The sequence below is a fragment of the Salvelinus fontinalis genome, chromosome 26, assembly GCF_029448725.1.
Source record: "Salvelinus fontinalis isolate EN_2023a chromosome 26, ASM2944872v1, whole genome shotgun sequence".
Lineage (NCBI taxonomy): Eukaryota > Metazoa > Chordata > Actinopteri > Salmoniformes > Salmonidae > Salvelinus > Salvelinus fontinalis.
Window position 1 is genome coordinate 46,482,910 of NC_074690.1, and position 60,948 is coordinate 46,543,857.

The 60,948-nt window shown below is 42.1% G+C and overlaps 1 protein-coding gene and 1 long non-coding RNA gene across 2 annotated transcripts; one reads left to right on the forward strand and one right to left on the reverse strand.

Annotated features, from left to right (window-relative positions):
* Nucleotides 1-18,998: 18,998 nt before the first annotated feature.
* LOC129824465 (uncharacterized) lies at nt 18,999-35,029 on the reverse strand. Its single transcript, XR_008754754.1, has 4 exons — nt 34,887-35,029; nt 23,903-24,012; nt 23,607-23,698; nt 18,999-21,662 (listed from the first exon to the last, which is right to left on the reverse strand). It is a non-coding gene; the product is annotated as an uncharacterized LOC129824465 (long non-coding RNA).
* Nucleotides 33,953-40,896, forward strand: LOC129824464 (zinc finger protein 112-like). The gene is made up of 5 exons (XM_055884156.1): nt 33,953-33,989; nt 34,081-34,393; nt 36,412-37,158; nt 37,418-38,185; nt 38,495-40,896. Exons 2-5 carry the CDS (start codon nt 34,123-34,125, stop codon nt 39,412-39,414), a joined length of 2,706 nt encoding a protein of 901 aa, XP_055740131.1. The 5' UTR covers nt 33,953-33,989; nt 34,081-34,122; the 3' UTR covers nt 39,415-40,896.
* The last annotated feature ends 20,052 nt before the right edge of the window (nt 40,897-60,948 follow it).

Sequence of the window (60,948 nt, forward strand, 5' to 3'; positions counted from 1 at the left end):
CAAAAAAAGGGCTTATCTCACACGGCCAGAGGAAATCCTCTTGCTTTGCCTCCTCCTCTCTACCCTATGTAAATTCAGTAGAATCTATACATGATGTAATTTCATGGGGCACTGAATAATACAGAGAGTTGCTGTTCTCTTACTCCGCCCATTACATGGGCCACAATGCAAATCACTGTACATGAAATGCGTATTGGCTTATAGTGAAAAAACGATTCTTTGTGCCGATGTAAAATTGGGGTTTCTGTGTCATACGAGCATGTACAAGTAATTTAATGTGACAAGCTGGTGAACTCTGTGGAAAAGTGTATAGTAAGAAGGAATACTTCAGTTTATTACTGAATTCTGCACATCTTGCTGACATTTGTGACATTCGTGTTGATAGTTCTTGGTAGCAGAAATAATTCAAGAAACATTAGGCCTAAAAACTGAGCCGGAAAATCCTAGATGTAAATTCTCTGATGAACTCCAGGGTGCATTAGTTGAATAATTTGAAAGTTACATACAGTGCCTTCGGAAAGTATTCAGAACCCTTGACTTTTTCCACATTTTGTTATGGTACAGCCTTAATCTAAAATTGATTAAATCGTTTTTTTCCTCATCAATCTACACACAATACCCCTTAATGACAAAACAAAAACAGGTTTTTAGAAATTGTTGCTAATTTATATTTAAAAAATGTGCTAATGAAATATAATATTTGCGTACTGTAAGTATTCAAACTCTTTACTTAGTACTTTGTTGAAGCACCTTTGAAAGGGATTACAGCATCGAGTCTTCTTGGGTATGACGCTACAAGCTTGGCACACCTGTATTTGGAGAGTTTCTCCCATTCTTCTCTGTAGATCCACTCAAGCTCTGTCAGGTTGGATGAGGAGCGTTGTGCACAGCTATTTTCAGTTCTCTCCAGAGATGTTCGATCGGGTTCAAGCTCTGGCTGGGCCACTCAAGGACATTCAGAGACTTGTCCCGAAGCCACTCCTGCTTTGTCTTGGCTGTGTGCTTAGGGTCATTGTCCTGTTGGAAGGTGAATCTTCACCCCAGTCTGAGTTCCTGAGCGCTCTGGAGCAGGTTTTCATCAAGGATCTCTCTGTACTTTGCTCTGTTCATCTTTGCCTCGATCCTGACTAGTCTCTCAGTCCTTGCTGCTGAAAAACATCCCCACATCCCCACAGCATTCATCTAGACATCCGGTTTGGAGCGAGCGGTCGCATTTGCATTCGCTCTGCAGGTAGTATAACTTTTCATTTCATTTTCATTACATTTCATTACATTTCATTATAGTACAACGGTTTTATTTGTCTAACCTTAGCAATTTCTTCTTAGCTAGCTACTTAGCCGTCTGTGTATAAAAGATAATTGCGTAATTATCGTACTCCGTCGTCTATCGTAGTCCACACTGCTATCTGCCCAGCAGCTAGCAAACGTCCACCGTCTACCGAATAGTAGTATAAACTTTTCATTACATTTCATTATAGTACAACGGTCTGATTTTCATTTTCACTACAGTACAACGGTTTGATTTGTTTGATCTTAGCTAGCTACATAGCCGTCTTTGCATCAAACATAATTGTGTAGTTATTGAGGTTCGCCAGCCAGCTATTTTCGCCCTAACGTAACGCAACGTAGCCAACACTGCTAGCTAGCCAGCTTGCCACCGAATAGCAGCATTGTAGAAACGAGTGCATTACAACGGAACGACTTGATCAGTGTAGTGTTGGCTGACTACACAGTTGTCTTTGCTATCTTTGATTTGTATTTGTTCGATCTTAGCTAGCTACTTAGCTGGCTACATAGCCGTCTTTGTATCGGTGATAATTGTGTAGTTATCAAGGTTCGCTGAGGTTCGCTAGCCAGGTATTCTCGCCCTAACGTAACGTAACGTAGTCAACCCTGCTAGCTAGCCAGCTAGCCACCGATTAGCAGCACTGTAGAAACGATTACATTACAACGGAACGACTTGACTTGTGTAGTGTTAGCTAGCTACATAGTTTTCTTTGCTATCTTTTTATCTAAGATAATTGTGTAGCTTTGAGTAATTATCGGTTAGCTAGCCAGCTATTTTTCGCCTGCCGCGCTGCCGTCCTCCTACCTAGCCAACACTGCTAGCTAGCCAACTTCTACCGAATAGCAGCACTGTAGAAACTTACATTACAACGGAACGACTTGATTAGCGTAGTGTTAGCTAGTTGTCTTTGCTGTCCTTGTATCCATGATAATTGTGTAGTTTAGAGAAATTTAGTGAAATTGTCGAGGTTACCTAGCCAGCTTCACTTTCAACAACGTAGCCACTGCTAGCCAGGCTACTTCACCAGCCAGCAGTACTATATCATTTTAGTCAATAAGATCTTGTATTTTTTTTTTTTTTTTTTTTTTTTTTTTTTTTTTTTGCAACGTAAGCTTAACTTTCTGAACATTCGAGACGTGTAGCCCACTTGTCATTCTAATCTCCTTTGCATTAGCGTAGCCTCTTCTGTAGCCTGTCAACCATGTGTCTGTCTATCCCTGTTCTCTCCTCTCTGCACAGACCATACAAACGCTTCACACCGCGTGGCCGTGCCCACCCTAACCTGGTGGTCCCAGCCCGCACGACCCACTTGGAGTTCCAGGTCTCCGGTAGCCTCTGGAACTGCCGATCTGCGGCCAACAAGGCAGAGCTCATCTCAGCCTATGCGTCCCTCCAGTCCCTCGACTTCCTGGCACTGACGGAAACATGGCTCACCACAGATAACACTGCTACTCCTACTGCTCTCTCTTCGTCTGCCCACGTGTTCTCGCACACCCCGAGACCTTCTGGTCAGCGGGGTGGTGGCACCGGGATCCTCATCTCTCCCAAGTGGTCATTCTCTCTTTCTCCCCTTACCCATCTGTCTATCGCCTCCTTTGAATTCCATGCTGTCACAGTTACCAGCCCTTTCAAGCTTAACATCCTTATCATTTATCGCCCTCCAGGTTCCCTTGGAGAGTTCATCAATGAGCTTGATGCCTTGATAAGCTCCTTTCCTGAGGACGGCTCACCTCTCACAGTTCTGGGTGACTTTAACCTCCCCATGTCTACCTTTGACTCATTCCTCTCTGCCTCCTTCTTTCCACTCCTCTCCTCTTTTGACCTCACCCTCTCACCTTCCCCCCCTACTCACAAGGCAGGCAATACGCTTGACCTCATCTTTACTAGATGCTGTTCTTCCACTAACCTCATTGCAACTCCCCTCCAAGTCTCCGACCACTACCTTGTATCCTTTTCCCTCTCGCTCTCATCCAACACTTCCCACACTGCCCCTACTCGGATGGTATCGCGCCGTCCCAACCTCCGCTCTCTCTCCCCCGCTACTCTCTCCTCTTCCATCCTATCATCTCTTCCCTCTGCCCAAACCTTCACCAACCTATCTCCTGATTCTGCCTCCTCAACCCTCCTCTCCTCCCTTTCTGCATCCTTTGACTCTCTATGTCCCCTATCCTCCAGGCCGGCTCGGTCCTCCCCTCCCGCTCCGTGGCTCGACGACTCATTGCGAGCTCACAGAACAGGGCTCCGGGCAGCCGAGCGGAAATGGAGGAAAACTCGCCTCCCTGCGGACCTGGCATCCTTTCACTCCCTCCTCTCTACATTTTCCTCTTCTGTCTCTGCTGCTAAAGCCACTTTCTACCACTCTAAATTCCAAGCATCTGCCTCTAACCCTAGGAAGCTCTTTGCCACCTTCTCCTCCCTCCTGAATCCTCCTCCCCCTCCCCCCCCCTCCTCCCTCTCTGCAGACGACTTCGTCAACCGTTTTGAAAAGAAGGTCGACGACATCCGATCCTCGTTTGCTAAGTCAAACGACACCGCTGGTTCTGCTCACACTGCCCAACCCTGTGCTTTGACCTCTTTCTCCCCTCTCTCTCCAGATGAAATCTCGCGTCTTGTGACGGCCGGCCGCCCAACAACCTGCCCGCTTGACCCTATCCCCTCCTCTCTTCTCCAGACCATTTCCGGAGACCTTCTACCTTACCTCACCTCGCTCATCAACTCATCCTTGACCGCTGGCTACGTCCCTTCCGTCTTCAAGAGAGCGAGAGTTGCACCCCTTCTGAAAAAACCTACACTCGATCCCTCCGATGTCAACAACTACAGACCAGTATCCCTTCTTTCTTTTCTCTCCAAAACTCTTGAACGTGCCGTCCTTGGCCAGCTCTCCTGCTATCTCTCTCAGAATGACCTTCTTGATCCAAATCAGTCAGGTTTCAAGACTAGTCACTCAACTGAGACTGCTCTTCTCTGTATCACGGAGGCGCTCCGCACTGCTAAAGCTAACTCTCTCTCCTCTGCTCTCATCCTTCTAGACCTATCGGCTGCCTTCGATACTGTGAACCATCAGATCCTCCTCTCCACCCTCTCCGAGTTGGGCATCTCCGGCGCGGCCCACGCTTGGATTGCGTCCTACCTGACAGGTCGCTCCTACCAGGTGGCGTGGCGAGAATCTGTCTCCTCACCACGCGCTCTCACCACTGGTGTCCCCCAGGGCTCTGTTCTAGGCCCTCTCCTATTCTCGCTATACACCAAGTCACTTGGCTCTGTCATAACCTCACATGGTCTCTCCTATCATTGCTATGCAGACGACACACAATTAATCTTCTCCTTTCCCCCTTCTGATGACCAGGTGGCGAATCGCATCTCTGCATGTCTGGCAGACATATCAGTGTGGATGACGGATCACCACCTCAAGCTGAACCTCGGCAAGACGGAGCTGCTCTTCCTCCCGGGGAAGGACTGTCCGTTCCATGATCTCGCCATCACGGTTGACAACTCCATTGTGTCCTCCTCCCAGAGCGCTAAGAACCTTGGCGTGATCCTGGACAACACCCTGTCGTTCTCCACCAACATCAAGGCGGTGGCCCGTTCCTGTAGGTTCATGCTCTACAACATCCGCAGAGTACGACCCTGCCTCACACAGGAAGCGGCGCAGGTCCTAATCCAGGCACTTGTCATCTCCCGTCTGGATTACTGCAACTCGCTGTTGGCTGGGCTCCCTGCCTGTGCCATTAAACCCCTACAACTCATCTAGAACGCCGCAGCCCGTCTGGTGTTCAACCTTCCCAAGTTCTCTCACGTCACCCCGCTCCTCCGCTCTCTCCACTGGCTTCCAGTTGAAGCTCGCATCCGCTACAAGACCATGGTGCTTGCCTACGGAGCTGTGAGGGGAACGGCACCTCAGTACCTTCAGGCTCTGATCAGGCCCTACACCCAAACAAGGGCACTGCGTTCATCCACCTCTGGCCTGCTCGCCTCCCTACCACTGAGGAAGTACAGTTCCCGCTCAGCCCAGTCAAAACTGTTCGCTGCTCTGGCACCCCAATGGTGGAACAAACTCCCTCACGACGCCAGGACAGCGGAGTCAATCACCACCTTCCGGAGACACCTGAAACCCCACCTCTTCAAGGAATACCTAGGATAAAGCAATCCTTCTGCCCCCCCCCCCCCCCCCCCCCTTAAAAGATCTAGATGCACTATTGTAAAGTGGCTGTTCCACTGGATGTCATGAGGTGAATGCACCAATTTGTAAGTCGTTCTGGATAAGAGCGTCTGCTAAATGACTTAAATGTAAATGTAATGCTGCCACTACCATGCTTCACTGTAGGGATTGTGCCAGCTTTACTTTAGACGTGATGCTTTGCATTCAGGCCAAAAAGTTCAATCTTGTTTCCCATGGTCTGAGAGTTTTTAACTAAAGGCCTTTGGGCAAACTTGGGCAAACTTGCTGTTTAAAAAAACAAACATTTTAGAATAAGTAACAAGATTTGGAAAAAGTAAGGTGGTCTGAATACTCTCCGAATGCACTGTATATAGTGAAAAGTGAAATCTCAGAAGTCTCCTTTCATTGAATGCTTTGACAAAATACGGAAACAAACCTGAGAAAACTGTACTGTTTTCATCAACCTTTTCAAAGGTATTGACATTCAAGAAAAGCCCAGCTGTCAGTGACGTAAACTTAAAAAATGCAAAAAAATTCTATTTAGGTGGTAGAAAATAACAGGTTGATGAATTCATTGGTAAAATGCATACTTTGTACATAGCCTACCAAAGAGACACATGTTAAAAATGCTATAAAAAAATAGGAAAATACAAATAATTTCACCACAGCATACTGCATACATACAATTTAAGCCAATATGAAAAGCATATACAATGATTTGCATTCAGTGCCCCATGAAATGGCACCATTCATAGATTCTACAGACCCTACTGAATACTCCCTACACCACTTTTACAAGACTAGTTGTCTCACCATAAGCCCAATATTGTCAACATACCAGTCTGAACATTGTATTTTTTAATAGTGGTCTTAAAAAAACACATTTAAAAAAAAATCCCATAAATTCCTTTTTGCAATTGCTTATCAGCGCAATAAAAACCAATGTTTTGAAATGCGGGCATTACCATTGGAAAGTGACGTCATCGTTAGTGCTGCTAACGTAATAGTAGTGAAGAGATATGTATTTATTATTGATCCCCATTACTTCCTGCCAAGGCAACAGCTACTCTTCCCGGGGTCCAAAACACATTAAAGGCACTTACATATAAAACAAAATATTAAACAATACATCACAGAACATTATTACACCACTACAGATCTACAATACAAAATGTATAATACCACCACACAACAATATTACAATGTATTCTGTGTGTAGAGTGTGTGTGCTAGCGCTTGTGTGCGTATGCGTGTTTGTACCTTTGTGTGTGCCTCTTCACAGTCCCTGCTGTTCCATAAGGTGTATTTTTATCTGTTTTTTAAATCTGATTCTACTGCTTGCATCGGTTACCTAATATGGAATAGAGTTCCATGTAGTCATGGCTCTATTTAGTACTGTGCGCCTCCCATACTCTGTTCTAGACTTGGGGATTGTGACGAGACCTCTGGTGGCATGGGTGTCCGAGCTGTGTGCTTGTAGTTTAACCTCTCTTGGGTACGTGAGACGTTAGCGTCCCACCTCTTCAACAGCCAGTGAAACTGCTTTGCGCCAAATTCAAATACAGAAATACTCATTATAAAAATTCTGAAAACATAACATATTTTACATGGATTTAAAGATTAACTTCTTGTGAATCCAACCACGTGTCAGATTTTAAAAATGCTTTACGGCGAAAGCATACCTTACGATTATTTGAGAACATAGCCCAGCAGACAAATCATTACAAACAGTAACCAGCCAAGTAGAAGAGTTACACAAGTCAGAAATAGAGATAAAATGAATCCCTTACCTTTGATGATCTTCATATGGTTGCACTCAGCAGACATTAATTTAATCAATAAATGTTCCTTTTGTTCAATAAAGTCTCTTTATATCCAAAAACCTCAGTTTTGTTGACGCGTTTTCTTCAGTAATCCACAGGCTCAAACGCAGTCAAAACAGGCAGACAAAAAATCCTAATTGTATCAGTAAAGTTCATAGAAACATGTCAAACGATGTTTATATTCAAGCCTCAGGTTGTTTTTAGCCTAAATAATCGATCGTATTTCAACCGGACAATAACGTCGTCAATATAAAAGGTAAACAAGAAAGGCACTCTCTCGGTCGTGCGCATGAAAAAGCTCTGTGACACTTTAGGGTCCACTCATTCAGACTGCTCTTACTTCCTCATTTTTCAGAATACAAGCCTGAAACAATTTCTAAAGACTGTTGACATCTAGTGGAAGGCATAGGAACTACAATTTGAGTCCTAAGTCAATGGATACTAAAATGGCATTGAATAGAAAACTACAAAACCCCAAAAATAACTACTTCCCGAAATTGATTTTTCTCAGGTTTTCGCCTGCCAAATCAGTTCTGTTATACTCACAGACACTATTTTAACAGTTTTGGAAACTTTAGAGTGTTTTCTATCCATATCTAACAGTTATATGCATATCATATCTTCTGGGCCCAAGAAGCAGGCAGTTTAATTTGGGCATGCTTTTCATCCAAAATTCCGAATGCTGCCCCCTACCCTAGAGAAGTTAAACAGACAGCTCGGTGCATTCAACATGTCAATACCTCTCACAAATACAAGCAGTGATGAAGTCAATCTCTCCTCCACTTTGAGCCATGAGAGATAGACATGCATATCATTAATGTTATCTCCCCGTGTAATTTCAAGGGCCAGCTGTGCTGCCCTGTTCTGAGCCAAATGTAGTTTTCCTACGTCCCACTTTGTGGCGCCTAACCACACAACCGGACAGTAGTCAAGGTGCGACAAAACTAGGGCCTGTAGGACCTGCCTTGTTGACAGTGTTGTTAAGAAGGCTGAATTCCGCTTTATTATGGACAGACTTCTCCCCATCTTAACTTCTGTTGTATCAATATGTTTTGATCATGACAGTTTACAATCCAGGGTTACTCCAAGCAGCTTAGTCACATCAACTTGCTCAATTTCCGGTCAAAGCCAGTGGCATGTCGTTAGTAAAGATTGAAAAAAGTAAGGGACCTATACAGCTGCCCTGGGGAATTCCTGATTCTACCTGGATAATGTTGGAGAGGCTTCCATTAAAGAACAACATCTGTGGTTAGCAGAGACTGGAATATGTTCCGAGATTCATCCAATGGCATTAAGGAGTATACCACCTCAGTCATCGGCTTCATCAATAAGTGCATTGATGACATCGTAGTCCACAATGACCGTACGAACATATCCCAAACAGAAGCCATGGATTACAGGCAACATCCGCATCGAGCTAAAGGCTGGAGCTGCCGTTTTCAAGGAGCGGGACACTAATCCAGACGCTTTTAAGAAATCCCACTATTCCCTCAGATGAACCATCAAACAAGCAAAGTGTCAATACAGGATTAAGATTGAATCCTACTACACCGGCTCTGACGCTCGTCAGATGTGGCAGGGCTTGAAAACTATTATGGACAACAAAGGGAAACCCAGTCGCGAGCTGCCCAGTGACGAAAGCCTACCAGATGAGCAAAATGCCTTTTATGCTAGCTTCGAGGTAAGCAACACTTAAGCATGCACAAGGCACCAGCTGTTCTGGATGACTGTATGATAACGCTCTCGGTAGCCGATGTGAGCAAGACCTTTAAACAGGTCAACATTCACAGCCGCGGGGCCAGATGGATTACCAGTACGTGTACTCAAAGCACGCATGGATGGACCAACTTGCATGTGTTATCACTGACATTTTCAACCTCTCCCTGACTGAGTCTATAATACCTACATGTTTCAAGCAGACCACCATAGTCCCTGTGCCCAAGGAAGCAAAGGTAACCTGCCTAAATTATTGGCGCCCCGCAGCACTCAGGTTGGTGGCCATGAAGTGCTTTGAGAGGCCGGTCATGGCTCACATCAACAGCATCGTCCCAGATACCCTAGACCCACTCCAATTCGCTTACCGCCCTAACAGATCCACAGATGACACAATCTCAATCACACTCCACACTGCTCTTTCCCACCTTGACAAAAGGAACACCTATGTGAGAATGCTGTTTATTGACTACAGCTCAGCGTTCAACACCATAGTGCACACAAAGCTCATCACTAAGCTAAGGACCCTGCGACTAAACACCTCCCTCTGCAACTGGATCCTGGACATCCTGAAGGGCCGCTGCCAGGTGGTAAGGGTAGGCAACAACACGTCTGCCACGCAGATCCTCAACACTGGGGCCCCTCAGAGGTGTGTACTTAGTCCCCTCTGGTACTCCCTGTTCACCCATGACTGCATCGCCAAGCACGACACCATCATTAAGTTTTCCAATGACAACAATCAGACAGCCTATAGGGAGGAGGTCAGGGAACTGGCAGTGTGGTGCCAGGACAACAACCTCTCCCTCAATGTGAGCAAGACAAAGGAACTGATCATTGACTACAGGAAAAGCTTTTTTCCCAAAATGTAATTTAACGTGCTCCAAAGCTTTTTACTATCATTCTTTATATATATTTTTTGGTTTCATAGCATAGTTTCTAATTATTTTTATTTAGTTTAGTCACATGATTTCTCAATTTGCAGTACGTTTGCCAACCGGTTTTGCTGCCAGACTTATTTGCCATACTCTTTGCCTCATCCCTCTCAAGCATAATGTTTTTTATTGTGAAACTAACAAGAAATAAGACAAAAACCAAAAAACTTGAGCGTGCATAACTATTCACCCCCCCAAAGTAAATACTTTGTAGAGCCACCCTTTGCAGCAATTACAGCTGCAAGTCTCTATAAGGGGTATGTCTCTATAAGCTTGGCACATCTAGCCACTGGGATTTTTGCCCATTCTTCAAGGCAAAACTGCTCCAGCTCCTTCAAGTTGGATGGGTTCCGCTGGTTTACAGCAATCTTTAAGTCATACCACAGATTCTCAATTGGATTGAGGTCTGGGCTTTGACTAGGCCATTCAAAGACATTTAAATGTTTCCCTTTAAACCATTCAGGGATTGCTTTAGCAGGATGCTTAGGGTCATTGTCCTGCTGGATCAAATCTCTTGAAGACTGAAACAGGCTTACCTCAAGAATTTCCCTATATTTAGCGCCATCCATCATTCCTTCAATTCTGACCAGTTTCTCAGTCCCTGCTGATGAAGACATCCCCACACAGTATGATGCTGCCACCGCCATGCTTCACTGTGAGGATCGGGTTCTCGGGGAATGAGAGGTGGTGGGTTTGCGCCAGACATAACATTTTCCTTGATGGCCAAAAGCTCAATTTTAGTTTCATCTAACCAGAGTACCTTCTTCCATATGTTTGGGGAGTCTCCCACGTGTTTGCTTATTTTTTTCTTTAAGCAATGGATTTTTTCTGGACACTCTTCCGTAAAGCCCAGATCTGTGTATGGCTTAAAGTGGTCCTATGGACAGATACTCCAATCTCCACTGTGGAGCTTAGCAGCTCCTTCGGGATTATCTTTGGTCTCTTTGTTGTCTCTCTGATTAATGCCCTCCTTGCCTGGTTCGTTAGTTTTGGTGGGTGGCCCTCCCTTGGCAGGTTTGTTGTGGTGCCATATTCTTTCCATTTTTAATAATGGATTTAATGGGGCTATGTGGATGTTCAAATTTTCTGATATTTATTTATAAACCAACCCTGATCTGTACTTCTCCACAACTTTGTCCCTGACCTGTTTGGAGAGCTCCTTGGTCTTCACGGTGCCACTTGTTGGTGGTGCCCCTTGCTTAGTGGTGTTGCAGACTCTGGAGCCTTTCAGAACACGTGTATATATACTGAGATCATGTGACAGATCATGTGACACTTAGATTGCACACAGGTGGACTTTGTTGAACTATTTATGTGACTTCTGAAGGTAATTGGTTGCAACAGATCTTATTTCGGGGCTTCATAGCAAAGGGGGTGAGTGCACGCACCACTTTTACGTTTTTATTTTTCTGAATTTTTTGAAACAAGTAATTTTTTTCATTTCACTTCACCAATTTGGACTATTTTGTGTATGTCCATTACATGAAATCCAAATTAAAATGCATTTAAATTACAGGTTGTAATGCAACAAAATAGGAAAAAACGCCAAAGGGGATGAATACTTTTGCAAGGCACTGTACGTACAGTCACTGTGTGGATGACTTCAACGATGGACTTATTGATGAAGCCAGTGACTGATGTGTTGAAGAATCCTCGAACTTATTCATCTGCTTCATCTGACCACTTTTTTGTTGAGAGAGTCACTGGTGCTTCATGCTTTTAATTTTAGCTTGTAAGCAGGAATCAGGAGGATAGGATTATGGTCAGATTTGCCAAATGGAGGGCGAGGGAGAGCTTTGTACTTGTCTCTGTGTGTGGAGTAAAGGTGGTCTAGAGTTTTTTTCCCTCTGATTGCACATTTAACATGCTGATAGAAATGAGGTAACGCTGATTTAAGTTTCCCTGCATTAAGTCCCTGGCCACTAGGATCGCCGCCTCTGGATGAGCGTTTTCTTGTTTGCTTATGGCGGTATACAGCACATTGAGTGCAGTTTTAGTGCCAGCATCGGTCTGTGATGGTATGTAGACAGCTACGAAAAATACAGATCAAAACTCTCTAGGTAGATAGTATGGTCTACAGCTTATCATGAGATACTCTACCTCAGGTGAGCAAAACCTTGAGACTTCCTTAGATATCCTGCACCAGTTGTTGTTTACAAATATGCATAGGACCCCGCCCCGTGTCTTACCAGAGGCTGCTGTTCTATCCTGCCAATAAAGTGTATAACCCGCCAGCTGTATGTTATTTATGTCGTCATTCAGCCAAGACTCGGTGAAACATAAAATATTACAGTTTTTAATGTCCCGTTGGTATGTACGTGCTTTCAGTTCGTCCCATTTATTTTCCAGCGATTGAACGTTAGCTAGCAGTACGGATGGTGAAGGTAGATTAGCCACTCGTCGCCTGATCCTCACAAGGCACCCCGATCTCATTCCGTGAAATCTCTGTTTCTATCTCCAGCGAATGACAGGGATGAGGGTCTGTCCGGATGTTTGGAGTATATCCTTCCTGTCCGACTCATTAAAGAAAAATTATTCGTCCAATTTGAGGTGAGTAGTCGCTGTTCTGATGTCCAGAAGCTCTTTTCAGTTATAAGAGATGGTAGCAGCAACATTATGTACAAAATAAGTTACAAACGATGCAAAAAAACAAACAAAATAGCACAGTTGGTTAAGAGCCAATAAAACGGCAGCCATCCCCCTCCGGCACCATCTTTAATCTACACAAAACATGAAACAGAATGACATTTGACAGAATATTAACAGACAAGAACAGCCCAAGGACAGAACTACATACATTTGAAAACAGCACACATTGGCAATATATCAAAACGTACACACAAACTATCTAGGTCAAATAAGGGAGAGGCATTGTGCCGTGAGGTTATGCTTTTTCTGGGGGTTTTCATACCTGGTTTGCTGTTCATTTGAGCAATATGAGATGGAAAGAAGTTCCATGCAATAATGGCTCTATATAATACTGTACACAATCTTGAATTTTATCTGGATTTGGGGACTGTGAAAAGACCTGGTGGCATGTCTGGTAGTGTGTGTGATAGAGCTGTGTGTAAGTTGATGATACAAACAATTTGGAATTTTGAACACATTAATGTTTCTTACAAAAATTATCAATGCGGTCAGTCTCTCCTCAACTCTTAGACAAGAGAGACTGGCGTGCATAATATTTATATTTTATGTTTCCAGGAGATCCTCACTTCCATCTCAAAACACAGGGAGATGAGTGAAGGTTTCTCCCCTCGGCTTCCAATGCACTTTCAAAGAGAGGCAAGGAGTGAATGAAGCAAGGACAGAGGAAGCAAGCACATTCACTCACTCACTATCTCCCTCTCTCGCTATTTCACGCTCACAAACACACTGCTTGAAGAGTGTATTTCAGTATTGATTATTATTGTCAATGATTTTCTTGACAGAACTCATTGTATTGTATTATATTATTACATATAGAAATGTTGTTGTTTATATTTGTAATTCTTCAGGGAATGATAGAGAAGTTGACTAGGGCACAAACAGACCTGTCTACTAGGCATGACAAAGAAACTGTCACGTCTGCTCGCGCTCTCCCCCCCTGGCGCTTGAGGGCGCCAGGCTGCCCTGCATCACCCACTCCTATCATCCATTACGCACACCTGCCTTCCCTCGTCACACGCACCAGCGATATTGGACTCACCTGGACTCACTCATCACCTATCATCACCTATTATTATTATTATATTTGTCAGTTCCCCAGCTCTGTTCCCTGCTTCTGCATTAATTGTTTTTTGTTTGTATTACTAGTTTGCTGACGCTGTTCCTGTCTCGTTCCATGTCCGTTCTTTATTAAGTGCTTTTTAGGCAAAAAAAATCATACTTAAATGTATATCAAAGCATTTCGAAATGTTGACCCTGATGTCACACATTGAACCCTTCATTTATAGAAAAAAAGGGTGCTGGTGCCCAAAAAATTTAAGTTTTTACTTGCTTAGTAATTACATGTATTAATTAAATAAATGTAATTACTAACCCAGTAAAAACTTGTACTTTTGGGCATGTGCACACTTTTCCCATTATTAATGCTGAGCAATTAGTGCTTTTTGAGGTCGGTTCGGTTTCAGTTGGATTATTAAAAAATAATCACGGTTTTTGGTTTTGATATTTTTGCGGGGCATTAAATGCGCTATGCATTATTGGGGTCGAATGCTGTAGCGACACAGAATAATACAATTAATAAAAGTCCCATGATGGCAGTGACTGCTCATTACTGCTTATCACTTATTAACCATTATTTATTAACATTACTTTATTTTAATGAAATATTTCAGTTGTTGTGTATATACATTTGTTCAATGTGATGACTTTACTATTTCATTCCAAGTCATCTCATCTCTATAAAGCTGCTGCATATGGTGTCTGACAAAATCATTGTTTTAGTAGTTCTTCAAAGTAAATATTGCATTCTTTTATGACTGTTGAATGCCAACTATCAATCACTTAGGTCGTGTATTTTTAGGTAGAGATACCTTGCGAAGCAGCTGCTTTCTATCTCTTCTCTCTGTGTCTGCTCCACACAGACCGGACAAGTATGTGGGTGCGCAATGGATTATGGGTATTGTAGTTAATTACCAAGTTTCCTCAGCTGAACTATGTAGAATAGTGGCCTGCTGGAAACTACAACTCCCTTCTACATCGCACAGTTCGGGCTTGATCTGATTTATCTCTAACTCACCCCCAAAAAATAACAAAATGGAATTCAAATCATTTAACTGATCTCGGTTTGGTTGGCCCAGTGCTGTCAAAAATGTGATTTTCCTGTGTTTTATATATATTTACACACTATAATGTTGGAATAGTATTGTGAAATGGTGAAAATGATGATAATGCCCTTGTAGCTGTTCGAAAAGACCACCTGAAATTTCTGCCTGTTTTGATGAGATGGAGTTTTGGCCTGGCTGGTGATAAATGAGTTAATAGACCAATAAGAAAGAGAGTTCTAAACCTCTCTGCCAATAACAATTCGTTTTTAGGTCACATATCCTTCCCATTAGGCTCGTCCAATCAGGCTCCACGCTCAGACCACTCCCAGACAAAAATAACAGTAAGGCACAAATTGTTATACACAAATGATTTCATATTGAGATAAAAATGGCTGCATTGAGCCTTTAATGTGTGTTATGAAAACCTGGCAATTTTGAGTAAAGTAGCCTGAGTGTACAAACCATTAAGAACACCTCTTTCCATGACATAGACTGACCGGGTGAATCCAGCTGGAAGCTATGATCCCTTATTGATGTCACTTGTTAAATGCATTTCAACCAGTGTAGATGAGGGGGAGGAGATCGGTTAAAGAAGGATTTTTAAGCCTTGAGACATGAATTGTGTATATGTTCTGTTCAGACGGTGATTGAGCAAGACAAAATATTTAAGTGCCTTTGAACGGGCTATGGTGGTCAAGAACTTCAACGCTGCTGGGTTTTTCAGACTCAACAGTTTCCCGTGTGTAACAAGAATGGTCCACCACCCAAAGGACATCCAGCCAACTTGACACAACAGTGGAAAACATTGGAGTCAACACGGGCCAGCATCCCTGTGGAATGTTTTCGACACCTTGTAGAGTCCATGCACCGATGAATTGAGATTGTACTGAGGGCAAAAGGGGAAGGGGTTGCAACTCAATATTCGGAAGGTGTTCCTAATGTTTGGTATACTCAGTGTATATTACAATTTTGTAAATACACAGCTGTGTTGAGCCGAATCGATCCGACTGTTATTATTGACATTCAATTAATGTATTAGCTTGATCATTTAGTACATTTATATTTATTTTGTACAGTTCAGAAATACTTGCAAGTTGTAATAGTATTTGGTTTTTTTTTATTAGATTTTATAGGTGAAGTAAATGACCAAACTGTAAGTGTTCCCATAACATAGTGGTGTAACCTGTAACTGAAATGTGCTATGTTGGTATACTGACAATTATGGATGTTCTCTGTATATTTGTAATACTTATTTATAGTAGCACTTTTTCATTCTATAATTCATGTTTTTTATTTAATGTCTTAAAGGAGGATTCAAACTACTATTCTGGAGAGTGCCTTTGGAAAGTATTCATACCCCTTGACTTATTCCACATTTTGTTGTGTTACAGCCTGATTTTAGAATTGATTATGTTGATGTTTTTCTCTCACCCATCTACACACAATATCCCATAATGACAACGTGAAAAGATTATTATTTGTTTTTTGCCAAATGAAATACAGAAATATCTAATTTACGTAAGTATTCACACCACTGAGTCAATACATGTAAGAATCACCTTAGGCAGTGATTACAGTTGTGAGTGTTTCTGGGTAAGTCTCAAAGAGCTTTGCACACCTGGATTGCACAATATTTGCACATTATTATTTTTTAAATTCTTCAAGCTGTCAAGTTGGTTATTGATCATTGCTGGATAGCCATTTTCAAGTCTTGCCATAGATTTTTAAGCAGATTTAAGTCCAAACATGTAACTATGATGACAAGCATACCCATTACATAATGCAGCCACCACCATGCTTAAAAATATGAAGAGCGGTACTCAGTGATGTGTTGTGTTGGATTTGCTCCAAACACACCACTTTGTATTCAGGACATAAAGTTAACTTCTTTGCCAGATTTTTAGCAGTTTTAATTTAGTGCCTTGTTGCAAACATGGTGTAAGTTTTGGAATATTTTTATTCTGTACAGGCTTCCTTCTTTTTACTCTATAATTTAGGTTAGTATTGTGGTTAGTATTGTGGTTTACTCTATAATTTAGGTTAGTAGTCATTTTACCCCTACCCATATAGACATATCTACCTCAATTACCTCGTACCCCTGCACATCGATTCAGTACTGGTACCTTGTGTAAATAGCCAAGTTATCGTTACTCATTGTGTATTTATTCCTCATGCTATTATCTTTCTTTCTTTTTCTATTTCTCTCTCTGCATTTTTGGAAAGAGACAGTAAGTTAGTCTACAAATCATGTGACAAATAAAATTTGGTGCCCTGCATGCCCAGTCGGTATTCAGTCATGATGACTACAATTTTAGGAATGGTGCCAGGTTTCCTCCAGCCGTGACGCTTTGCATTCAGGCCAAAAAGTTCAATCTTGGTTTCATCAGATAAGAGAATCTTGTTTCTCATCTTTAGGTGCCTTTTGGCAAACTCCAAGTGCGCTGTGATGTGCCTTTTTCTGACAAGTGGCTTCCGCCTGGCCACTCTACCATAAAGGCCTGATTGGTGGAGTGTAGTAGAGCTGGTTGCACTTCTGGAAGGTTCTCCCATCTCAACAGAAGAACTCTGGAGCTCTATCAGAGTGACCATCGGGTTCTTGGTCACCTCACTGACCAAGGCCCTTCTCCCCCCAATTGCTCAGTTTGGCCAGGCGGCCAGCTCTATGAAGGGTCTTGGTGGTTCCAAACTTCTTCCATTTAAGAATAATGGAGGCCACTGCGTTCTTGGGAACCTTCAATGCTGCAGAAATGTTTTGGTACCCTTCCCCAGATCTGTGCCTCAACACAATCCTGTCTCGGGGCTCTACGAACAATTCCTTAGTTGGCTTAGTTTTTGCTCTGACATTTCCTGTCAACTGTGGGATCTTATATAGACAGGTGTGTGCCTTTCCAAATCATGTCCAATCAATTTAATTTACAACAGGTGGACTCCAATCAAGTTGTATAAACATTTCAAGGATGATCAATGGAAACAGGATGCACCTGAACTCAATTTCGAGTTTCCCCCCCCCAATTTCCCCCCCCCAAAAAATCTTGGGGTTGTCCTTGGTCTCTCTGTGGCCGCGAACCACGGTGTCGTCGCTGTCCTCCCTTCTCTCCCTACGTCTGCTTCCACGGAAGGCTTTCGTCTCCAGCCATAATTTTCTTCCATGTTCAGAATGTCTTCTCCTTCTTTCTCTCCTCCCAAGCCCAGGATACTTTCTCCACCTGGGCACGCTGCTTGGTCCTGTTTTGATGGGATATTCTGTCACGGTCTTCTAAATGAGCAGACCAAGGCGCAGCGTGAGTATAGTTCCACATCTTTAATTATAAAGTGAAACTGGACACAAAATAACAAAACTTACAAAGACCCGTGACAACGTAGTGCACAAACACACTAACACAGACATAAACAATATTCCATAACCCACAGGTGGAAAAAATGCTACTTAAGTTTGATCCCCAATTAGAGACAACGATAGCCAGCTGCCTGTAATTGGGAATCATACCAAAACCGCAACATAGAAAAACAACCTAGAACCCCACATAGAAAATATAAACTAGACTAACCCCCCAGTCACGCCCTGACCTACTCCACCATAGAAAATAAAGGCTCTCTATGGTCAGTGCGTGACACTCATGCATTGTTTATGCTGAAACTATACACAACCTTGAAATGCAGTTAATAGGTAAGAAAATTGGCTCCAGCTTTTGAGCTACTGTTTGGCCTAACTGCTTTAATTAACTAAAGAAAAGGTTGTCTGTGTGGCAAAGCTTTATTCAAATGAATGCCAATGAGGCCGACTACAAAACCAACCTGTTAAAAATTCTGTCTAAGGGAATTCTGCCTAATTTAAGCAACAACAAAAAAATGGTAAAAAAACATGCATCATCTCTCGCCAAGATCCAGGCTACCTCTATGGAGATCAAGAGAGCCTTCTCAGTCTGTGGCCAATTTGTGGCGATTATCAGTAACCGCCTGAGTCCGGGAACAATTGATGCACATGCTTTTTGAGAGCCCACTTCAGCATAAAAGAAAAGTTAAACAGATAGGCCTGTAGCCTAAGCAAATACTTTGTTTGTTTGCTGCAGGGTAGGCCTACCAGGTTATTTGATGTAGCCTATAACCTTAGTTTGTGTGTAGAATGTTATTCTACATGTGTTTGGCTAGTGGTGGAAAAAGTACCCAACTATCTTACTTGAGTAAAAGTAAAGATACCTTTAATAGAAAATGACTCAAGTAAAAGTAAAAGTCACCCAGTAAAATTCAACTTGAGTATAAGTACACAAGTATTTGGTTTAAAATATACTTAAGTATCAAAAGTAAAATTGTAAATAATTTCAAATTCCTTATGTTAAGCAAACCAGACGGCACCATTTTCTTTTTCTATTTTTTACAGAAAGCCACGGGCACACTCCAACATTCAGACATAATTTACAAACGAAGCATGTGTTTTTCGTGAGTTCGCAAGATAATAGGCAGTAGGGATGACCATGGATGTTCGGTTGATAAGTGTGTGAATTTGACTATTTTCCTGTTGTGCTAAGCATTCAAAATGTAACGAGTACTTTTGGGTGACAAGGAAAATGTATGGAGTAAAAAGTATATTTTCTTAAAGAATGTAGTGAAGTAAAAGTAGTAAAAAATATAAATAGTAACGTACATATACCACAAAAAAACTACTTAAGTAGTACTTTAAAGTATTTTTACTTAAGTACTGTACTTTACACCACTGTGATTGGCTGGGTCTTGAGAATCAGTCAGCTACAATTACAGTTAGGCCTATCTACAATTATAGTTACTGTTTCTGACTAAGACTGTTTTTCATGTTAATGCCATTTAAAAAAATTTTTTTAATAAACTTGAATTGAACTGCTTTATGAACATTTAGTTTTTTCTGTCTTGAATAAAAGTAATAATGGAAAATAATAATTGATGGGTCTTGACTTGTTTATTTAATTAGATTATACACAGAGTGAACAAAACATTAGTAACACCATCCTAAAATTGAGTTGCATCCCCTTTTACCCTCAGAACTGCCTCAATTCGCAGGGGCATGGACTCTACAAGGTGTCGAAAGCGTTCCACAGGGATGTTGGCCCATGTTGACTCCAATGCTTCCCACAGTTGTGTCAAGTTGGCTGGATATTCTTTGGGGGGTGGACCAATCTTGATATACACGGGAAACTGTAGAGCGTGAAAAACCCAGCAATGTTGCAGTTCTTGACACAATCAAACCGGTGCCACTCGCACCTACTACCATACCCCGTTCAAAGGCACTCACATCTTTTGTCTTGCTCATTCACCCTCTGAATGGCACACATACGCAATCAATGTTTCAATTGTCTCAAGGCTTAAAAATGATCTTTAACCTGTTTTCTCCCTTTCATCTACACTGATTGAGGTGGATTTAACATCAATACGGTGACATCAATAAGGAATCATTGCTTTCATCTGGATTCACCTTGTCAGTCTGTCATGGAAAGAGCAGGAGTTCCTAATGTTTTGTACCCCCTTTGTATAGTCCACGATTGTGTAGCCAGAAGGCTCACGGTTCATTTATTTTATGCTGTGACTAAATAAACATTTTGAAACAAAACCTTGAGAGATGATAATTTACTTCATGGCTAGAAATGGGCCAACCATAGATTTTTAGGTGAGTGAATGCAATAAGTAAATGTTAGCTTTTAGCACATGATTCACAGTGGGTTTAGATTCGTGGACAATTGATCAACCCCAGCACTATCCATGGTGCTGAATAGATCACCACAATAAGTGAAGTTAAATCAGCCACAACCTTCCCAAATTCTCCCGACGGTGTCACACCAGCCTTCGCTTTGGCTCCCCTCCTGTCCAGCTCAGGCGTTCGGCCCTCTAGCTGCTGCCGAAACGACTGCTGGCAAACGCCCTTCACTCATCAACCCCGGACTTATCTCATCCCCACTCTATCACTGTATATATACTCCCTCTGCCAATTGTCTTTGTCGGTCATTGTAAATGTTACTTGTTTTCCTGAAAGGAATCTCTCCTACTATTTCCTGAGTACTTTATATTTTGCACTTTGGGTTTGCCCTGTGCCTTTTCATTATGAAGATATATTTTGAGCACAACAGTGTTTGGGTTTGTCCCGCTTTGATCTATAGTGCTTAAATAAATTCAGTAGTTCTAAACATGCAACTGCCTCCTGTCTACACCAGTGAAATACGGCTAGGTGCAAGGGGAAGACACTTTTCCGTTGTTCGCTGTAACTAATAGAAAATTAATTTGTGTTGTATTGTAAAGCCCTTACTTATTGGAAAAGCGTCATAGCTTTCTCTATTTCTGGCATATGACAACCCCTCCATTACAGTTTTATTTTTCAAAGGACCCAACAGTAAAGGACAACTTTACATTTGGGTTAGTTCTTGTTCCCTCAGCAAAACCACATTAGAGTGACTGACCATTTCCTATTTTTTGAATGAAGTGTTACACTGCCCTCTGGTGTGTAGCAATGAACACAATTATTTAGTTTCACATCCAAAACAAAAGTCAGGACTCTGATCAAAAGTAGTGCACTAAATAGGGAATATAGGGTACCATTTAGGATAGGGGCTGAGCTTCGGCACAATCTGAAAAAACTCTGAATACTGCAACAAGAGAAATTAGGAAAGTCAGTGTCTATGACTATGTCAGGGTCATTCCCTTGAACTATAGACGACCACAGTTGACTGTCTCTTTCATCCATTACAAACTCAGAGCTCAAGGGATTCCCCTGCTTTTCTGTGTTCCTCTGTTGACATCCATCCTGACTGGATCCAGAATGTTCTTTCTCCTTCTCCATCTTTATTACAAACTCCAGAACACTGGTCTCCTGCTCTCCACGGTTCCCAAACTGGTGCAGCTTACTGAGCTTCTCTGGATCTTCTGCCAGCTGCTCCTCTAGGAGGGTTAGTGGGGCATGATTCTCCTCTTCTTCCAAGTGCTGATGATTCTCAATGGGGAGATTCTGGATGGCATTATTGCTGGATCTGGTGTTTCCTGCAAAGACATCACTCAGTTATAATTGCAAAGCCAAAAAAAGATATACAGTTTAAGTCGGAAGTTTACATACACCTTAGCCAAATACATTTAAACTCAGTTTTTTACAATTCCCGACATTTAATCCAAGTACAAATTCCCTGTCTTAGGTCAGTTAGGATCACCACTTTATTTTAACAATGTGAAATGTCAGAATAATAGTAGAGAGAATGATTTATTTCAGCTTTCATTTCTTTCATCACATTCCCTGTGCGTCAGACATTTACATACACTCAATTAGTATTTGGTAGCATTGCCTTTAAATTGTTTAACTTAGGTCAAACGTTTCGGGTAGCTTCCCAAAATAAGTTGGGTGAATTTTGGCCCATTTCTCCTGACAGAGCTGGTGTAACTGAGTCAGGTTTCTAGGCCTCCTTGCTGACACACGCTTTTTCAGTTCTGCCCACAAATTTTCTATAGGATGGAGGTCAGGGCTTTCTGATGGCCACTCCAATACCTTGACTTTGTTGTCCTTAAGCCATTTTGCCACAACTTTGGAAGTATGCTTGGGGGTCATTGTCCATTTGGAAGACCCATTTGCGACCAAGTTTAAACTTCCTGACTGATGTCTTGAGATGTTGCTTCAATATATCCACATAATTTTACGTCCTCATGATGCTATCTATTTTGTGAAGTGCACCAGTCCCTCCTGCAGCATATACCCCCACAACATGATGCTGCCACCCCCGTGCTTCACGGTTGGGATAGTGTTCTTCGGCTTGCAAGTGGCCCCCATTTTCCTCCAAACATAACAATGGTCATTATGGCCAAACAGTTCTATTTTTGTGTCATCAGACCAGAGGACATTTCTCCAAAAAGTACAATCTTTGTCCCCATGTGCAGTTGCAAACCTTAGTCTGACTTTTTTATGGCGGTTTTGGAGCTGTGGCTTCTTCCTTGCTGAGCAGCCTTTCAGGTTATGTCGATATAGGACTTGTTTTACTGTGGACATAGATACTTGTGTACCTGTTTCCTCCAGCATCTTCACAAGGTCCTTTGCTGTTGTTCTGGGATTGATTTACACTTTTCGCACCAAAGTACGTTTTCTAGGAGACAGATTGCATCTCCTTCCTGAGCGGTAAGACGGCTGTGTGGTCCCATGGTGTTTATACATGCGCACTATTGTTTGTACAGATGAACATGGTATCTTCAGGCGTTTGGAAATTGCTCCCAAGGATGAACCAGACTTGTGGAGGTCTACAATTCTTTTCTGAGGTCTTGGCTGATTTCTTTTGATTTTCCCATAACGTCAAGCAAAGAAACACTGAGTTTGAAGGTAGGCCTCAAATACCGCCACAGGTACACCTCCAATTGACTCAAATGATGTCAATTAGCCTATCAGAAGCTTCTAATGCCATTACATAATTTTCTGGAATTTTCCAAGCTGTTTAAAGGCACAGTTAACTTAGTGCATGTAAACTTCTGACCCACTGGATTTGTGATACAGTGAAATAAACAATTGTTGTAAAAATTACTTGTGTCATGCACAAAGTAGATGTCCTAACCGACTTGCCAAAACTATAGTTTGTTCACAATAAATGTGTGGAGTGGTTGAAAAATGAGTTTTAATGACTCCAACCTAAGTGTATGTAAACTTCCGACTTCAACTGTACATGTACTTATGTAAAGAAGTTGATGCCCTTCTTATATGGACCAAAAAATTATATAATAGCAAAATGTTATCAAATAAAAAATTCAACACCATGGTCAGTATAACAAGGTTTGGAAACCAAGTAAGCTCACCCTATGAATGCGTTCCAAATGGCACCCGACAGAGTGCACTACTTTGGACCAAAGCCCTATGGGCCCTGTTTAAAAGTAGTGCACTATATAGGGAATAGGGTGCCATTTGGGACAGAGACCCTGTTTTGAACGGAAGTAGGCATGTCCAATGAATTCAGTTACCCCATCCACTTGGTCCTCCATGTTGCGCCCCTTCTCCATGGTCCTTCATCCGGTCTCTCTACCTTAATGAAAGGTGACTCTAAATCTGCAAACTAGAGAAGGATGAAATTATTAGACAGCATTGTCAACTTGTCAGGTTTTAAGTCTAAGACTGAGTTAAAGATGGGTTTTCTAGAGTTATGTGTCCCTTGCAGCTCCTAGTAGAGCAAAGGGCCTCAACAGAGATGCCCTTTGCTCCCCTAGGATCCCAAAATAATCTCTGATTCAACTACACAAGAATCATGGGATACAGAGACCTTGACATCTACCAAAGCCGACCCAAGTGGAATGTCCTTCACACCAAATGCATCCTCATCTCCTCGCTGACTGGGTCTCCAGTCTGAAGCACAGCTGTCCATTTACTTATCTGAAACAGCAAATGATTGCAGACATCAAGAAAACTGCTTGAGGGCTCCTGCAGTACTCTCAGATATAGGGTTTATAAAAATGTTGGCAGGTAGGCTAAAATGAATTGACTCCAAACTCAATTTGTCCAACATTTAGCAGAATAAAATCTATACTGAACAAAAATGTGAAGTGTTGGTCCCATGTTTCATGAGCTGAAATAAAATATCCCAGAAATGTTCCATATGCACAAAAATATTATTTCTCTCATTTTGTGCACAAATTTGTTTAAACCCTGTTAGTGAGCGTTTCTCTTTTGCCAAGATAATCCATCCAATCCACCTGACAGGTGGAGTCATCAGGCCAGGTAGTCATGAGGCATGGTGCTAGGGCTCAGGTCCTTCGGGAGGCGAGGGAGAGAATTAGAGGGAGAATACTTAAATTCACACAGGACACCAGATAAGAGGAGAATTACACCAGATATAACAGACTGACCCTAGCCCCCGGCACATAGACTATTGCAGCATAGATACTGGAGGCTGAGACGGACGGACGGACGGGGGGGTCCGGCCCCTGTCCGACGATACCCCTGGACATTACACAGGTGTACCTTGTGCTGGGGACAATAAAAGGCCACTAAAATGTGCAGTTATAAATAGCTCTCTAAGGTATGCAATGACTGACATGACGAGGAAAACTGATGATGCACTACCCAATTTCGAAATTGCATCTTGTGCATTCCACTATTACAACTTTCAAGAGTAAGTTTGAAAGTCAGACTGAGTTCCCCAAAAAGTATTGTGTTTGTTGTTTTTTTCAGTTTGGGAACCACTGGCCTAATAAACCGCCAGCTTTCCAGACGAGATGTAGTGGGGGGACCACACAACATCTCATCGCATGACGTTTACTTCGATATGATAGTTATTAGATCAATATTTGCACATAAAAGCCTTTCCACCGACATTTGTCACAGAATTTCTTTTACCTACACAAAAAGATCCCACATTGTCTAGTGTATTTTGTTGTCAACATTTGGAAAGTTTACCAGGCCTGTCATGATATTTTTTATCTGATAATTAGGCAACTTTACTCGCATAAAAACTCGGGCTTGAGAACACCACCAAGATTTGTTCACAATCTAGTCCGGTTGTGGCCAAAACTACACCTTGTTTGAAATGTATCAATAAAATGTACATTGTTTAAAGCACACTTTACAAGTCTCAGTAACAAAATGACAGCTCCAATAAGCCCCCTATAGTGAACGAGAGGCTTGCTGAATCATGACTCTTTAGAGTTGAGTTCATCGTTCGCCGGTAGGGGGGTCCTGTGGTTTCCAGTAGTTACCACAGCCACAAAGTCAAAATTGGCTATATCATAAAAATGAATGCCAACAAAAATATGCGTTCAGATCTTAATTTAAGTTTAGGGTTAGGCATAAGGTTAGCAGTGTCATTAAGATTAGGGTTAAGGTTTAAAATCACATTTGAAAAATATCAATTGTAGAAACGGGCAGGGCTTATTACTTTGTGGGTGGGGGTAACTAGTGACGACCGGGTCATGCGTGCGTGTCCAATAGATGACACAGCCACAAAGTTTTTTATAAATACAAATTGGTAGATACAGTTGTCCCATTGCTGTACCTCCAGTACGGACTCGGGAGAGGCGAAGGTTCGAGAGCCGTGCATCCTCCGAAACACAACCCCGCCAAGCCGCACTGCTTCTTGACACAATGCACGCCTAACCCAGAAGCCAGTCGCACCAATGTGTCGGAGGAAACACCGTACACCTGGCGACCTTGTCAGTGTGCATGCACCTGGCCCGCCACAGGAGTCGCTAGGGAAAATTAAAGGAGAACATAGATAGCTTCTGGCAGTTTCTGAAGCTAATGTGGCATGTTGAATTTATTTTCTTCCTATGAATTTGGCTCTAGCATTTGAACCGTTTCCTGAAAGCTAAAACTCCCTGGAATATGGATGTGCCTTCTGATCCCCTCTCCGCGTTAGAAGGGAGTGTCAGAAAAAACACAATTTGAACAAATAAGAATAACATTGACTAGCCCTGTCATATTCCTTCTAAGGATAGGCTTTCCACTCCTTCTATTTAATCTTGCTCTTGTGACTGACTGGATTCGAACCAGGTCTCCTTCGTGTCACAAGACTGGGTGAGCCCACTTAGCATTTCACCCGCCTTTGACCTCATACTCAAAGATCATGGCACCAATATAACTGACTAGGTTCAAAATCAGTCCTAATGCACAAAAACACTTTTTTTGTGGCAAACAGAAACAGAAAGATCTGTGCACCCCATTTAATGAGAGTGCAACAGAGGTGGTTTGGTGGATCCAAGCATGTGATGAGCAACCTCGCCTGAGACCTGAAGACATGTGTTAGTTTGCCTGATGGGGTTCTAACCTAGGTCTCCTGTATGCTAGACAATGCAACTTTTCAGGATTCAGACAAGTTCCTCATCACACGAGCGTGGTCACAGAACCATCTGTGTTACACTTCACGCCCCTTTGACCTCCTCCTTGAAGAGACCCATTCAAGTCACAGAACCAATGCCTAGGCTTTAGCTCAACAGGCTAACACAGTCCACCCAGTCAGACCTATGTTAATCTTATAATGACTACCCTTGCCAGAGACTTGAAACTAACACAAACACATGTCAAACTAACATGTCTTCAGGTCTCAGGCAAGATCTCATCACATAAGCATGGATCACCAAACCACGCTCTACTGATGAGTAACTTTGCTGGATCTTGAAGACTTGTGTTAGCGTAGCAGATAGGGATCTGTGACACTCATTCTTCCGCCTGAAGTGTCGCCTCTTCAGCAATTGAAAGAAGGCCTTTTTTAATAGCTTGGTGGGTTGGAATGCGTCAGGAGGAGGGTCATGTGTGTTTGCGAGGCAGAGGTCATGAGTTTGAGTCTCGGTGTGAGCTGATCGGGGGAAGAAGTCGTTGAGCAAGCAACGTGTTGTGCTTTACATGAGCTTCCTGAACTCAGAGCAGGTGGATACGGACAAAAATCCATGTCGTGATAAATTGCCTGAATTGAAGTGATAACGATAAATAAGATGATATGTTTATAAAGTTTTTTTATTTTTTATTATCCTTTAAACTGCTACTGCTAGTTCGATGGTTGTAGCCATTAACAATTATCACATTCATTTTATTTTAAACTTCACATTTCTCTAGTACAGGCTACTTATCGTAATAAACCATACCAGCAAAATGCCTGCAATAAGTGTTGATAATTGACACTGAAATCGCTCCATATATAATAACTCCTATTATATAAGTATTGGGACAGTGACACGTTATTTGTTGTTCTGCCTCTGTACGCTAGCAGATGCATAGATATCATGCCCCAACAAAATGCTAACCTCCCATGTTATTGTAATGGTGAGAAATTAGCATTTCTTTGGGGTATGATATTTGTGAGTCTGTAACTTTCTCACTCATCACTATTCACAATTAATTCAGGCCTATCCGTAATCATGGTAGCATCCACATTTATGTAGAAGTGTTAAGAAACATATTGTATTTTTATTTATAATAAAAGTGACTCCAAAATGACAATACGTTAGTTACCATTCTTTTCTATTGGGCACAAAATAATCTGAAACACAACCAAAACACCAAATGTATCCAACACGTTTGTAGAGTCACAAGCTTGATGTTATCATTGAGTGCTAGGAATATGAGACCAAATACTAAACTTTTGACTACTTTAATCAACATAAGTGAATTTCCCCCAATACTTTTGGTAACCTAAAATAGGGTAACTATGTACAAAAAGTGGTGTAATTTCTAAAGGGTTCACCCGATATGGATGAAAATGGGATTTGCCGCCCCCCCCTGCTGTCATGGCGGATGCTATTGGTGCTATATCTGAGTTTACACCTTTTCTGTCCTCGGGATTGGTTATTTTAGGGGATTTGAATCTGGATTGGCTATCCCCAGCCACAGCTCAATTTAAGAGTATATGCATTGATTTTAAATCGGACTCAATTGATCTCAAAACCCGCACGGCTAAATGTGAAAAACCTTGTTATCTCTTCAACAATTGATTTTAATTCTTACTAATAACTATTTGTCGAGTGGAATATTTGCATATGATCTCAGTGATCCTTGTCCCATATATGTATTGGAGATACGAAACAGCAAAATACAAATTGACATGTTCTACTCTGATTTAGCAACAACAACAACAACAAATGAGAAAATAGAAAAATATTCACATCCAACTAATCAGGTAAAGGAAAGAAGAACATATCAATGGAATGTCCGCAACTCCAGTATACTCCAATAGTGATTGAATCAGACGCACAACAACGACAACGATTCGATCTGAGTTGTATCTTCGTCGCGTCATCTCTACTCAGGCTCTACTCTGATTTAGCCCACCGTCTCCTGTATTCCTGACCCTGAGTTGGCTCTAGATCGATCGAACCTTTGGTTATCTTCTGAATTATCTGAGCTCATTCAAAGGAGAAATCAGGCCTGGGCCAAAGCAAGGGGAAACGGACACTGTAGTGGACTGGCAATCTTTCAGAAAATTGAGAAACAGATGTACTATATCGATTTAAGAAAGCTAAATAAAGCTACTTTTTAAGCTCTACTGTATCTCTGACTCTGCTGGTGTCAGAAATGCAGTAACAAAATAAATGATGCACTGATGCGTACAAATTCCTCTACTTCCCTGCCTAAGCAAGTACTGTCAGACTCTGGCATCATAACTGAGAATAATGGGATGTGATGCTTTCAATCATTATTTTATCTCGGCAGGCTTTTATGATGGTGCCGGGAGGGGACTGCTGCCGTTTTACGGGCTCCGAACCAACTGTTCTATTTTGTGTGTTTTTTCACATTGTTTGTAAATAATGTTTCTGCTACCGTAGGGAATTTGTTGGTGAGTGGGTAACCCGCCTCTACCATCTACTATTGGCCAATGGGCAATCACTGGAGAATAAACTGGATGATCTCCGTTCGAGACTATCTTACCAACGGGACATTAAAAACTGGAATACTTTTATGTTTCACGAGTCGTGGCTGAACGACAATACGGATAATATACAGTTGGCTGGGTTTTCCGTGCATCGGCAGGACAGAACAGCTTTGTCTGGTAAGACAAGAGGTGGGGGTGTGTGTCTATTTGTCAATAACAGCTGTTGCGTGATGTCTAATATTAAGGAAGTCTTGAGGTATTGCTCTTCTGTGGCAGAGTACCTCATGATAATCTGTAGACCACACTATCTACCAAGAGAATTTTCACAGATATAGCCGTCTACTTACCACCACAAACCGATGCTGGCACTAAGACCGCACTCAACAAGCTGTATAAGTCCATAAGCAAGAAAAACAAGAAAATGCTCATCCAGAAGAAGCACTCCTAATGGACAGGGGCCTTTAATGCAAGCAAACTTAAATCCGTTTAACCTAATCTGTACCAGCATGTCACATGTGCAAACAAAGAAAAAAAGAAAAAAACTCTAGACCACCCTCACTCCACACACAGAGACGCATACAAAGCTCTCCCTTGAACTCCATTTGGCAAATCTGACCATAATTCTATCCTCCTGATTCCTGCTTACAAGCAAAGACTAAAGCAGGAAGATCTACTAACTCGCTCATTACAAAAGTGGTCAGATGACGCAGATGCCACACAACAGGACTGTTTTGCTCGCACAGACTGGAATCTCTTTCGGGATTCATCAAATGGCATTGAGGATTATACCACCTCAGTCACCGGCTTCATTAATAAGTGTATCGACGACGTCGTCCCCACAGTGTACATATCCCAACCAGAAGCCATGGATTACAGGCAACATCCGCACCGCGCTAAAGGCTAGAGCTGCCGCTTTCAAGGAGCGGGTCACTAATCCTTTAAACAGGTCAGCATTCACAAGGTTGTGGGGCCAGACGGATTACCAGGACGTGTACTCAGAGCATGCACGGACCAACTGGCAATTGTCTTCACTGACATGTTCAACCTCTCCCTGACTGAGTCTGTAATACCTACATGTTTCAAGCAGACCACCATAGTCCCTGTGCCGAAGACAGCAAAGGTAACCTGTCTAAATGACTTTCGCCCCGTAGCACTCACATCAGTAGCCATGAAGTGCTTTGAAAGGCTGGTCATCAACACCATCATCCCGGAAACCCTAGACCCACTCCAATTTGCATACCGCCCCAACAGAGCCACAGATGACGCAATCGCACTCCACACTCTTTCCCACCTGGACAAAAAAGGAACAGCTATGTAAGAATGCTGTTCATTGACTACAGCTAGGGCTTCAACACCATAGTGCCCACAAAGCTCATCACTAAGCTAAGGACCCTGGGACTAAAACAGCTCCCTCTGCAACTGGATCCTGGACTTACTGACGGGCCGCCCACAGGTGATAAGGGTAGGCAACAACACATCTGCCACGCTGATCCTCAACACCGGGACCCCTCAGAGGTGTGTGCTCAGTCCTGTACTCCCTGTTCACCCACGTCTGCGTGGCCAAGCACTGCTCCAACACCATCATTAAGTTTGCTGACAACACAAGTGTTAGGCCTGATCACCGACAACAATGAGACAGTCTATAGGGCGGAGGTCAGAGACCTGGCAGTGTGTTGTCCTGGCACCAACCTCGCCATCAACGTGAGCAAGACAAAGGAGCGCATAGTGGCCTACAGGAAAAGGGGGGCCGAACACGCCCCCATTCCCATTAACGGGCTGTAGTGGAGCGGTTTGAGAGTTTGACAAGCTCCTTGGTGTCCACATCACCAACAAACTATCATGGTCCAAACACACCAAGACAGTCATGAAGGAGGCACAACACCCCCCAGGAAACTGAAAAGATTTGGCATGGGTTCCCAGATCCTCAAAAAGTTCTACAGCTGCACCATCGAGAGCATCCTGACCGGTTGCATGGAAACTGCTCGGCCTCCAACCATAAGGCGCTACAGAAGGTAGTGCGTACAGCCCAGTACATCACTGGGACCAAGCTTCCTGCCATCCAGGACCTATATACTAGGCGGTGTCAGAGGAAGGCCCAAATAATTGTCAAAGACTCCAGTCACCCAAGTCATAGACTGTTCTCTCTGCTACTGCACGGCAAGTAGTACCGGAAAGCCAAGTCTCGGTTAAAATGCTCCTTAACAGATTCCACCCCCAAGCTATAAGACTGCTGAACAATTAATCAAACGGCCACCTGGACTATTTACATTGACCCCCCCCCTAGATTTGTGGTTTTATAGGACAATGTTAGTTTTCACTGGGCTGTTCTGGTCCAAAACTGGTTTGCCACCCATCCACAATTGTAGTTTTGTACCTACCCCCATATTCACGTTTTCTAAATCCCATAGAGGAATTCTTCTCAGCCTGGCGCTGGAAAGTGTATGATCGCCAACCCTATGCCCGCATGCCGCTTCTCCAGGCAATGGAGGACGCATGTGGGGACATAGAGGTTGCCTCTGTCCAAGGTTGGATTCGCCACGCTAGGAGATACTTCCCTCGATGTTTGGCAAGAGAAAACGTATCTTGTGATGTGGACGAAGAATTGTGGCCAGACCCAGGCCAGAGATGAAGCGTAGCTTAGCACTGGTGACTGCCACCCCCCCCCCCCCCCCCCCCCCCCCTAGCAATTCCTGGACTGCCCCCCAGGGACCCCACACACACAATTGTGTTCTTTACTGTATTCTAAAGAATATACTTTTGGTTTACATATGTTTATGGTTTTGTTATATGCTACTGTATACAACAGTAATGTTTGGCCTAATAAATATTTTCTGTTTCTACATTGCATTGGTGTTTACAGTGTACTTGTTACCCCTCTCAGCAGATTACTTTCACTGTAGAACATTGTATTGAAATGTAGATATAAGCCTATGAAAGACCAAAGAGCTTTAGATTTAGAACAACAGTGTTTACATGGTATATCCAAAAATGTACTATTATGAAAGCAGTGTTTGCCATTTGATGCAAATGCTTCATTCTGACATGTGTTTATGGCATTTTGAATGCAGTGTTACATTTTGAAGGAGATGTGAGGCATTTTGCATTTTGTGTGTGCAGTTTTGGAAATTGTGTGTAGAGTTTTGAAAAACGGAGACAGTTTTGAAAACGTGTGTAAGCAGTTGGAAAAAAAATGTAATTCTCAGCTACGATCTTATCTTTGAAATGTATATCAGTTGGTTTTAAGTGTGCAAAGCTGTCATCAAGGCAAAGGGTAGCTACTTTGAAGAATATAAAATATATTTAAAAAAAATTTAAACAGTTTTTTGGGTACCACATGATTCCATGTGTGCTATTTCATAGTTTTGATGTCTTCACTATTATTCTACAATGTAGAAAAATACAAAAATAAAGAAAAACCCTTGAATGAGTAGGTCTGTCCAAACTTTTGACTGTTACTGCATATCTTTCATCTCTCTGTTTCCTCATTTTCCTTCAATTCGCAAGAGGCTGAATGTATCTTACATTGGAAAACACCAGTGCAAGTGAAACAGCGCCCCTCTGTCTCTCTATGTATAGGCCATCGATCCAATGCTGTCTGGTCCAAACGAGTATGACATTGTTGCAGCCCGTAGCGTTGAAGGCAAGGGAAGCCAGTGAGCATCTGGCCTCCCTTGACAAAAAAAAAATATATATATATTTTAAACCCAAGCTAAATTGATCGAGCTCAACCGTGAACAGCAAAAAAAGTGTCAAGGGAAGCCAGCTTGGATTTGGTGTCACTCCTATCAAATCCGATTGAGAGCAAACGTCACTGACAGAAACTATAATTGTTACATCTAGTTGTGTTGTCCTCCGGTGGCTAGCTAGCCAGCTATGCAAAAGTGTCCTTTTCCTAAAATAGCTATAGATAGGGATTTGGACTTGTGGTTTTACTTAATTCTGATTCAACCATTAATTCATACATTGTTTGTGCCCCTGGCCTGAGGATGGAAGTTCAATATGTAGAAGTTAACTAAATAACGTTGCCCATGAATGGAAGTTAGACTAGCGAGCAAGCATTTTAGTCAGGTAGCCTAGGACAACAAAAAATAATGGTCTGTACTGTATGACAGAGTGATAGACCATTTCATCAACATGAAAGAGGGCATTGGCGCTTCTCTACAAGAAGGGTGAGTCAACATGTTTTTCTACTTGCACAAACACGCATGCACACACGCGCACACAGAAGTCAGAACCATGGACAGCCACATATTTTAGCTCACAATGATTGGACTAAATTGTTTTTGGTATCTTTTAGTTGTCACTGTATCAGACTAAGCAAAGGCGATTTGATGAAGTTGAAATGGTGCTGGATTAGTGGAGGCTGCCCCTGTTTTCTTTGTGACTTGCCATAACTCTCTGTGGTTCTAAATCAATAGATGTTTAGTGGTCCGAAAATTTCAGAAACATGAACTTGCTTGACCAAGCTGTAGGTAGGTCATGTAACTGTTACTGTACATGCAATATGCTTTGTGAAACTTCACTGGACAGAGGTTGCTGTCCGGTTTTGTGATAAAACAAAAGGTGTGGTTGAATATATTCTGCCACTGTCTTCGTATTGTTTAGGCCTATATATCACTGTTGCGAGGTATGTGAATGAACAAGATAAATCATAGAACAAACACAATTATCACAGCATATAGGTTGTAGTATGGCTTTTTCTGGGGGGGGGGCTTGGCTTCCCCAGTGATTTTACCCACTCACTGCTACTGCTGGGCATCTGGATAAATGAGTTGATGAGTTAAGAAGCTGAGAATAAAAATGTGCTTCTTCTATAGAAATAGGTATTGCCTCTTGCTAAATAGTAGAAAGCAGACTATTCAGTCAACGTTCCTATAGGTCCTAGACAATGGCGACAATCTATAGAGGAACCAGACTAATAAAAATAATTGTATGTATTGTAGGTAGGCCATGACTGACCTCACACTCCAGTACAGTAGATGGCAGTGTATGCGATCCGCAAACCCAATCTCGAAGAAGAAGAAACTAGCAGCGACACAGTACTACACGGGTAACATTGTAGCTAGCATTTTTAAACCAAATGATTAGCCCACCAGTAGCATATTAACGTTACTCAGTAACAAAGTTCCAATCTTTTGCAGGAGTACGACAGAGCTGCGTTAAGATTCATTCAACATTTGAAAATGTTGAGCAGTGTTTCTCTACGGGCGCAGATCGCTTCCATCATAGAGGTACTTTCTAAAGCTGCGGTTGCAGAAATTAGCAAAGTAGTCGACGATGGTATAGTTGTGTTACGTGTGGAAATGTGTCAACGGGAAAATGAAATCAACGTCCTGAAAAATAATTTACAGCAACTTGACAGCGAGCTTCGAAGAGCTCGAACTCGTGGGATTCAAGCTCGAAGACGCATTCATCATGGTCGATCAGTCGCTGCTGAGAACCTTGGGAGGGAAGGTGGGTACGACGACGTAGTATTAGCAGCAACTCTACAATCAATCAATAGTTAGCAATACGTAACTGTGCACGTAACATTGGTCAGCGAGCAATAGCACACTTTCAGGTAAACAATGTACGTTTATTTCATCGGCCAACTCACGTTCACATTGAACCAAAATCTGGATTTACAGAATATGTTGATTATCCTTAAACCCAGGACGCAGCCATTCAACTTGCCATTCACCAGCTTTTCAAGATTAGTCATGTAAAAATACGAACGGTACTTAATAACGAATGTAGTTTAATGTCGTTACGGACGGTATGTACTACTAAAAAAGCTCTCAATAAAAAGTTGCATGCACCGAAAAATTCGTCTTTAAAGAATTTAAGTATTGTTTTTGACCAAGTGCGCATGCACCTCCTGCAATAAATGTAATGGAATTAATATACGCTAAATAAAGCCTGTCTTTATGTACAATCACTGTAAAAACGTGCACTATTGTCTACTTACAATACATATTATTGCGTTCCGTGTAGCGCAGGTGAAACCGATTGATATGATCATACACTGTTGTAAGGGGATAAAGCAGAGATCTTTATATAATGACGAGATGTGCATATCTCTGCCCTAACAATGGGGGTCGTTGTCCCAAAGGCGGGAAGGCAAGAGACGAGCTTAGGTTAAAAAAAAAAAAAAGCTTTGGTCAAAATAACGCATTGGGTTTATTTTGGGGAGAGTGAAACTTCTTGTTTAGCCACCTCCTCTCTGGATAAAATCAATTACCTCTCTTCCTGCAGATGAGTGATAGGGGTGGAAACCTAGAGGTTAAGAGCTCTAGATAAGAGTGTTTGCTAAAATGTAACTTATTCTGGCTCGGACAAGGCTAGTGATGGTCATGTAATAATGTCATTATTACATACCTTTATACCCTTCTTTGACACAACCCCTCAGAAACTAGGGTTGGACTGATATATGATTAAATCGAATGTTGGGATATTTGACATTGACAATATATTGTAAAGTGCAAGAGCCTTAAATGTACAAATCCAAACTGCAGTTTTACCAATTATGCACTATCAATATGGTGCAAATCCAATTTTCTTATACATGCGCCGAATACAACAGGTGTAGACCTTAAAGTGAAATTCTTACTTACAAGCCCTTAACCAACAATGCAGTTTTCAGAAAATATTTACTAAATAAACTAAAGTTTAAAAAAAAGTAACACAATAAAATAACAATAACGAGGCTATATACAGGGGGTACCGAGTCAATGTGTGGGGGTACAGGTTAGTTGAGGTAATGTTAATATTATGTCTGGTAGCCTCGTGTCACTGGGCAGGTCGCAGCTGGGTTTCCCTTTGTAGTCTGATTATAGTTTGCAAGCCATGCCACATCTGACAAGCATCAGAGTCGGTGTAGAAGGATTCAATCTTTGTCCTGTATTGATGCTTTGCCCGTTTGATGGTTCGTCGGAGGGCATAGTGGGATTTCTTATAAGCATTCGGGTTAGTGTCCCGAACCTTGAAAGCGGCAGCTCTTGCCTTTAGCTCGGTGCGGATGTTGCCTGTAATCCATGATTTCTGGTTGGGATATGTACGTACGGTCACTGTGGGGACGGTCATCGATGCATTTATTGATGAAGCCGGTGACTGAGGTGGTAATACTATTCAATGCCATCGGACGAATCCCAGAACATATTCCAGTCTGTGCTAGCAAAACAGTCCTGTCAGTAGCATCCACGTCATCTGACCACTTCTTAATGAATAAACTAAGCCATATTTTTTTCGACATAACATTATTTAATGAGAATGCGACTAATATCGTAAAAAACAAATAAGCCCAAGAAATTGCACAGTCTGGAATTATCTAGTCATTAACAGCGCAAAAATGACTATATCGCAATATTTGGAGTAGCGTATCATAGAAGAGGTCTCCCATTGCCCAACCCTAACAGACACGGCTCCATTTGGATTATTATTAAAACAAACAATGAAGGATTTTGATGACATGCGATACTTCTTCATTTCCACAGGGCCAGGTAAAAGCGGTACTACTTGTGTAGGGAGGACCTCGCTTGAGAAACTGCAGTCTGGGGAAGATGGTAATGAAAGGGATGAAGAAGACATTCGACGTGCAGATGAGACTCGGGTGAAGACTGAGCCAGGAGTGGAGCTGGAACAAGCGAAGCAAAGTACAGGGAGAAAGGAAAAAGGTCGTCTGGATGCCGAACTGTCGATGTATGACAGAGACAGCCAGCAGTGGATGTCCAGTTCACAAGCAGACAATGATATGGAGATGAGCAATTCGGAATATTTTAATAGTTCAGGGCAAAACTCCCAGTGTCTCCCTGATCACTCTCCTGTACCTCCTGGAAATTCCGGAAAGGAGGAAGCGTCATGCAGCAGTGTTTCGTTTCCAGGTAAACTATATTTTGATGTAAGAGAGGATGTGATCGCACAGCTCAGACGGCCACAACATTATCGGCAGTCAGACGTACTCAAGAGAACAAGTGACGGCACAGTACAGTCGAACCCAGACCCTAGAAGTGTGTTGGGTTTTGGCTCAAATTATAATACGGCAAGGAGAGCGAGGACCAAGAGATTTTGCCAGGTTAAGAAACACTTCATTTGCACACTGTGTGGAAAGAGTTTCGAGCGTTACGGTCATCTTGAAAGGCATCTGCGAATTCATACGGGTGAGAAACCGTACAGCTGTGACCTATGTGGAAGATGTTTCAACCAGAAGAGTAGCCTCAAAGGACATCTGAAGACTCACAGAGGTAAGAGATTAGAATCACTATGTAAACAGTACATTGGTTATAGATCATAGGCAATTCCATGGCTGCGTACCAAATGACACCCTATTCCCTATATCGTGTAGAGCCCATAGGTCTCTGGTCAAAAGTAGTGCATTTTATAGGTAATTGGGTACAATTTGGAACACTCACTAGATAATAACACCAATATATTGGTTATTATAGGACATAAACAATTCCCTGCCTCATTATTTTATTAATCAAACGTAATATTTCCACACAGTATCGATAGACGCACAAGCGAACAACGAGGAGATGCCTGCCCTGGATAGAAGTCAGTCTGAGGAAGAGCAATGCAACACAAATAACGAAGTGGTCCTAACTCCTGAGATGCCTGTGAAGTCGGAGCCAGAGGAGCAGAAGGATGCATCGCAGACACTGAATCGTAAAGGAGAAGAGCAGACTGCAGGCAGCGCAGAAGAACTGGCTGCTAACTTGTCATTGTACGAGAGAGGGAGCCAGTCGTGGATGTCTGGTTCACAAGCAGACCATGGTATTGAGACAAGCAATTCAGAATATTTCAGCAGTTCTGGTCACAAGTCACAGTGTCTCCCTGACCACTCACCTTTAAATCATGTCCCGGGAATGGTGGAGGCGTCATGCAGCAGTGCTTCATTTCCAGGAAAACCCTATGTTGATGTCAGAGAGGATATGATTTTGCAGCTCAGACAGCAACATTCGGGACCTTCAGACACGCTGTTGATAGCAAGTGACGGCACAGTACAGTCAAACTCACAGGGCGTGGAAGGGGTTACCCTGAACCATAGCCCTATCTTCTCTAGTTTTCCAAGGAACGTGAGAACCTTCCAAGGAGTCACCAAGGACAAGAAGTGCTTCGTCTGTTCATTCTGTGGGAAAGTTTTTGAGCGGGTTGGTCATCTGGAAAGGCACCAGCGGATTCATACGGGCGAGAAACCGTACAGATGTGAAATATGCGGAAGGTGCTTCAACCAGAAGAGCAGCCTCAAAGGGCATCTGAAGACTCACAGAGGTAAGAGACCAAAATAATGTGGATGTTTTTCATACTTTTAATAAATGAAAAATGTAAATCTGTTAATTGTTCTAAGGTTCCATCCTAAATGGCACCCTATTCCCTTTATAGTGTACTACTTTTGACCTTGGCCCATAGGGCTCTGATCAAAGTAGTGCACTACATACAGAATAAGGTGTCATTTGGGACAGATACTAAATGTTTTCCTGGTCTCTCAGTGGTTTAGGATGAAGTTTAACAGCTAATGTTAGATTGCTATTTTGATGTTATAATCAATGCTAAAATATTTGGTACTCTTGTTTTGTCAAGCGGATGGGGTCGAAATGCTAATGGAACAACCTCAACTTGATAAGAAGCCTGAGGTCCACCCTAGACCCTCAGAGAACCCAGAGGAACAGAGGGCTCAGGCTTCACTTGCTGAAGAACAGCCTAGCTCTGGGGACAGTGAAGACCAGGAGGGGGGAAGGGGGCAGGGGTTAGTAGTGAAAACAGAGCGAGAGAAGGAGTTTAAATCCCAGACAATCAATCTGTCTGGACATCAACACCAACAAATCACAGAGCGACCAGGTTACCAGGATGACCCAGAGTATGTCATGGATGAGAGGGAGAGTCAGCTGTGTAGATCTTTTACGGCAGAGAGGCACAATGATAACGAGTCTGGGTCTGTACACCCAGGTTGCTCCTTCGATGGTACGACGCAGCAGAAGTCCCATCCAGATTCGCCCTCTGTCAAATACAATCACCACCACGGGTTCTATTCGTCAGCTTCTAGAGAGGTGGAACTTGAACACTTGTCTTTTCAGGATGAGAAAAACAAGTTGGAAATGATTGAGCAAGAGCAGTATGCAGGAATGGCTCTACATGCAAGGAACCGAGAGGATGGCAATAGGACAATACTACCCAGGTTTCAGGACCGGGTACCACACCCTGTAGTGAAGGAAACGGCAATGAGAGAGTACATCACAGAACCAAACAGTCAAGAAGGCATTTTATTTGCCCTTGGTATAGACGGTTTTGACAGCACAGAGGGCAGCAGTGCCACCACAGACAACACAAGAAATAGATGTTTCATATGCTCCATTTGTGGAAAGAGTTTTGATCGTCATAGTCATTTTGAAAGACACCAGCGCACTCATACTGGTGAGAAACCCTACTGCTGTGAGATATGTGGTAAGAGTTTCACTCAGAAGAGCAGCCTGAAAGCTCATCAGAGACTTCATACAGGGTAGTTAAAGGCCAGATAGGCTTCATCAAAATGCAATCAATACTGGTGTTGTAAAATGAGTATTGGACATATGGCTGCTATTGGTAATAACTTGGTGTTGCAACAATTTGGAAGTCCAACTATATTGTGTTGGTAAGACTTAATATGTTTGTTTTATATGGTTGTTTCCATTACACTTGATTAAATGGAACACTTGAGTAGTGCTTAGTTTGTTGTCATCAGGTATCTCTAATAATGTATAAAAAAAGGTGAAAGAAAAATTTGAATAATGAAATGTTTTTTTCTTCTCTACATCAAACGTATGGATAATTTATCCAATTAATAGGGTTACGTAACCATTTTTGGGGGGAGATGGTAAGTTTGTCTACTACTCAATGAATGAGTAGAGTACCGTAATTTCCGGACTATAAGCCGCTACTTTTTTCCCACACTATGAACCTCGCGGTTTATACAATGACGCGGCTAATTTAATTTAAATTTTTCACAAGATTCACGCTGCCAAAAAACTGAGCACCGTCACATAATGTCACGTAAATCGAGCGCGCTCAAACTTCCCATCATTCTGATTACGGTAGTCATTTTGTCACCCTCATCATGGCAAAGACACGGAGAAATGCATATGATGCAGCTTTCAAGTTGAAGGCGATCGATCTGGCTGTTGGAAAAGGAAATAGAGCTGCTGCACGGGAGCTTGGCCTTAATGAGTCGATGATAAGACGTTGGAAACAGCAGCGTGAGGAACTGACGCTGACAACAAAAGCTTTCAGAGAAGAAAAGCAGATGGCCCGAACTAGAAAATGAGCTTGAAGACTGGGTCAACACACAGAGAGCAGACGGCCGAGGTGTTTCAACTGTGCAGATCCGACTGAAAGCCAAAACAATCGCCACCGCAATGAAGTTTGACTTTCTTGGTAGGCTACTGTTTACTGCAATTTTTGTTACAAGCCGTGTTTCGTTAAAGCCTATTTATTTTTGTTACAAGCCGTGTTTCGTTAAAGCCTATTTATTTTTGTTACAAGCCGTGTTTAGTTTCAAAGCCTATTTATTTTTGTTACAAGCCGTGTTTCGTTAAAGCCTATTTATTTTTGTTACAAGCCGTGTTTCGTTAAAGCCTATTTATTTTTGTTACAAGCCGTGTTTCGTTTAAAGGCTGTGTAAAGTTCATTTGTTTCAATGTACCGGTAGGCACTTGCGGCTTATAGACGTGTGCGGTTTATTTATGTACAAAATACATATTTTAAAAAAATTCAGTGGGTACGGCTTATATTCAGGTGCGCTTAATAGTCCAGCAATTACGGTAGTTCAAATTTAGTTTTTTTTTTTTTACTCAAGCTACCAAAAACACAGGAAAATCAGCCTAGTTTGAGTAAAATGTTATTTTTCTGCTTGTATATATTTTTCAAGTAAATGTAAAATTGTGAATGTCTCAATCTTGTGGGTTCACTGTTTTACTTGCCAGTAAAAAATAAAATGTTTTATAAGAGGATTCCTATTTTTTGCCATTCCAACTTAGGTGTTCACTTTTCTGGTATTTTCAGTAACAAAAATTTGATGCGGAAGTAGTTTATTTTGCAGACAGATTTCAATTTTGGTTGATGGGTCCATGGTTGATGTAGCTAGCTTTTAGAATTAAAATTCACATTCATAGATTTAAGGTTGACTCGTTTAAAAAAAATTCAACGACTCAAAATGTCTACCTGTATCACCCTTCATACAACTAACCTCCATCATGGAGGGTTTTAGCCAAAGTAGCGGTGGCAGAAATTAACAAACTTATCGATGACAACTGTATTACATTTTGAAATATCTCGGAACCAAAATGAAATGCTGAGGAGAAAATTGCTACTGGTGGAAAATGAGCAGAAGATTGCGAGGATTCCATGACAGACCGGTGAGTACCGTACCAAATCTTGTGTGCACAACATTAAGAGTGCCAAAGCGCACAGGTAGCTAGGCCTATTGCTCTTTGTAGATAAGGCTATTCTAAATAATACCAAAGTATTTGTGTTCATGTGTGTTAAAGGAAAACACTGCAGTTAACACATGAGATATATACTGAACAAAAATATAAATGCAACAATTTCAAAGATTTTACTGAGTTACAGTTCATTTAAGGAAATCAGTCAATTGAAATAAATGAGGCCCTAATCTATGGATTTCACATGAATGTGAATACAGATGCATCGGTTGGTCACAGATACGTTAAAACAAAAGAAAGGTAGTGGCTTGGATCAGAAAATCAGTCAGTATCTGATGTGGCCACCATTTGCCTCATGCACGCGACACATCTTTGCATAGAGTTGATCAGGCTGTTGATTGTGGAATGTTGTCCCACTCCTCTTCAATGGCTGTGTGAAGTTGCTGGATATTGGCGGGAACTGGAATACGCTGTCGTACATGTCGATCCAGAGCATCCCAAACATGCTTAATGGGTGACATGTCTGAGTATGCAGGCCACTAATGACAAGGAGCAGAAGCATTGCTTGGGGGGGTTCTACTAAGATATACAGTTGAAGTCGGAAGTTTACATACACCTTAGCCAAATACATTTAAATTCAGTTTTTCACAATTCCTGACATTTAATCCTAGTAAAAATTCCCTGTCTTAGGTCAGTTAGGATCACCACTTTATTTTAAGAATGTGAAATGTCAGAATAATAGTAGAGTGATTTATTTCAGCTTTTATTTATTTCATCACATTCCCAGTGGGTCAGAAGTTTACATACATTAAATTTGTATTTGGTAGCATTACCTTAAAATTGTTTAACTTGGGTCAAACGTTTCAGGTAGCCTTCCACAAGCTTCCCACAATAAGTTGGGTGAATTTTGGCCCATTCCTCCTGACAGAGCTGGTGTAAATGAGTCAGGTTTCTAGGCCTCCTTGCTTTGCACATGCTTTTTCAGTTCTGCCCACAAATTTTCTATAGGGGTCAGGGCTTTGTGATAACCACTCCAATACCTTGACTTTGTTGTCTTTAAGCCATTTTGCCACAACTTTGGAAGTATGCATGGGGCCATTGTCCTTTTGGAAGACCCATTTGCGACCAAGCTTTAACTTCCTGACTGATGTCTTGAGATGTTGCTTCAATATATCCATGTAATTTTACGACCTCATGATGCCATCTATTTTGTGAAGTGCACCAGTGCCTCTTGCAGCAAAGCCCCCCACAACATGATGCTGCCACCCCGGTGCTTCACAGTTGGGATGGTATTCTCCGGCTTGTAAGCCTCCCCCCTTTTCCTCCAAACATAATAATGGTCATTATGGCCAAACAGTTCTATTTTTTTTTTCATCAGAGCAGAGGCCATTTCTCCAAAAAGTACGATCATTGTCCCCATGTGCAAACAATAGTCTGGCTTCTTCCTTGCGGAGCGGCCTTTCAGGTTATGTTGATATAGGACTTGTTTTACTGTGGATATAGATACTTTCATACCTGTTTCCTCCAGCATCTTCACAAGGTCCTTTGCTGTTATTCTGGGATTGGTTTGCACTTTTCGCACCAAAGTATGTTAATCTCTAGGAGACAGAAAACGTCTCCTTCCTAAGCGGTATGACGGCTGTGTGGTCCCATGGTGTTTATACTTGCGTACTATTGTTTGTACAGATGAACGTGGTACCTTCATGCGTTTGGAAATTGCTCCCAAGGATGAACCAGACTTGTGGAGGTAAAAAAAAAAAAATCTGAGGTCTTGGCAGATTTCTTTTTATTTCCCCCATGTTGTCAAGCAAAGAAGCACTAAGTTAGAAGGTAGGCATTGAAACACATCCACAGACCTCCAATTGACTCAAATTATGTCAATTAGCCTATCAGAAACTTCAAAAGCCATGACATCATTTTCTGGAATTATCCAAGCTGTTTAAAGGCACAGGCAATTTAGTGTATGTAAACTTCTGACCCACTGGGATTGTGATACAGTGAATTATAAGTGAAATAATCTCTTTAAACAATTGTTGGGAAAATTAGTCATGCACAAGTAGATGTCCTAACCGACTTGCCAAAAATATAGTTTGTTAACAAGAAATTTGTGGTTGAAAAATGAGTATTAATGACTCCAACCTAAGCTAATGTAATCTTCTGACTTCAACTGTATATGGAATTGTTTTAATTAGGTCATAGTGTAACGGCAGCCTTCCCTCTCTTCACTAGAAGGGGGGGTGAAACAGGGATCGGACCAACACGCAGCGTAGCCAGTGCTCAACATGTTTAATTAAACGAAAACAGTTAACACTTACAACTAACAAAATGTGACAAACCGAAACAGTCCTATCTGGTGCAGACCACAAACACAGAGACAGGAAACAACCACCCACAATCCCCAACACAAAACAAGCCACCTATATATGATTCTCAATCAGGGACAACGATTGACAGCTGCCTCTGATTGAGAACCATATTAGGCTGGACACAGAAACAGACGAACTAGACACACAACATAGAATTCCCACCCAGCTCACGTCCTGACCAACACTAAACAAGCAAAACACATAAGAACTCTGGTCAGGACGTTACACATAGCAAGGACCAGTTTGCTATTTGGTTTAGAATTTTAAAACCCCTTGAAGAATAAAATATATATAACAATTATTTTATGAAAACGTTTTTTTTGGCCTGAGTGCTATTAGCCTCTACAAACGCATTGAATAACAGATTCAGTACATGGAACAACAGATTGTCCCCCCAAAAAAACATCTAAAGGATGTTTGTTCTGAATTGTCTGTCAGATATGAGAAAGATCAGAAAATTGTATCAATTGTACATGTATTTAACCCCTTATTTTTCCACAGTTGTCATATAATCAGTGTGTATCCCAAACTGTCCAGACGGTACAGAAGTTGGCAGATCGGCTGTACCGATTTCAAGTCACAAGAGGCTTGTGGGGGTCATAGAGCAAAACGGAGAACACCATCCTGTTCGTGAGTCATCTGCAGAGAAGGGTCATTCATAGTTAGTAGGCCAGTTTGGACGCTACAGACGATTTTGTGACAAGACCGATTCTCAGGATGTCTCATAGTCTGACAAACACAGCTCAAACTCTTGTCACCTTTCATTGCAGATGAGGAAGGGCGGATTAAGACGCATCCAATCCAAAAAAACATTGTTGAAACGTTTTATTATGCTACTTATATTTCCGGGGGGCGCGGACATCGACTTTAGGTGGCAGGTACATTTTGGCATTGGCATTTTGAAGATGTCTATTTCAGAAGCCTCAGTCCACGTTTGCGGGTTGACTCAGGGCTCAACAGTGGGAGCATTTCACTCGCATTTGTGAATTAAAGTATTATCACATTTATAGTAAAATAAATACTGCAGAGTAGCTGTTTTCAAAGTATTTCTGTCGTTTTGTTTCATCGCTGGTAAAATATTCGCAGTCAAAGAACTACGAATCATATAACGTTAGCCTATTTCACCTCGCCCTGCAACACTGCCTGGCTGGGGGCTTTTTAGAAGCACTGCGCACAGTATACAAGTTGGTCTAATTGATTTGAGATTAAAGTCTACTGAAGTGAGACTTTGTCCTTGTTTCTTGGCTAGTTATATTGTTTTCTTCACAAGCTAGGTTGTTTTTCTATGTTTGAGTTTCAACTGCTAGGGAAGAAAGGACAACGCGTCTAACTCACAGGCACAAACATGACTTGAGTCGCGTTACCACGGCAACATCCGCCCTTAAAGGGGCAGGTGAAAATTTGTCTGATATTTTGGTTAAAACTCAGGTCACAAAAAATGTAATTTAACAATATACCACATTTAAATCTTACTAGTAATACATGTATTGTTTTAGAAACATTACAAAGCATGCTAATCCGTTCACATTTTTTGTAGGGATAATTTTAGCTGGAAAATATATTTTGGCTGGTTAACATTCCGAGTGGCTGGTAGATTTTTAAATCTACCAGGGTTAAGGATGAAAAAATATATATTTTCCCCTTCCATTTGGGACTTATGTTATTGTACTGATCAACAACATTTGCATATAAGAAACTGTCTCGTCTTTTATAAGTGTGCCTGACACATGACTCATTAACACAAACAGTCAGGTGTAGATGATCTTGACTGGAGAGAAGAAGCAAATTAATAAAGTTTCAGCTTTGAAATCAGCAACACTTCACATATTATCACAAACAAGGTACTGGGGTAGTACACTGATGTTAGTTCAGCTGTTAGCTAGCAAGGAAAGTTAGCCAACAAAGCTGGTAGCTACCGGTTTCTTGGCTTGTAAAGTGTTCTAGCCTGTACTAGCTAATGGACCTTGTTTTGCGAACAGTAATTAACAGTTATAATTTCTAAATCAAATCAAATTTTATTTGTCACATACACATGGTTAGCAGATGTTAATGCGAGTGTAGCGAAATGCTTGTGCTTCTAGTTCCGACAATGCAGTAATAACCAACGAGTAATCTAACCTAACAATTCCACAACTACTACCTTATACACACAAGTGTAAAGGGATAAAGAATATGCACATAAAGATATATGAATGAGTGATGGTACAGAACGGCATAGGCAAGATGCAGTAGATGGTATAGAGTACAGTATATACATATGAGATGAGTAATGTAGGGTATATCAACATAAAGTGGCATAGTTTAAAGTGGCTAGTGATACATGTATTACATAAAGATGGCAAGATGATATAGAGTACAGAATATACATATACATATGAGATGAGTAATGTAGGGTATGTAAACATTATATTAAGTGGCGTTGTTTAAAGTGGCTAGTGATACATTTTAACATACATTTCCATCAATTCCCATGATTAAAGTGGCTGGAGTTGAGTCAGTATGTTGGCAGCGACCACTAAATGTTAGTGATGGTTGTTTAACAGTCTGATGGCCTTGAGATAGAAGCTGTTTTTCAGTCTCTCGGTCCCTGCTTTGATGCACCTGTACTGACCTCACCTTCTGGATGATAGCGGGGTGAACAGGCAGTGGCTCGGGTGGTTGTTGTCCTTGATGATCTTTATGGCCTTCCTGTGACATCGGGTGGTGTAGGTGTCCTGGAGGGCAGGTAGTTTGCTCCAGGTGATGCGTTGTGCAGACCTCACTACCCTCTGGAGAGCCTTACGGTTGTGGGCAGAGCAGTTGCTGTACCAGGCGGTGATACAGCCCGACAGGATGCTCTCGATTGTGCATCTGTAGAAGTTTGTGAGTACTTTTGGTGACAAGCCGAATTTCTTCAGCCTCCTGAGGTTGAAGAGGCGCTGCTGCGCCTTCTTCACAACGCTGTCTGTGTGGGTGGACCAATTCAGTTTGTCCGTGATGTGTACACCGAGGAACTTAAAACTTACTACCCTCTCCACTACTGTCCCGTCGATGTGGATAGGGGCGTGCTCTCTCTGCTGTTTCCTGAAGTCCACAATCATCTCCTTTGTTTTGTTGACTTTGAGTGCGAGGTTATTTTCCAGACACCACACTCCGAGGGCCCTCACCTCCTCCCTGTAGGCCATCTCGTCGTTGTTGGTAATCAAGCCTACCACTGTAGTGTCGTCCGCAAACTTGATGATTGAGTTGGAGGCGTGCATGGCCATGCAGTCGTGGGTGAACAGGGAGTACAGGAGAGGGCTCAGAACGCACCCTTGTGGGGCCCCAGTGTTGAGGATCAGCGGGGTTTAGATGTTGTTACCTACCCTCACCAACTGGGGGCGGCCCGTCAGGAAGTCCAGTACCCAGTTGCACAGGGCGGGGTCGAGACCCAGGGTCTCGAGCTTGATGACGAGTTTGGAGGGTACTATGGTGTTAAATGCTGAGCTGTAGTCAATGAACAGCATTCTCACATAGGTATTCCTCTTGTCCAGATGGGTTAGAGCAGTGTGCAGTGTGGTTGTGATTGCGTCGTCTGTGGACCTATTGGGTCGGTAAGCAAATTGGAGTGGGTCTAGGGTGTCCGGTAGGGTGGAGGTGATATGGTCCTTGACTAGTCTCTCAAAGCACTTCATGATGACGGAAGTGAGTGCTACGGGGCGGTAGTCGTTTAGCTCAGTTACCTTAGCTTTCTTGGGAACAGGAACAATGGTGGCCCTCTTGAAGCATCTGGCAACAGCAGACTGGGATAAGGATTGATTGAATATGTCCGTAAACACACCAGCCAGCTGGTCTGCGCATGCTCTGAGGACACGGCTGGGAATGCCGTCTGGGCCTGCAGCCTTGTGAGGGTTAACACGTTTAAATGTTTTACTCACCTTGGCTGCAGTGAAGGAGAGCCCGCAGGTTTTGGTAGCGGGCCGTGTCAGTGGCCGTGTCAGTTCTTTTTGTAATCCGTGATTGACTGTAGACCCTGCCACATACCTCTTGTGTCTGAGCTGTTGAATTGCGACTCTACTTTGTCTCTATACTGGCACTTAGCTTGTTTCATTGCCTTGCGGAGGGAATAGCTACACTGTTTGTATTTGGTCATGTTTCCGGTCACCTTGCCCTGGTTAAAAGTAGTGGTTCGCGCTTTCAGTTTCACGCAAATGCTGCTATCAATCCACGGTTTCTGGTTTGGGAATGTTTTAATCTTTGCTGTGGGTATTACGTCGCCGATGCACTTTCTAATGAACTCGCTCACCGAATCAGCGTATTCGTCAATGTTGTTGTTGGACGCAATGCGGAACATATCCCAATCCACGTGATCGAAGCAGTCTTGAAGCGTGGAATCAGATCGGTCGGACCAGCGTTGAACAGACCTGAGCGCAGGAGCTTCTTGTTTTAGTTTCTGTTTGTAGGCTGGAAGGAACGAAATGAGAGTTGTGGTCAACTTTGTTGCAGTATTCAAGTGTGTTAACTTCTGTGCAGCATAAATCCTAAGCTGTGTTCAAATACACATACTAATGTACTGTATACTACATACTATTAGTTCATTTTAGTATACTGTAAACGAATAGTATCAATTGAGCGTACTAGAGCGTCGCCTGTCTACCGGAAGTTGATACTGTTGCTATGCAACCTCTTGCTAGCATAACAAATGACTAGCTAAACATTTTACGATTTTGGGTGTGTTCGTAAATTCAATCCGGAGTGCCAGATGGTGCTCTGGGCGTTTGTAAATGAAAGACGTTGTCAGATTGTCCGTTCGTAAATTCAGAGCGTTTCGCTCTCGGCGTATTCAGAGCGCACACTGCTGGCAGTGCTGGACGCTCCAGCGAAGGAGCAGTAGGGTTGATCCGAGCGTTCAACGGCAGTCAAGCACCCAAGCTAACTGGCTAACATTGGCTAGCTACTTCCAGACACAAATGAGAAAACGCCTTACTCTGACCATTTTACTCACCCTAGCAGAGCTGGTTAGGCTGTTTTCATGTTATCCAGAGCGTTAGTGTCTGTAGCTGTGCTGCTGGCAACAATTTAAGCTTTTTTTTTTTTTTTGCAGATGTTTACTGACACGGCCATATTCAACGGGTGTTGAGCGTTTGTAAATTCATCAGTTATTCTGTGAGAGAGTGCTCTGAAATCAGAGCCAGATTTAACAATGTCCATTGAAACGCACAACGGCTATACCACTTTGCTAAGAACGGCATGAATAATCAAGTCAATAAACGTTGGGTACTTAGTTAGATAGCATATAGGTAATATACTGTCTGGCAAGTTTGATGTATTAGTAGATAACTAACGTTAGATAACATTAACTAGCTAAGGTACCGGTACATACTGCTGTAATGCTATGCGTTTCGTAAGGATGACGTAGCTAACAAATTGTCAGCCAACATAACGTGTAACGTAACTTATTAGAAAAGTCATTACTTTATTACATTGTTCAACATTTTCTTAGCATTTCTCATAATTAGTTAAAGTAATGAATTTGTATCCGCTCTCGGACTTCGGCTGCATATTTTCCTCTTTTTCTTCAAATCTGAAAACGTTGTGAAGCCACACCCATTTTCTGAAGAATTGCATTATGGGCCCTAAAAGCATGGAAATAGTGTCCACTGCATGTATACTTCGTATTTTGGCGAATTTAGTACGACATCTGGGAACTTTTGGCATACTAACTATATCCATACTATGACCAATAAGCATACTATATACTCAATTCACATCACAAATAGTACTATTGGTGCGGTTATTATGAGTATTCTCACAGACACCCTGTTTTGGCTCACACATCTCTCAGACCATTTCTTATAAGAGGCAGAGACTAGAAAATAACTGTGGAACAGTATTAAGCCTTATAATGCACATGCAGTGGGGCAAAAAGGTATTTAGTCAGCCACCAATTGTGCAAGTTCTCCCACTTAAAAAGTTGAGAGAGGCCTGTCATTTTCATCATAGGTACACTTCAACTATGACAGACAAAATGAGGAAAAGAAATCCAGAAAATCACATTGTAGGATTTTTAATGAATTTATTGGCCAATTATGGTGGAAAATAAGTATTTGGTCAATAACAAAAGTTTATCTCAATACTTTGTTATATACCCTTTGTTGGCAATGACAGAGGTCAAACGTTTTCTGTAAGTCTTCACAAGGTTTTCACACACTGTTGCTGGTATTTTGGCCCATTCCTCCATGCAGATCTCCTCTAGAGCAGTGATGTTTTGGGGCTGTTGCTGGGCAACACGGACTTTCAACTCCCTCCAAAGATTTTCTATGGGGTTGAGATCTGGAGACTGGCTAGGCCACTCCAGGACCTTGAAATGCTTTTTACGAAGCCACTCCTTCGTTGTCCGGGCGGTGTGTTTGGGATCATTGTCATGCTGAAAGACCCAGCCACGTTTCATCTTCAATGCCCTTGCTGATGGAAGGAGGTTTTCACTCAAAATCTCACGATACGTGGCCCCATTCATTCTTTCCTTTACACGGATCAGTCGTCCTGGTCCCTTTGCAGAAAAACAGCCCCAAAGCATGATGTTTCCACCCCCATGCTTCACAGTAGGTATGGTGTTCTTTGGATGCAACTCAGCATTCTTTGTCCTCCAAACACGACGAGTTGAGTTTTTACCAAAAAGTTATATTTTGGTTTCATCTGACCATATGACATTCTCCCATTCTTCTTCTGGATCATCCAAATACTCTCTAGCAAACTTGTGGGATATCTCACTTCCTCTTCTGTCTCTGACACAACCACTTGCTGTGGACCCTGTAACCCCCATGACCTTTAACCTCTGACCCCCATTGGAGCAACATGTAAACACAACCAAAATTCACGTGTACACTTTTTTTTTCTCATGGAATCTTTTTATTTTACTATTACAGATACATCATAATGGTCATTTATGGATATTTGCAGGTGTACATGTTGACATTTGATGTGACTGTGTATCAGTCATGGCCACCAGAGGGAACTAGTCTCCTGGGAAATCAGTAAATCCAACAGCCTTGTCTATCTCTGCTTTGCTTGTAACAATCCGGCAAGTAGAGAGACAGGCTGACAGGCTGTGACATTGGCAGGCTTTCCTAGGTAGTCACAGGAGAATATTAAAGGGATAGTGTGATATTATGGCAATAAAGCTGTTTTTCTACTTACCCAGAGTCAGATGAACTCGTGGATACCATTTTTATGCCTGCGTTGGAATTAGTTTCATATGATGCTAGCGCATCTGTAGACTTTGTCATTAGGCTAACGCTAGTTAGCATTGTCTCACAAAACTTCTTCCAACTTACTTCAAACTGTACGCGGAGACATAAAATGGTATCCATAAATTAATCTAACTCTGGGTAACTGCCAGAATCTCGCACTGTCCATTTAAACTGGGTGCCGTTCTGCCGTTGTCCTCTTTCTCCCCTTCCTGGTCCTCCACCACCCCACCTGGTCAGCCCTAGTAGCAACTAGTTCTGAGCGATTAACCAAATTGTGTTTTTTCCCCTGGTTTTTAAATTGTGTTCTTGGGGACCTTCAATGCTGCAGAAATGTTTTGGTACCCTTCCGCAGATCTGTGCCTCGACACAATCCTGTCTCTGAACTCTACGAACAATTCCTTCGACCTCCTGGCTTGGTTGTTGCTCTGACATGCACTGTCAACTGTGGGACCTTTATATAGACAGGTGTGTGCCTTTCCAAATCATGTCCAATCAATTGATTTTACCACAGGTGGACTCCAATCACGTTGTAGAAACATCTCAAGGATAATCAATGGAAACAGGATGCACCTGAGCTCAATTTCGAGTCTCATAGCAAAGGGTCTGAATACTTATGTAAAAAGGTATTTGTTTTTAATTTGAATACATTTGCAAACATTTCTAAAAACCTGTTTTTTCTATGTCATCATTGGGGTATTTTGTGTAGATTGCAGAAGATTTTTTTTTATTTAATCCATTTTAGACCAAGGCTGTAACGTAACAAAATGTGGAAAAAATCAAGGGGTCTGAATATTTTCCGAAGGCACTGTATAGGGCTATACACTACCGGTCAAAGTTTAGAACACCTACTCATTCAATGGGTTTCTTTATTTTTACTATTTTCTACATTGTAGAATAATAGTGAAGACATCAAAACTAAGAAATAACACAAATGGAATCATGTAGTAACAAAAAAGTATCAAGCAAATCAAAATATATTTTATTTTTGAGATTCTTCAAATAGCCATCCTTTGCCTTGATGAGAGATTTGCACACTCTTGGCATGCTCTCAACCAGCTTCACCTGGAATGCTTTTCCAACAGTCTTGAAGGAGTTCCCACATATGCTGAGCACTTACTGGCTGCTTTTCCTTCACTCTGCGGTCCTACTCATCCCAAACCATCTCAATTTGGTTGAGGTCGGGGGATTGTGGAGGCCAGGTCATCTGATGCAGCACTCAATCACTCTCCTTGTAAAATAGCCCTTACAAAGCCTGCCGGTGTGCTGGGTCATTGTCCTGTTGAAAAACAAATGATAGTCCCACTAAGCCCAAACCAGATGGGATGGCGTGTCGCTGCAGAATGCTGTGGTAGCCATGGTAGTTAAGTGTGCCTTGAATTCTAAATAAATCACAGACAGTGTCACCAGCAAAGCACCATCAAACCTACTCATCCATGCTTTACGGTGGGAAATACATCTGTTCAGACACACCTGTTAATTGAAAAAAATGTATTTAACATTTATTTAACTAGGCAAGTCAGTTAAGAACAAATTCTTACTTACAATGAAAGGCAAAAGGCCTCCTGCGGGGACGGGGGGCCTGGGATTAAAGATAAATACAAAATAAATATAGGACAAAACACACATCACAATGAGAGAGACAACACAACACTACATAAAGAGAGACCTAAGACAACAACATAGCAAGGCAGCAACACATGACCACACAGCATGGTAGCAATATAACAACAACATGTTAGCAACACAACATGGTAGCAGCACAAAACATGGTACAAACATTATTGGGCACAGACAACAGCGCAAAGGGCAAGAAGGTAGAGACAACAATAAATCACACAAAGCAGCCACAATGGTCAGTAAGAGTGTCCATGATTGAGTCTTTGAATTAAGAGATTGAGATAAAACAGTCCAGTTTGAGTGTTTGTTGCAGCTCGTTCCAGTCGCTAGCTGCAGCGAACTGAAGAGAAGAGCGACCCAGGGATGTGTGTGTGCTTTGGGGACCTTTAACAGAATGTGACTGGCAGAACGGGTGTTGTATGTGGAGGATGAGGGCTGCAGTAGGAATCTCAGATAGGGAGGAGTGAGGCCTAAGATAGTTTTATAAATAAGCTTCAACCAGTGGATCTTGCGAAGGGTATACAGAGATGACCAGTTTACAGAGGAGTATAGAGTGCAGTGATGTGTCCTATAAGGAGCGTTGATGGCAAATCTGATGGCCGAATGGTAAAGAACATCTAGCCATACGAGAGCACCCTTACCTGCAATCTATAAATTATGTCTCCGTAATCTAGCATGGGTAGGATGGTCATCTGAATCAGGGTTAGTTTGGGGTGAAAGAGGAGTGATTACGATAGAGGAAACCAAGTCTAGATTCAACTTTAGCCTGCAACTTTGATATGTGCTGAGAGAAGGACAGTGCACCGTCTAGCCATACTCCCAAGTTCTTATATGAGGTGACTACCTCAAGCTTTAAACCCTCAGAGGTAGTAATCACACCTGTGGGGAGAGGGGTATTCTTCTTACCAAACCACATGACCTTTGTTTTGGAGCTGTTCAGAACAAGGTTACGGGTAGAGAAAGCTTGTTGGACACTAAGATAGCTTTGTTGTAGAGCTTTTAACCCAAAATTCAGGGAGGGGCCAGCTGAGTATAAGACTGTAACATCTGCATATTATTGGATGAGAGAGCTTACTACTGCCTGAGCTATGTTGTTGCTGTAAATTGAGAAGAGCGTGGGGCCTAGGATCGAGCCTTGGGGTACACCCTTGGTGACAGGCAGTGGCTGATGCAGCACATTTTCTGACTTTATACACTGCACTCTTTGAGAGAGGTAGTTAGCAAACCAGCCCAAAGACCCTCAGACACCAATACTCCTTAGCCGACCCACAATAATGAAATGGTCTACCGTATCAAAAGCTTAGGCCAATTCAATAAAAATAGCAGCGCAATATTGCTTAGAATCAAGGGCAATGGTGACATCATTGAGGACCTATACGGTTGCAGTGACACATCCATAACCTGAGCAGAAACCAGAATGCATACTAGAGAGAATACTATAGACATAAAGAAAGCCAGTCAGTTGATCATTGCCAAGTTTTTCCAACACTTTTGATAAACAGGGCAAAATAGAAATAGGCCTATAGCAGTTAGGATCAGCTTGATCTCCCCCTTTAAATAAAGGACGAACCTTGGCTGCCTTCCAAGCAACGGGAACCTCCCCAGAAAGGAGAGACAGGTTAAAAAGGTCAGAGATAGGCTTGGCGATTATAGGGGCAGCAACCTTAAAGAAGAAAGGGTCTGACCCAGATGGTTTTTTTGGGTCAAGTTTAAGGAGCTCCATTATCATCTCAGACTCAGTGACCGCCTGCAGGGAGAAACTTTGTATTGGGGCATGGGAAAAAGAGGGAGAATCATCAGGGCTAGTCGCATTAGAAAGGGTGGGAGATGAGGAAATGTTGGACGGGCAAGGAGGCATGGCTGAGTCAAATAGGAATCCTGACTTAATGAAGTGGTGATTAAAGAGCTCAGCCATGTGCTTCTTGTCAGTAACAACCACATCATCAACATTAAGGGACATGGGTAGGTGCGAGGAGGAGGGTTTATTCTCCAGGTCTTTAACTGTTTTCCAGAACTTCTTGGGGTTAGACCCACAGAGAGAGAACTGCTCCTTAAAGTAACTAACTGTGGCCTTCCGGATAGGCTTGGTGCACTTATTTCTCATTTGCCTGAACGATAGCCAGTCAGTCAGAGTATGCGTGTGCCGAGCCTTTCGCCAAATTCAATTCTTGAGGTGGAGTAACTCTGCAAGATCACGGTCAAACCAGGGGCTGTACCCATTTTTAATTCTCATTTTCTTTATCGGAGCGTGTTTGTTAACAATACCACTGAAAATATATAAAAAAGAAGGTCCAAGCGTCTCTGACAAAGGGGATCAAGATGATTCTATACCATTTTACAGAGGCCAGTTTATGAAGGAAAGCTTGCTCATTAAAGTTATTTAGCAAGCGTCTATGGCACATCAGGACAGGTCGTTTCACTGAGCAGCCATTACGAACACAGGCTGTAAAACAGTGATCACTAAGGTCATTACAGAAAACACTAGACTGATACGTATCAGTATAATTTGTGACAAATGCATTGCAGGTGACTACCTCATGAAGCTGGTTGAGAGAATGCCAAGTGTGCAAATCTGTCAAAAAGACACATTTTAAGAATCTCAAAAATAAAAGATATTTTGATTTGTTTAACACTTTTTTTGGTTGCTACATGATTCCATGTGTGTTATTTCATAGTTTGGATGACTTCACTATTATTCTACAATGTAGAAAAGAGTAAAAAGAATAAAAAACACTTGAATGAGTAGGTTTTCTAAAACTTTTTACCTATAGTGTATCAAGAATTGCAAAAATCATAAAAGAAACCTCAGTTAGTGCTAAACACGGCAAAAAAAATCCTGACTATACCCAAAAATTGTGATCGTATTACTCCAGTGCTAACCTCTACGCTGTCTTCAGCCCAGCTTGGCTACTTTTCTCATTGTATAACCACGATTTTGGTGGCTAAATATGCACATTTTCGAACAAACTCTATATGTATGTTGTAATATGATGTTACAGGAGTGTCATCTGAAGAATTCTGAGAAGGTTAGTGAAAAAATTAATACATTTTGGTGGTGATAATGCTATCGCTCTTTTTGCCGTGAATCAATGCTGGGGTAATGTTTGCACATGTGGTATGCTAATATAACGATTTATTGTGTTTTCTCTGTAAGACACTTAGAAAATCTGAAATATTGTCTGGATTCACAGGATCTGTGTCTTTCAATTAGTGTTTGCTGTGTATTTTTAAGAAATGTTTTATGATTAGTAATTAGGTAATACACGTTGCTCTCTGTATTTATTCTAGTCGAGTTGTGATGGTGGGTGCAATTGTAAACTATGATTTCTACCTGAAATATGCACATTTTTCTAACAAAACCTATCCTATAAAATAAATATGTTATCAGACTGTCATCTGATGAGGTTTTTTATTGGTTAGTGGCTATCAATATCTTTATTTGGCCGAATTGGTGATAGCTACTGGTGGAGAGAAAAAATGGTGGACAAAGAAAAATGGTGTCTTTTGCTAACGTGGTTAGCTAATAGATTTACATATTGTGTCTTCCCTGTAAAACATTTTACAAATCAGAAATGATTGCTGGATTCACAAGAAGTGGATCTTTCATCTGGTATCTTGGACTTGTGATTGAATGATATTTAGATGCTACTATTTACTTGTGACGCTATGCTAGCTATGCTATTCAGCTTTTTTACTGGTGGGGGGTGCTCCCGGATCCGGGTTTCTGAGGCGGTAGAAGATAAACAAAAGTGAAATTATCATTAAACATTACACTCATCATTAAACATTACACAAAATGTCATATTATGTCTATATACAGTGTTGTAATGATGTGCAAATAGCTAAAGTACCAAAGGGACAATATATATACACTGCTCAAAAAAATAAAGGGAACACTTAAACAACACAATGTAACTCCAAGTCAATCACACTTCTGTAAAATCAAACTGTCCACTTAGGAAGCAACACTGATTGACAATAAATTTCACATGCTGTTGTGCAAATGGAATAGACAAAAGGTGGAAATTATAGGCAATTAGCAAGACACCCCCAATAAAGGAGTGGTTCTGCAGGTGGTGACCACAGACCACTTCTCAGTTCCTATGCTTCCTGGCTGATGTTTTGGTCACTTTTGAATGCTGGCGGTGCTTTCACTCTAGTGGTAGCATGAGACGTAGTCTACAACCCACACAAGTGGCTCAGGTAGTGCAGCTCCTCCAGGATGGCACATCAATGCGAGCTGTGGCAAGAAGGTTTGCTGTGTCTGTCAGCGTAGTGTCCAGAGCATGGAGGTGCTACCAGGAGACAGGCCAGTACATCAGGAGACGTGGAGAAGGCCGTAGGAGGGCAACAACCCAGCAGCAGGACCACTACCTCTGCCTTTGTGCAAGGAGGTGCAGGAGGAGCACTGCCAGAGCCCTGCAAAATGACCTCCAGCAGGCCACAAATGTGCATGTGTCTGCTCAAAGGGTCAGAAACAGACTCCATGAGGGTGGTATGAGGGCCCGACGTCCACAGGTGGAGGTTGTGCTTACAGCCCAACACCGTGCAGGACGTTTGCCATTTGCCAGAGAACACCAAGATTGGCAAATTCGCCACTGGCGCCCTGTGCTCTTCACAGATGAAAGCAGGTTCACACTGAGCACATGTGACAGACGTGACAGAGTTTGGAGACGCCATGGAGAACGTTCTGCTGCCTGCAACATCCTCCAGAATGACCGGTTTGGCGGTGGGTCAGTCATGGTGTGGGGTGGCATTTCTTTGGGGGGCCGCACAGCCCTCCATATGCTCGCCAGAGGTAGCCTGACTGCCATTAGGTACCAAGATGAGATCCTCAGACCCCTTGTGAGACCATATGCTGGTGCGGTTGGCCCTGGGTTCCTCCTAATGCAAGACAATGCTAGACCTCATGTGGCTGGAGTGTGTCAGCAGTTCCTGCAAGAGGAAGGCATTGATGCTATGGACTGGCCCGCCCGTTCCCCAGACCTGAATCCAATTGAGCACATCTGGGACAACATGTCTCGCTCCATCCACCAACGTCACGTTGCACCACAGACTGTCCGGGAGTTGGCGGATGCTTTAGTCCAGGTCTGGGAGGAGATCCCCCAGGAGACCATCCGCCACCTCATCAGGAGCATGCTCAGGCGTTGTAGGGAGGTCATACAGGCACGTGGAGGCCACACACACTACTGAGCCTCATTTTGACTTGTTTTAATGACATTACATCAAAGTTGGATCAGCCTGTAGTGTGGTTTTCCACTTTAATTTTGAGTGTGACTCCAAATCCAGACCTTCATGGGTTGATACATTTGATTTACATTGATAATTTTTGTGTGATTTTGTTGTCAGCACATTCAACTATGTAGCGAAAAAAGTATTTAATAAGAATATTTAATTCATTCAGATCTAGGATGTGTTATTTTAGTGTTCCCTTTATTTTTTTGAGCAGTGTATATGTATGTTGTATTTACAATGGTGTTTGTTCTTCACTGGTTGACCTTTTCTTGTGGCAACATGTCACAAATCTTGCTGCTGTGATTGCACACTGTGGTATTTCACCCAATTGTTTTCGAATTCTTTGTGGGTCTGTCTAATCTGAGGGAAATATTTGTCTCTAATATGGTCATATATTTGGCAGGAGGTTAGGAAGTGCAGTTCAGTTTCCGCCTCATTTGTGGGCAGTGTGCACATAGACCTGGCTCTCAAGAGAAGAGAGGATGTTTTTGGCAGCCTTTCTCAATAGCAAGGCTATGGTCAGTCACAGCGGTCAGGTATTCTGCCACTGTGTACTCTCTCTTTAGGGCCTAATCATTCTAGTTTGCTCATTTTTTTGTAATTTCTTTCCAATATGTCAAGTAATTATATTTTTTATCTATGATTACTGTAGATACTGTAGATGCTGCTGTCCTGGGGCTCTGTGTGGGTCTGTTTGTGTTTGTGAACAGAGCCCCAGAACCAGCTTGCTTAGCGGGTTCTTCTCCAGGTTTATTTCTCTGTAGGTGATGGCTTTGTTATGGAAGGTTTGGGAATCGCTTCCTTTTAGGTGGTTGTAGAATTTAACGTCTCTTTTCTGGATTTTGATAATTAGCGGGTATCGGCCTAATTCTGCTCTGCATGCATTATTTGGCGTTTTACGTTGTACACTGAGGATATTTTGGCAGAATTCTGCATGCAATTTGGTGTTTGTCCCGTTTTGTGAATTCTTGGTTGGTGAGCGGCCCGCTCACTGGGGTCCCCAGTCCTCACAACCATAAAGGGCAATGGGTTTTATAACTGATTAAAGTATTTTTAGCCAGATCCTAACTGTATGTCGAATGTTCCTTTTGAAGTCGGAAGTTTACATACACTTAGGTTGGAGTCATTAAAACTAGTTTTTCAACCACTACACACATTTTTCTTGTTAACAAACTATAGTTTTGGCAAGTCAGTCAGGACATTTACTTTGTGCATGGCACAAGTAATTTTTCAAACAATTGTTTACAGACAGGTTATTTCACTTATAATTCACTGTATCACAATTCCAGTGGGTCAAAAGTTTACATACAAAACAGCTTGGAAAATTACAGAAAATTATGTCATGCCTTTAGAAACTTCTGATAGACTAATTGACATAATTTGAGTCGATTAGAGGTGTACCTGTGGATGTATTTCAAGGCCTACCTTCAAACTCAGTGCCTCTTGGTTTAACATCATTGGAAAATCAAAAGAATTCAGCCAAGACCTCAGAAATTGTAGACCTCCACAAGTCTGGTTCATCCTTGGGAGCAATTTCCAAACGCCTGAAGGAACCACGTTCATCAGTACAAACAATAGTACGCAAGTATAAACACCATGGGACCACGCAGCCGTCATACCGCTCAGGAAGGAGACTCGTTCTGTCTCCTAGAGATGAACGTACTTTGGTGCGAATAGTGCAAATCAATCCCAGATGCTGGAGGAAACAGGTACAAAAGTATCTATATCCACAGTAAAACGAGTCCTATATCGACATGACCTGAAAGGCTGTTCAGCAAGGAAGAAGCCACTGCTCCAAAACCCCCATTCAAAAAGCTAGACTACGGTTTGCAAATGCACATGGGGACAAAGATCGTACTTTTTGGAGAAATGTCCTCTGCTCTGATGAAACAAATCTAGAACTGTTTGGCCATAATGACCATCGTTATGTTTGAAGAAAAAATGGAGCCGCTTGCAAGTCAAAAAACCCCATCCCAATCGTGAAGCACGGGGGTGGCAGCATCATGTTGTGGGGGTGCTTTGCTGCAAGAGGGACTGGTGCACTTCACAAAATAGATGGCGTCATGAGGGAGGAAAATGATGTGGATATATTGAAGCAACATCTCAAGACATCAGTCAGGAAGTTAAAGATTGGTCGCAAATTGGTCTTCCAAATGGACAATTACCCCAAGCATTCTTCCAAAGTTGTGGCAAAATGGTTTAACGACAACAAAGTCAAGGTATTGGAGTGGCCATCACAAAGCCCTGACCTCCATCCTATAGAAAATGTGTGGGCAGAACTGAAAAAATGTGTGCGAGCAAGGAGAACTACAAACCTGACTCATTTACACCAGCTCTGTCAGGTGGAATAGGCCAAAATTCACCCAACTTATTGTGGGATGGCTACCCGAAGCATTTGAGTTAAACTAATTTAAAGGCAATGCTACCAAATACTAATTGAGTGCATGTAAACTTCTGACCCACTAGGAATGTGATGAAAGAAATTAAAGCTTAAATAAATCATTCTCTCTACAACTATTCTGACATTTCACATTCTTAAAATAAAGTGGTGATCCTAACTGACCTAAGACAGGGAATTTTTACTAGGATTAAATATCAGGAATTGTGAAAAACTGAGTTTAAATGTATTTGGCTAAGGTGTATGCAAACTTCCGACTTCAAGTGTACTGTAAATCTGCATCCCAAATGGCACCCTATGGGGCCCTGTCAAAAGTAGTACACTATAAAGGGAACGCAGCCTATATCACATGTACAGTAGTCATTTCAAGGTTTTGTAGGGCACGATCATTGAAACTCCTTTTTTATTCAAATAAAAAGGCGGACTGTGCTATCACCATAGGAGACGAAGATGAAAGGCAAGATGAATCCACAGATGGTGAGAGTCTTTTAAAACAACAATGAATAAGTGTGCGTCCCAAATGACACCCTAATATCTCTATAGTGCACTACTTTTTGACCAGGGGGATACCATTTGATATAAAGCCCAAGACTATTGTCCTCTTGTTCAGTCCTCAAGAGGTATACAGGTATTACTTGACCTTTTTATAGCACATATCAAATCAAATTGTATTTGTCACATACACATGGTTAGCAGATGTTAATGTGAGTGTAGCGAAATGCTTGTGCTTCTAGTTCCGACAATGCAGTAATAACCAACAAGTAATCTAATCTAACAATTCCACAATTACTACCTT

Excerpts from the sequence above, each read along its gene's own strand:
- LOC129824464 (XM_055884156.1), top strand. The coding sequence starts at position 34,123 with ATGTTGAGCAGTGTTTCTCTACGGGCGCAGATCGCTTCCATCATAGAG. Across the intron at positions 34,394-36,411 it reads TGAGAACCTTGGGAGGGAAG|GGCCAGGTAAAAGCGGTACT; the intron begins GTGGGTACGACG and ends TCATTTCCACAG. Across the intron at positions 37,159-37,417 it reads ACATCTGAAGACTCACAGAG|TATCGATAGACGCACAAGCG; the intron begins GTAAGAGATTAG and ends ATTTCCACACAG.